At 43.8% G+C, this 57,573-nt stretch overlaps 2 protein-coding genes and 1 long non-coding RNA gene across 6 annotated transcripts; 2 read left to right on the forward strand and 1 right to left on the reverse strand.

Annotated features, from left to right (window-relative positions):
- The first annotated feature begins 726 nt into the window (after nt 1-726).
- CDKN2AIP (CDKN2A interacting protein) lies at nt 727-6,413 on the forward strand. Of its 2 annotated transcripts, none has more exons than XM_066235782.1 (3): nt 727-1,319; nt 1,723-1,853; nt 2,456-6,413. In XM_066235782.1, exons 1-3 carry the CDS (start codon nt 1,048-1,050, stop codon nt 3,802-3,804), a joined length of 1,752 nt encoding a protein of 583 aa, XP_066091879.1. In that variant the 5' UTR covers nt 727-1,047; the 3' UTR covers nt 3,805-6,413. The 2 variants fall into 2 exon arrangements, with proteins under 2 accessions (XP_066091879.1, XP_066091880.1); XM_066235783.1 differs by having other exon boundaries at nt 733-1,319; nt 1,723-1,822; nt 2,456-2,592.
- A 16,059-nt stretch (nt 6,414-22,472) lies between these two features.
- On the reverse strand, nt 22,473-26,115 carry LOC136308688 (uncharacterized). Of its 3 annotated transcripts, none has more exons than XR_010726149.1 (4): nt 25,801-26,115; nt 24,541-25,435; nt 22,971-23,083; nt 22,473-22,747 (listed from the first exon to the last, which is right to left on the reverse strand). It is a non-coding gene; the product is annotated as an uncharacterized lncRNA (long non-coding RNA). The 3 variants fall into 3 exon arrangements; XR_010726150.1 differs by lacking the exon at nt 25,801-26,115 and having other exon boundaries at nt 24,541-24,726; nt 24,853-25,769; XR_010726148.1 differs by lacking the exon at nt 25,801-26,115 and having other exon boundaries at nt 24,541-25,768.
- A 250-nt stretch (nt 26,116-26,365) lies between these two features.
- Nucleotides 26,366-33,117, forward strand: ING2 (inhibitor of growth family member 2). Its single transcript, XM_066236282.1, has 2 exons — nt 26,366-26,990; nt 32,296-33,117. Exons 1-2 carry the CDS (start codon nt 26,816-26,818, stop codon nt 32,964-32,966), a joined length of 846 nt encoding a protein of 281 aa, XP_066092379.1. The 5' UTR covers nt 26,366-26,815; the 3' UTR covers nt 32,967-33,117.
- The last annotated feature ends 24,456 nt before the right edge of the window (nt 33,118-57,573 follow it).

The raw sequence follows: 57,573 nt of genomic DNA on the forward strand, positions 1-57,573 counted from the left end.
ACAACTGTAAATCTACTTTTGCCCCACTCTGTATAAATTACATGGCTTTTTATTGTTAACTTTATCTAAGTGACAGGGGTTTTTTCTTGATTATTCTGATTCAAGCATTTTAATATCAAAATCCACATTTAGTAAAAGGAAAATTTTCACTTTGCAATGTACCATTGTATCACCTACTTTAGCTTATTATTAATCTTAAATTATGCAGATACCTGAAATTGGAAACAAAAACCAAGCCGGCCGTAAATGTTATTAAGTGGAAACATTCTAAAATGGAAAAATAGACAAGAAAAATAATAGCTCTGAGAAGGAAACGTCAGGGGCAGCGGAGATAAAGAGGCACTTTTCCACGCCATTTAACCGTTAAATTTTACTAGCTTTGTTACTACTATTTATTTTGCACCCCCACATTCCTAAGTGCGCCGCCACCCGGACGTCCTCAGACTGCTTCGCTGGACTCCATTCAAAACAGCGCTCGAAGCTGTTTGCGACACAATCGAAAGACGGAGAAGAGCTTTTATTTTGGCACGGCCGAAGACGCGCCGCGGCGGCAAAGGAGGACCCTCCCGGGCCGGGAGGGCGGCGGCGCAGCACGCAGCGTCACAAAGCCAAGCCCGAACGCCCGGGTCCGCGCCGAGGTCCACAGCGCCCGGGGACGCACCTGCGGCCCGCCCTCGCGGGGCGGGTGGCCCAAGCACCGTCCCCTCTCCCGCCCGTCCCCTCCCCCGGCGAGCGCCCCGCCCCGCGCCGCCGGTTGGGGCCGCAGCGTCGCGGCAGCCTGCGTGCCGCAAAGCGTTCTGGGAGGGCCGCGCCGGAAAAACGCAGGGGCCACGGCGGCGGTGAGGTTATAAAAGGGAAGGAGCCGGCGGCGGGCGGAAGTGGGCGGTTCAGCTGTTCCGGGCGCTGTTGTTTGGCGTTTGGACCTCCCGAGGGGCGTTCTGCGGTGAGCAGCCGGTGCGGGCCGTATTGACAGGGCTGCTCGCCGGCGCGCCGACCTCTTCCCTGGTGCACCGTCCGCTCGCGGCCTCCGCGACCTGCAGGCCCAACATGGCGCAGGAGGTGTCGGAGTACTTGAGCCAGAACCCGCGGGTGGCCGTCTGGGTGGAGGCGCTGCGCTGCGACGGCGAGACTGACAAACACTGGCGCCACCGCCGGGAGTTTCTGCTCCGCAATGCCGGGGACCTGGCCCCCACGGGCGGCGCTGCCTCCACTGACACGGAGGAGGCCGCGGACGCCGAGGGCGGGGCCCGCAGCCGGCAGCTGCAGCAGCTCGTCTCTTTCTCCATGGCCTGGGCCAACCACGTCTTCCTCGGGTGCCGGTGAGTGGGGACGCCCGGCGGCGGCTCTGCGGGCTTTGTCTCCAGCTCCTGGCTCGCGGCCCGGAGCGTCGGCGGGGAGGGGAGGTCGGGGCGCGCGGGAAGCCGCGGGGCTGGCGGCCCTCCGGGGCGAGAAGACGGCTCTGCCGGAAGCCGACGGGAGGGGCTGTCTGGGGGTGTTCGTCCCCGTTGGGTGAAGTTGTCGGCCGACTGTGCTCTTTCGGGTGGACACTGAGTTCCAAGTTGAGAGGGGACCCCGCCTCCCGGACCCTGGTGGAGACACTTTCTTGATTACAATCAGGAAATGCCGTTCCTGTGGCCCGTTCACATGCCAGAAGTAGCAGCTTATCAAAAACACTTTTTAAAAGGGGTTTTTTTTTTCTTTTTCTTTTTTTCTCTTTTTCAGGTACCCTCAAAAAGTTATGGATAAAATACTTAGTATGGCTGAAGGCATCAAAGTGACAGATGCTCCAATCCATACCACGAGAGACGAACTGGTTGCCAAGGTGAAGAAAAGAGGGATATCAAGTAGCAATGGTTAGCAGATCATAGATGTGAACATACATAGGAGTTTAGAACCTAAGTTTGATATAATTAGGAATTATTGGTTTTTTTTTAACAAACTGAAATTTATATAATGTTAAGATGAAATGTTAAATGTAAATCATGTGTCTGTTTTAGGTTTTGAATTTGATAGTCTTCTTTAACCACTTTAGATTTTGAAGTGTCAAATGTCTGTGCTGTTGATATTTAATATTAGAAATTAACCCTTTGAGTAATACGATCGTCCATGTGTAAGGCAACATTAAAAAAAGGCAAATGTATGTTCTTGTTTCCATAAATTGGTTATCAAACAAACATGATTTGTAAGTTAATAAAACTGGAACTGGAACTAATTTCATCTTTTGGAAAAAAACTCACTCCTGAGGGTCACTGAGCATTAAAAAAACTCACTACTCTAAGAGTTAATGATGTTATTTAGTGCTGTTTTAAGAAATTAATGAAAATATTCCAAGTGTCTTAAACTACTGGTCCTGAAATGTTTTTGCGTTGTGCCTTTATTTTAATGACTGTCTCATAAATTTTAGCTGATGTGTATGCGGTAGACTTAGCCACGTGTCTGTTTTTCTTCTTTTTAGAAGGGGTAGAAGAGCCACTGAAAAAACGACTTACAGAAGGAAAAAACAATTCTGCAGTTGAGCAAGATCATGCAAAAATTTCTGCCAAAACAGAACGTGCATCAGCTCAGCAGGAAAACAGCTCAGCGTGTTCGGGGTCATCTAGCAAATCCGAGGGTAGCGGAAGCTCTACTCGGAGCTCTGGCACCTCGAATCAGAGTAGCTCTGCAAGTGACAGAGATCGGCCTGCTTCCAGCCAGAGCAGTGGCAGCGCTTCCTCTCAGGTAACAACGGCAGGGTCTGGAAAAGCTTCTGAATCAGAAGCCCCAGAGAAGCACGGTTCGGCATCGTTTGTGTCTTCGTTGTTGAAAGCCAGTGTGAATAGTCATGTGACCCAGTCCACAGAGTCCAGTCAACAAAGTGGATCACCTAAAAAGAGTGCTGTGGAAGGTTCTTCAGTCTCAGCTTCACCGAGCACGGCAGAGGTTGAGCTGCCCTTGTTGGGCTCCTCAGGAAGCTTAGAAATAGAGTTGCCGCTGTTGTCTTCCAAACCTAGTTCAGAGACAGCTTCAAGTGGGTTAACTACCAAAACCAGTTCAGAGGCCAGTGTTTCCTCATCAGTTCCCCCAAACAGCTCCTCATCGGGTATGTCCTCACTAACTCCCAAGAGCAGCGCATCAACGAATGCATCCATGCTGACTTCCAAAAGCTCTTCGCAGGTAGCTGCAGCACTGTTAGCTTCCAAGAGTGGCCCGCAGACCAGTGGGTCTCTAGTTTCAAAGAGCACTTCCTTAGCAAGTGTGTCCCAGCTGGCTTCTAAGAGTGGTTCTCAGACTAGCACCTCCCAGTTGCCTTCTAAGAGTGCTTCCCAGTCAAGTGAAAGTTCTGTCAGGTTCTCCTGTTGCAAGTTAACCAATGAAGATGTGAAACAGAAGCAACCCTTTTTTAATAGACTGTATAAAACAGTGGCGTGGAAGTTGGTGGCTGTTGGTGGCTTTAGTCCCAATGTGAATCATGGAGAGCTCCTAAATGCAGCCATCGAGGCTCTGAAAGCAACACTGGATGTGTTTTTTGTCCCCCTAAAAGAACTGGCAGATCTGCCTCAAAATAAGAGCTCTCAAGAAAGTATTGTCTGTGAATTGAGATGCAAGTCTGTGTATTTGGGCACTGGGTGTGGAAAAAGCAAAGAAAATGCAAAAGCAGTTGCATCAAGAGAAGCACTGAAGGTATTTCTCAAGAAAAAGGTGGTGGTAAAAATATGTAAAAGGAAATACAGAGGCAGTGAAATAGAAGACCTAGTGCTCCTTGATGAAGAATCAAGGCCTGTAAACTTACCTCCAGCATTAAAACATCCTCAAGAGTTACTATAATATGCGCAAAATATCTCTGCATACAGTATCTGGTACTGGAAGAGACAAACTGGCTTACTTTTGTATAATATAAACACAGGCTTTCACAAATTTTGTATTGCTTTTTTCCAATTTTGCAGAAAATTTACATTCTAGTTCACACAGTAGAAACTGTAAATAACTTATGAATGACAGTGCACATTAAGATATGCATTAACAGCACACCAGTATGCTGTTTTATTTGCTGAAGAAAATACTGTCTTCTATTTTTACTGATACATTAGGTACGATATGTAGTTCTGTAGAGTCTTAAAACTTTTGTACTACCTTTGATTTGGTGAAAATGTATTAGGTTGTCTACCATGCTTTTTTTTCCTAGTGGAATAAACCTCCCACATCAAGAAGATGGGACCATAGTATTTGAATGTCTACAAGTCTGAAGTTTAAGGTTTTAAGAATGTTGCCCATAATGTTGATTGTATCTATTAATAAAAGAAAAAGTAGTTGCCTCAGACTATTTTTATGAGAAGTTGTAAGCATTTTTTAGGTATCAAGTACTTAAGGTTATTTTATTCTGAAGTTGTTTAAAATTCACCATGATTTTGACCACTGCAGATTCTTTTAAGTGGGTTAATAATTTATGTTTTGAGGTAAAATACAATTTACACTCTTTCTGAAAAGACATAAATGTGGGTTTCTATATGATGCATATTTTGTGACTACTGCTATTAACAGATTGATTTGTTTAGATATTAAATGCTTTAAGCTATTTTACCTTTTCAAGAAGTTGTGTTTCTTTTCCCCCTTAAGTCAGAACCAGTTCCCTGCAAACAAGCTTCCTGCTACTAGTCATCATAGATTACAACCAAGTAACTTCATAGCTGATATGCAGCTTCATAAATAGAGAAGGGACAGTTTGGAAATCTGGAACTGGATAGTAGATGCTTTTGTTTACAGATCTTAAAAGAATACTGGGTAGAGAGGAGTGTTCAGCTCTTTAATGAGCTAGTTCAAATGATTTACATTTGTTGGGAATGAAATGGAATCTTGTCTTTCTGGTATTTTTGTTTTTAGGATTTTATTCTGTTTAGATAGGGGAGAGAGAGAGAAGGGGGGAGGAGCAGGAAGCATCAACTCTCTCATAATGGCCTTGACCAGGCTAGCCCAGGGTTTTGAACCAGTGACCTCAGCGTTCCAGGTCAATGCTTTATCCACTGCACCACCACAGGTCAGGCTGTTTTTTTGTTATTCTAATTGTATTACTCTATTGTGGTATATTCTTCCATATGTTCCATTTTTCTTCAAACTGGCCCAAGATGTTTCATTACCTTTGCAGCTTTTTGTCTGGCTTTTGAGGTGCTGCACGTTGAGCAGTAATGATGATAGTGTACAAAGAAAAATCAAGAAATGACCTTTCTCACACCAGTTGAATTAGAATAAGAAAACTGAACATAAGTAGCATAACTCAAGTACGTTGACATTATTTCTATTTTATATTCTAGAAATAATAGTCAAGGATATGTTATATACTTGAAATATTCATCAATTGTTTTTAATTCACCAGATAACTTAAAAATGATTGACTTGAGAATGTTAAATTGGATATATAAGTTAAGTTATGTCCATATTCTGTAAACTGATGAGAAGCAATAGCATGAATGTATGAAAGCACTTTTACCTCTTAAGTCTTGGAATGTGTAGTTTGTGGGACATGATTATCAGAAAAGAACCAAATATTACAAAGAATAAAGTTCAGTAATGTATCTAATTAGGTAGTTTGGTAATTTCCTAAATTGGCTTGTTTCAAGTTAATATAAAGGTTATTGGTAATATCTTAAATTCTAGTAATCTTTTGATATGGTAGACTTAGAGGAAGCTGCTTAGTGTAAAAACAAGTATTGCTTAATTTGTAAACTAATTGCTATAAACATTAAAAGCTTATAAAATGCTCAATCAAATTTTAAAGAATTCATGATTTAAGGAAATACGTATTTACAATTCTGCAAGAGAGTATAGTGCAAAATAAAACAGGCTTTGGTGTTTTATTCTTGAGAACCTAGGATCCTGGATTTTAACCTTTGAACTTCATCTGTAAAGTTGGACTAATACCTGCCTCAGAGAGCTTTGAAGATTAAACAAGATATGCACTTAAAGTGCCCACTATAGTGCAGTGTACCCTAGTTTATTAACAACTGATTATACCTGTGTTCTAACTTCCTCAAAGCCTTTTGAGGAGCTGTTCTCATTTGGCCCATTGTTCAGATTAGGAAACCCAGGTAATTTGATCAAAGGTCAATTCAAGCTCCTGTCTGATTCCAGAGCCTAAGCTTTTATGATTTTGTATTGCTTAGCTTTCTCACTTCTCCAAATGCTAAAATTTCTGAAAATCCCCTTCAAGCTGGTTTTCAAATAGTTTGTTAGTGACCACATCATCTTCAAAGCCTCATTCCCTTGAAATGAGTCACAATAGCTCTTCTGTTTGTTGATGCTTCTGTGTAGTACTTGTTTGTCTTAAATATTCTCAACTAGGGAATTATCCCTTATGGGTGCAGTTGAAGTTTGTTTACAAATCAAGTTTAGTGAATAAGATAGATTACTAAGGTGGGAAACTGAATTATAAAGTGAGATGATGTCCCGAGACTGATTTTTCTTGACAGTGCAAAGATCAGGATTTTTTTTTTTTTAAACTTTTTTTTTTTTTTTTTTTTAGATTTTATTTATTCATTATAGAGAGGGGAGAGAGAGAGAGAGAGAGAGAGAGAGAGAGAGAGAGAAGGGGGGAGGAGCAGGAAGCATCAACTCCCATATGTGCCTTGACCAGGCAAGCCCAGGGTTTTGAACCGGCAACCTCAGCGTTTCCAGGTTGATGCTTTATCCACTGCGCCACCACAGGTCAGGCTCAGGATTTTTTTTTAATAGTGAAGTTAGAAAGTTAACTTTGAAGAATAGTAATGGTGTTGTGAGTTTTAACCAATATTCTTCAAGTCTGCTAGTGCTGCCTGTTGACTGGGATAGTTGTCATAGGACACATAGTTCTGAAACTTTTGATGTGTATCATCAAAAGCCTGCCTGCTTCTAAATTATATATGAAAGGGCTGTTACCTCTTGCTATTTAGATTCCCGAGTAATGGCAGTGAGAAGGTAACCCAAAGCAAGCATCAACTGGGAACCAGGTCAGTCCCATAATTGCATTATTGTAGTTTACTTAGTAGGCTTGGTCCTCAAAAATTGTGCTCAAGGTTTATGTTGACTCACTTTCTAGATAAGCATTGGCCAATCTACGGCTATTGATTCTAGTATGACTTCAAAATTTTCTGTGGTCAGTGAATTAAAGTTCTTTGCAGCTTTCTACCAATTAAAAATAGATAAGTACAGGAGTTGTCAAGCTATTTTCCCACTACCCTTTTTCCAGAAAAATAGGAATTTCACATTTTCCAGCCTCCCTGAACAGTTTTTAGTTGCTGTCCCAGCTAGAGCCGTTCCCTTTTTACTTCTTGTTACCTGCCTTAACCTCCACTTTCCTGGTTCCTTTTTGTTTTTTTTAAAAAAAACTATTGCCTGACCAGGCGGTGGCGCAGTGGACAGAGGGTCGGACTAGGACACGGAGGACCCAGGTTCGAGACAAGGCCGTCAGCTAGAGCGCGGGCTCATCTGGTTTGAGCAAAGCTCACCAGCTTGAGCTCAAGGTCGCTGGCTTGAGTGTGGGGTCACTCGGTCTGCTGTAGCCCCCTGGTCAGGGCACGTATGAGAAAGCAATCAATGAACAACTAAGGTGCTGCAACAAAGAACTGATGCTTCTCATCTCCCTCCCTTTTTGCCGTCAGTCCCTGTCTCTGTCACACCCACACACAAAAACTATTGAAGGAAGATCATTGTCTGAAAATTAAAGTTAGTTTTCAAAGTTACCTTTTTCTGTCCCTTGCTGCTTATACAGCAAGAAAAATAATGTAGTTAGTGGAAAAGATCCCAAACAAAATTAATGGGAAAGAAAAGAAATACTAAATAGGAAGGGTTAGGTACAGGTCCCGATCTCCCCCCACCACCACCACCATATAGACTAGAGATGAGATTTTTATACACAAGTCCTTAACAGGAACCATTAAAATGCTTTTGGTGATTTTGAAGCATATGAGTAGAACAGAATCCTTGGAAGTCATTAGGAAGCAACCAAACCAACATAACACAAACAGTAAATACACTGTACTATTATATAGACATGGGACTATTATATAATACATGTAACTTGAACGGAGTGCAAGGACAAATGCACAGAAAGTGTTTTTCTTATGACTGTTTTCATGTAAACCAGTTTACCAGGGCTTGGATACTCTCCAATGGTAGAACCTGAGTTCTGAAGATGTGAGCAGTGGTTTTCAAGGTTTCCTTTAGCCATATTTCCTCAAAGAAAACGGGGTCCCTGATAGAAGCAGACTTACTCTGGTCGAAGAAGATTGGCCACAGCCCCGCTGAATTCCTTCTACTTTCCCATTCTCAGTTTCTGCAGCCCTCTTTGGACTCTGGGCAGAAGTGGAGTTAGTAACTAGAAGGCCCAGTGTAGTGAGCCTCCTTCCTTCTGCGGCAGGTACTAGAGTAGGTGCAGGACAAAAGCTGCCTGTTCTGCAAAACGAAACGAATCTGTTCTTAAATACGATGTCATATTAGAACTTGTAATTAGTAGGGACTCAGGTCAGGCTTAAGGGACCATCACATAAATTAACATTTAATAATACTAAAAGTAGCCACCATTTATTTTTTTAATTGTGAAATATAATTGCAGAAGTCCATAAGGTCCATTTATATATCAAGTCCAATAATTATTAATTGAATGCCCACATTTGCCTAGTTCAAAAAATACCAATAGAACTATCAGCACTTCAAGAACTCACCATGTGAATGGCTACCATTTATTGGATACCTACAATATGTTGGTGTTTTACATGTCGATTTAAGCCTTTCCATACCTTGTGAGGTGGGTTGGTATTGTTGATCCTATGTTACAGAAAACTGATGACCATTATAAATTGTTTTGCTCAAATCACAGAGCTAGGAAATGTTACAGGGACTCAAATCTAGTGTTCTCAGACCGAAGAATGGCTTGGTTCTAATTTTGGGCACTGAGTGTGAACACTAATGAGACATGTCCCATGATATTTGTTTCCTGTATTACAGAAAATAAGTGTAATCACACTTTGAGGAAAATTTGACAAATTTTATTTAAACTAGGAAGCTTCTAAAGAAGCAAACTTTAAAGGACATTGCTCAAATGTGTATCTGAAATAATCCTTGGAAAATATTTTCTAGACATTCTATTTGTAGAATGCAAAGGGGCAGTTTACAGAGGCAATGATATAATCAAAGATGTAATCAATAATAAATAAGAATCTTCTCATTGCTCTTCACTGCTTGTTCATTAAATATTTTCCTTATCTGTGCTCAGCCATAAGAAATGATGACATTGGATCATTTACAACAACATGGATGGACCTTGATAACATTATACTGAGTGAAATAAGTAAGTTAGAAAAAACTAAGAACTATGATTCCATACATAGGTGGGACATAAAACTGAGACTCAGAGACATGGACAAGAGTGTGGTGGTTATGGGGGGGGGGGAAAGGGGCACAAAGAAAACCAGTTAGAAGGTGATGGAAGACAATTTGACTTTGATAGTGAATTTATTTATTTACAGAGACAGAGAGTCAGAGAGAGGGATAGATACGGACAGACAGACAGGAACGGAGAGAGATGAGAAGCATTAATCATCAGTTTTTCATTGCGACACCTTAGTTGTTCATTGATTGCTTTCTCATATGTGCCTTGACTGCGGACCTTCAGCAGACCGAGTAACCCCTTGCTCGAGCCAGCGACCTTGGGTCCAAGCTGGTGAGCTTTGCTCAAACCAGATGAGCCTGCGCTCAAGCTGGCAACCTCGAGGTCTCGAACCTGGGTCTTCTGCATCCCAGTCCGTTGCTCTATCCACTGTGCCACCACCTGGTTAGGCAGACAGTTTGACTTTGGATGATGGGTATGCAACATAATCAAATGTTAAAATAACCTGGAGATGTTTTCTCTGAACTAATGTACCCTGATTGATCAATGTCACCCCATTAAAATTAATAATAAAGGAAAAAAAATTTTTCCTACACTAGCTAAGGGAAAACTAGTTCTTGTAAAATCAAAACTAATAGTCCAGTCCATGGGTTTATTTCTAGTTTATCTTAGCTATGTGCACTGTGCTGGTGGACCACACATACCTAATGAGGAACTTACCACATGTGCACCCTTCTGTCCTCATGTTTCAAAATTTTGAATGCAATCAACAAGAGGAAAGTAAAATAAGACTATTTGGAAAATATTCCCTGTAATTCAAATTTGTAGGTCGTTCTGTTATTGTGGTTTATTTATTGGGAAGGAGAGGAGGAGGATGTGACTTTACTGAAGTCCCTGCTGGGGATAGTGAGGAAATGAAAATCCACTCGCTCCAGCCCTGGTAGACTTTGAGAGTGAAGAAGGGAAGCAGTCATTTGAGACATGGATCCTCACCTCTACAGCGTGCATGTCACCCCTGACAGAATTGCAGCGGTGGGAGTAATGACAGTTTTCACTTATTAAGCCTTCTTGGTTTACTCTGACTATAACGAATAATTATTATAATGCATCACTCTGTAGGAGGGTCCAAGAGATAGAAACAGATGTTTGAGTAAGAAATACAGAAGGCATCAGGACCTTAAATATAGAACTATGAGCTGCACAACACACGGGGGCGCCATTCACACGGAATAAAGTGGATGTCATTTGATACCATGAATAATGTCCCTTGAAATTTTAGAATCCCTGAGATTGCTGTATGAGTAAATCCTACTTTAAAAAAGTAATATGACATAAATATTGGTGGTTCTGTGAAGCATGGATAGCATATAAATTCCAACAAACTAACTGGGGGTAGCAAATGCTAGAGTTACTTGTAGATGCTGGGGGCAGTATTTATACTCGTTAATGAATTGCGTTTTCCGACATCCTTCTGTACGTACAGGGAATTATTCCAAGACAATAGCCTAAAATCAAACTACTGTATTACCAGGTGAAGTAAGGCTGCTTGGGTTAAGGATTTTTTTCCTCTACTCACAAACCTTTGGGGGGATTTCGGGAACCAGGCAGCTCAGGAATAAACCTGAGTCTGCTTTGTGGTCTGTCCTACAGATAATGTCACATAATTACCTCAAGTTTTTTAGTACATTTAATGTAAACATACCCTCTCTTGGTCAATTTCCCTTTCATCTTGTTCTTTGTTCCATTAATCTTTTTCTTGGTTGTCACCTTTGCTGAAGTGAGCTAACGTAAATGAGTAAAGATTTTAAGATTTTTACTTCTGCAACCATGCAAGATAGTTCTGCAGAAGTCAGACAATAAATTTCAGTGTGATGTTGGTTCAGGGAGAATAGTGAAAAAGTAAAACTTGCTGATTCCTTTTGATCTGTCAGTATAAAGCAAGAGGGGAGAAGAGTGGTACATAGAAAAGAATATAAGGTCAGCTCAACTCTGTCCCCATGGAACAGGTCTGTGAATTTTTTGTAGACTTTGATGGGTTTTAGAATTTAAAACTCTATCCCTTTTTATTGTAAGGGAATTCATGCCCCCATATATCAAAACCAAGCTTTCCTACTGAGCATTGACCTACAGCAGACAAACTAACATAATCTATATATTGATCTACTGCTGCTGTAACGAATCACCACAAATTTGGGGCGGTCCAAATCTGTAGGTTAGGTCCAACATAGATCTCCCTGGGCTCAGACCAAGGTGTGGGCAGTTCTGTGTTCCCTTTTGCAGGCTGAGGGAGTATGCTTCTTGCCTTTTCCAGCTTCCAGAACCCTGCATTCCTTGGCTCAATCCCTTCCTCCATCTGCCAGGCTAGTGATGGTGGGCTGAGCCTCAGCTGGCATCACACCACTGCTGCCTTCTGACCCTGACTTCTCTGCCTCTCCTCTCCCTTTCCCCACCCCCCTCTTCTACGCATAGGGACCCCTGGGATTGATTACATTGGGTTCACACAGGAAATCCTCATAGTTCAAGATCATCTGACTAGTTGATCATCGTATCAGCTTTATTAATTCTGTCAGCAACTTTAATTCTCCTTTGCCATGTCACGTAACATATTCACAGGTTCTAGGGACTAGGACATGGATACCTTTGGGGGCCCATTAGTCTGCTACCACTGAGGTCTGAATTTACTACCACTACCAACTTTAAAATGTTGACTTTCTAACTTCATAAATGACACGTGTTGACTGCCTTGCTTCTGAGCAAGATACAGTATAGAAGGTGGTACAGCTTAAAAATGAGTTGTCCCAGGTAGCCTTTGCCATGTAATCCTAACGGTCTAATAAGGGAGCCTCTTACAACTACAGGTATCCTTAAAGAAGAAAGATTTTCTGTTAAGAGTCAAGTAATAGAGGTAAAAATCTCAGCTGCAGTGGCAAACAAGTCATTGAGTTTTTCAAGACTTTTTTGGGGGCACAGTAGACAGCAGAACTGCAGCTTTGCCTTAATGAAGCTAGAGCATGCTGCGTGGCTAACGTGTTACATAGTTCCTGACAGACCTCACAAATGTTACTGTCAACTTCTCACTGCTGAGCAAAATGCATCTGACATTTATAGCTCTCAAATGTAACTGGACAAATAGGCAATGGGCACATCTAATTATTAAAACACTTGATTTTGCATTCATCACAGCCGTAACAGTTCAGTCCATTCTAGGCATTTTTTTAAAAAATCACATATAAAATTTCATTGCAGAGGTCAAAGGATAGTGTCCATGAGGAACATACCAGCCTATGTTTCACTCTAGATAATATGTGTAATTCTAAAATCAGAGATTGTTTAAAAAAAATTTACAAATTCCAATTTTGTGTAGTTCACAGAAAGAGTATATTTGAAAAGAATAACTATTTCATTACTCTACCACCTTTTTTTTTTTTGCATTTTTCCGAAGCTGGAAATGGGGAGGCAGTCAGACAGACTCCAGCATGCGCCCGACCGGGATCCACCCGGCATGCCTACAAGGGGGCGATGCTCTGCCCCTCTGGGGCATCGCTCTGTTGCATCCAGAGCCATTCTAGTGCCTGAGGCAGAGGCCACAGAGCCATCCTCAGCGCCCGGGCCATCTTTGCTCCAATGGAGCCTTGGTTGTGGGAGGGGAAGAGAGAGACAGAGGAAAGAGAGGGGGAGGGGTGGAGAAGCAGATGGGAGCTTCTCCTGTGTGCCCTGGCCGGGAATTGAACCCGGGATTCCTGCACGCCAGGTCTACGCTCTACCACTGAGCCAACCAGCCAGGGCTATTCTACCACTTTTAAAACATTTTTAAGTCGTCAAAGGTAAACACAGAAGATGAATGAATTTGGGAATAGTATGCATAATCAACAATCATTTGGAAACAGTATGTGTAATAGTGTCCTGTTAGTTAATTTTATATGTCAGTTTGCCTGGGCCTCGGGGGTACCCAAATTTTGGTTAAACATTATCCTGGTGTGTCTGTGAGTGATGAGATTAACATTTGAATACTAGACTTTCAGAGCCCATTGTTGGGCTCATCCAACCCACTGAAGGCTTGAACAGAACAATAAGCTGAAGGAGAGAATTTGCTCTCTTTGCCTGACTGTTCAAGCTGGGACATCAGTTGGAATTTATACCATTGGCCAGGGGTCCCCAAACTTTTTACAGAGGGGGCCAGTGCACTGTTCCTCAGACCGTTGGAGGGCCGGACTATAAAAAAAACAATAAACAAATCCCTTTGCATACTGCACATTTCTTATTTTAAAGTAAAAAAACAAAACGGGAACAAATACAATATTTAAAATAAAGAACAAGTAAATTTAAATCAACAAACTGACCAGTATTTTAATGGGAACTCTGCTCCTCTCACTGACCACCAATGAAAGAGGTGCCCCTTCTGGAAGTGTGTGTGTGTGTGGGGGGGCGGATAAATGGCCTCAGGGGCTGCATGTGGCCCCAGGCCATAGTTTGGGGACCCCTGCCATTGGCTCTCCTGGTTCTCAGATCTTCAGACTCGGATTGGAACCTTCGGCTATCCTGGGTCTCCAGCCTGCTGGCTTAGGTCCTGGGATTCTTAGTCTCTAAAGCCACATGAGCTAACTGCACACACACACAGTCATGTTTTATATATATATCGGTATGTATATAGTATAAATACATCTTTTACATATATGTAGTACAGTTATGTGATGCAGCAGCAGCACCACCACACATAAAAACCATCTACAAAAAACCAGTACAGGAACTACTTGAGTCTTTCTTACCTGGATGCTGGAGCTTTCCTATGTCTTTGGATAGAAAACCAACAATATTCAAAGAGTAACACAATCTTCCAGGTATCCAAGATGTATTTAAGTTCATTTCAACCCACACTTAAATGTTTTTTATTATCACAATGGGGGGATGAATAAAAACACACTTCGAAAGAAACTGGAGATACTAAGATTAAGACCCTGACTGATTGGCCTGATAGCTTATATCCTTCGAGTGTCAATTCAGAAGTTTTCTTTGACCACATGAATAAAGTAGTTCTCACCCAACCTTACTATCTTTGAATGGGTTCTCAACTGGAATTTCAGGGAGCCATGGATTCTGTAAGGTATCAATAGGGGTTCCACAAGAGCCTGTGATTGAAAACCAGTTTTTTTTTTTTAAATTTTGCACTGTGCAAAGCTAATACACACAATGATCAACTGTCCTTTTTGTTAGTCTTTCAGCCAGCCCTCCATGGCAGGGCACAGGGTAGTGTTGAGTCCATTCTCGGTGAGTCTTGACACTAGATAAGGGGTCCGTCTGATCATTGGTCAGCACTATTGCAGCGGGTGGTGGAGAGGGGGAGATGGTGTCAGTCTCCATCCTGAATGACAACTCCCCCATTCTTCCCGTACATGCCACTGACTGACAGCAGTAAATAAGCTCCGCCACTTGGAATATTGGAGGGAAATGTCCTTTCTAAAAATGGAACTTTTTTTAATGCGTTAGAACTCAGCTGCCCACCCCCGCTGCTTTGCTGATATATAGATAGCAAAAAGATGGATTGTGAAGGGTAAAAGTAAATTATTACTTTTTTTTTGCTTGTGTTTCTTGTTTTTTCTTTTTTTATGCCTCTGTTTTATATTTGTGTTTGATTTTTTAAAATGTCTGATGGTCTAGTATGGCTGTTATTTTAGGAAAATATATGGGAGTGAAGAGGAACATTCTGGGGGCTACAGACAGTTCCTCTTATAGACAGTTCAGTAATTAAAATTAATTACAACCTTCTGGATCTTTCTATTGCACTAGTAAAATGAAGAATACACAAAAAGTTACTTATCCCAGTGGGTTTCAGATGGGCTTGTAATCAAAATTGGCCTATTTCCTGGTGTGTTGTCAAACAACTTAAAAATGCAACAGTGGCTCCAAAAACTTTGAAAAGAACTTAATTACAAATCAGTTGTTTGATAATAAAGGTGCTGATTCTTTTAAATGGCTACTGGAAATTCAAAACCAAGGATATCAAGTTTTTTTGTTTTGTTTTTAAAGTCACATTCAGTGAAAAGCTCAAAAAGCAATTTATTTAGTAGCTGAACTAATTGAGAAAAGGTAAAGTCATGCAGTTGGTGAGTTTTATAAGGCCACCATGTAAAATGCTAGAATAAGGTTTAACATGAGAAATTGAAAAGAGTCTACTTTCAATAGAATGATCAGTTGATGTAGTGATGACGTGTCTCATGATGCTGAAAAGTTCTATGTAACAGAAACAATAGCTTCTCTATTCAGGTTGATGAGTCAGCAGAGTTTATCGATAAATATTACAGTGGTGCATTGGTAAGATGTGTAAATGATGATAAATCTCAGGAAAACGTGCCTGCTGTAAAGATCCACCTGAAACAAGCAAAGACTGAGATACATTAGTGTTTTCCTGTCTAGAAATAAAAGTTGTGTCTTTATACAGGAACTGTGTTCACAATCTGTGCTGATGGTGTCCAGAGAATGCAAGGCTCTGTCAGAAGTTCACCTTCACCTCCCCTGTAAAAAGAGCAAAGCCTGACAATGTCACAGCACAATGCTTTCTTCACGGCGAGATGCGGAAGAAAAGCTCACAGAGATGAAATGCTCAAGTTCCGAGTGATTTAACAAAATTGGTAAACTGCATTTAAACAAAGGCCAGTTCACTTTAGTATGTTCTAAAAACTGAAAATCTGGATGAGGGCACATTTATCTCCTGATACACAGAAAAATCTGGTGGCTTAGTAAAGGAAGAGTTTTTAAACTGGGTGTCTGAACAGACAGGTGACTTGCATACTTCTAAGTAAAAAGCCAGATTTTTCTGAAGACCAAGAATGTCAGCAGAAACTAGCTTATTTAACAAACACTTCATCTCATTCACTAGTTGAACACAAACCTGAGGCCTGGGAGAAATGTTTTGACCCCAAGTAACAAGATTCTTGGGTTTTGGAAAAATCACGTTGATAAAGAAAATCTTGAAATGTTTCCACTACTGTTTCACCCTAAGAATGAAGAGAGATTATCAGTCTCAAGTCTTACCGAAAACTACCTACGGAACAGGGTTCTCCCTGCCTCCCCACTGAGGGACCAGGTAGGGGACCTTTGTCCTGAATCTTCTGCTCCCTTTGAGAACTTGAGAGAAGAGAAAGAACTTCATCAACTGCAGTCTGACAGTACACCCTAGATAACATTTCTGATCTCTCCCCGGACGAATTCTGGATTTCTTCAAAAGATGAGTTTCTGCTACTCACAGGCAAGCAATGAAACTTTTACTGCAACATTCAGCTTCTTATATGAAGCTCTTCATAGCGTAACAAGGACAGCAGTGGTCTCTTTTCCACTGAAAATGAAACCTGTGGGTGCGTCTTTCAAATTTATTTCCTCAAGATCAAGTATTTATGCAGTCCAAAATAAGCACAGGTTTATTTTTTTTTAATATGCTTTTTTATTAAATTTTGGGGGGTGACATTGATTAAATTTATATAGGATTCAGGGATACAATTCTGTAATACATCAGTAGATTTAAAGAGGTAAATTTTCCTCTTAGTTTTAAAAATATTTTGATGCAACAGTAAGCATATAAAGGAGATTAGGAAACCAATACAAACCAGTAGTTCTTTTATTCTACCTTGTTTCTGCATTTATTGATAATTTGTTTTTCTTTATAGTCTGTCAGCATTTTCCCTGCACATTGCATGTCTACAGAAGACTATATGCCTATAGACTCTAAGTGTTTCCTGGACGTGGATCAAAGATTTGATTTAGCTTTAATTCATACAGCAGATACTTTCATATGTTGCCTATCCTTCTAGTCAGTGAATCCTATCAAGATTTAGACAGACAGACTGGGTTTTTAATTTAGTCAGCACTTTGTGTATGGCTGTTTGCTTTGGTGATCCCAGGAAGACCCACGAGACTCGACAGCAGGTTATGCACATGGCTAAGACTGATGACAGCAAAGGGGAAAGAGCAAAAGCAACAGGAACAGGATGCACTGGGAAAGTCCCAAGAGGCTCGGCACAGGCTTCCAGTGTCCTCTGTCTAAAGCTACCCAGGAATTCTCTATAGCAGTCAACTAGAGGCACGTATAGAAGGTGTCTGCCTCTGGAAGCGCATGAGTCTTAGGGCCCAAGACTTCTACGGGGGCAGTAAATATACACATATTCTGCTGTGCAATCAGCCATGGGAACAGAAACTCAGGACCCCAACAATGAAACCAGGTGCACATGTTTGTGCAAAGCAACGTGACAATCCAATGTGGCATGATCCATTGCTCCAGGTGTATATAACAAAATCATCACTAACACAAAAACACTCCAAGAGCCAAATTCCCAGGGTTGGCCAAAGGTTAATCACCGTTCTCTTAGAGGCATGCAAAGAATAAGCAAGCAAACTGCAGCATTAACTTTCCCCTCACAAGGGTCTGTGTGTCCTTGCTTCATCTATTACCAATTCCTGGCTTACTAAGAAATAATTCAAAGGTAATTGCGTCCTAGCATTTGGGGAGATATTTTTATGACTACTACATATCTAAATCATTTCCTATAGTCTAATCTTCCCAACAAACACATCCCTAGCCTCCAATTTCTATATCAAGCTGTTCTTCACAAATAAGCAGGTTACATATAGGAAACCACTTTATGTGTAAGAGGCCTAAGGTTGAGAGAGCCCAAAGATACCAAAAACTATGGGGTCATAATTCTTGCATGATTTAAATTTATATCTTTCCCCCAAACCTGCTTTGCCTCCTGGATATTATATTTCACAGAGCCTTGCTGTGATCTACTTGTGGCCCAAACCAAAACCCTAAATGACTTCTTTTCTCCCCCACCCCTAAACAGTCACTAAACCCAGTTACTACCTCCTAGAAACTTCCTGAATCAATCTCCTGTCCTGTCCACGTGACCTTTCCGTTACTTGTTCTTTTCATGCTTCTCCCTCCTTCTCCCCACAGTAGAGTTGTTACTCCCATTCTTACCTAGAGAGCAACACCACACACTGATAAATAATTTTTTGAAGTCTTATATGAGGTATTGGAACTGCTCAGATCACTCTGTTCAGTTGTTTCCTGCATGTTATTCATTTCCCAGTATCTATTCTATTGGAGAGTAAGAGTGCTTTGAGCCATACATCATAAGTATTAATAGCTGCTTCCTGTCCCTCATCTTCACTGCATGACATTGGGCTCTTCTCCCAGTCTTTTCCCTTTCTCAACTACTACCTGTGTACACATTCCTCTTCCCTAGACACTTCTGCTAAGTTCCAGTCCTGCAGAGAAGACCACAGTTCTACAGTACAATAAAAACTTCAGGGGAATACTACTTGCGTGAACATATTTCAAAAGTCCCTTCCAAGATCATAATTAGAACTTATAAATGGCATTACATCAATCTTAACATCGACCTTATTTTTCTACTTTTTATTTATTGATTTTTAGAGAGAGGAGAGAGAGAGTTAGGAAGCATCAACTCATAGTAGATGCTTCCCATATGTGCCTTGACTGGGCAGGCCCAGGGTTCAAACTGGCGACCTCAGTGTTCTAGGTCGACCCTTTATCCACTGCGCCACCACAGGTCAGGCAACATCAACCTTAATATGAATCTCCAAATATCTGATTCATAAAAATGATAAAAATTGTTCCACTTTAACTTAAAATACTCAAATGAGATCTCACAAAAAATTAAGAAAGCTCTTAACACATTGAGGGCTATACTATATTAGAAAAAAGCTACCTCTCAACTTCTAGACTACTGACAAGCTTCACCAAAAAAAAAAAAAAAGTGTTTGAGTCCAAACTGCTTGGATTAGTTCCTAAAGTGGGAAGTCTTCAAAAGCTTCAAATCTATCAATTGTGATATTTCTTGACTTTAGTTTTGTCTAATATATGTGCAATCAATATGCTGGTACGCGAAGTATAGACATTAATAATGGTAGAACAGTTCAGATAAAGGTCACCAACCCTGAATAGTTAGTGCATCTACTTAGATGCTCCTCTCCCAGTACCCATATGCATTTTGTCACTCTAGTGTACAGAAAGTTTCTTTGCTTCTTTTATATTTAAAATAAAGTTTAAATTTTGTTAAAGTAATTTATATATCAGTAAAATCAAATGTGCAAAATGACATTTGTGGAAACTAAGTCTCCCTCCCACTCCAGATTCTCTGGCCCTAAATCAGAGGCAGCCACTACCAGATTTCACTAGACTGTTCTTCTTTGGGAGATAATTTTTGCCCGAATAAAAAAAGTTAGGGATATTCTTAAGATAACAGCATGTAAAGAAGCCACTAGGCTCTTTTAGAATTATTTCTGAATCAGTACTCAATTTTCAAAGATAAGGTTAGAGGCTATTAGGCCAACTCTATAGAATTATAACTGTATTTTTTATTACAATAAAACTAACACAATTAGTTTCATAGATAAAATTTTTATATTATGATCCCTAAATTTTAATTCTAATATTGTACCACTGCCATTAATTGCTCAAATAATTATTTCTGATTCAAATAGCTTTTTAGCCTTTAAACCTCTCTGTATACATCTCCCCCATATCTTTTAAACATCTAATTCTAGTACTTCCTTTACCCAGGGAGTAAATATTTCTGCTGTCACCTCCAGTATTTTTAAATTTTTTAAAATTCATTTTTAGAAGGAGACAGGGAGAGATAGAGGAAGAAGGGAGAAGGAGCAGGAAGCACCAACTCCCATATGTGCCTTGACCAGGCAAGCCCAGGGTTTCGAACCAGCGACCTCAGCATTCCAGGTTGACACGTTATCCACTGCACCACCACAGGTCAGACCATCTCCAGTACTTCTACAAAGTCTTCTCCCTGAAGATGTGACCAAAGGGTATTGTGCTAAAGGGTCTGGAATGTATACCCAAAACAAGCAAAAGGAACCACACCTAGGCTGCAGTTAGCTAATGAAGAATATAACCTCTGTCTTCTCTAGCAGAACAAAACTGGGGGCAGTCTGGAAAATGAAAGAAAATCAGGTAAGTTATTTGTATTAAATGTTTTTGTTTTCAAAACATGGGTATCTTATTTCATAGAACTAGCACACTTAAAATTACCTGTAGTAGTGAAATAAGGTTTAAACACAGTTTTCCAGAAACAGGGGTATTAAGTGAGATATACTGGTTTCCATTTATATGAGTCAGACAACCTCAATTTATTAAAATAAATTAGATAAGCGATTAAAAAAATTGTTACCCTCAGAAGATAAATCAATATTAACCAGACTGCTGGACCAAGAGTAATTAATCTAACAATAGCTCTAATAAGGCCTCATTAATTAATCAATTAGAATCATTTAAAAGGAAAAAAAAGTTTTAGAAAAACTCTTGGTCAGTAGCATTGGTTTATTTTTGCATTAGTTTACTTTTAAAAGACCACTCTTACTTCATCTGGAGCTGATGGGATAAGGCATTTGCTGTTGAAATTAACTAAGTGTAAAGGACACATGGTTTCCAGCACTTCTTTTTGAGAAAGTGAGAGAGAGGAAGGGAGATGAGCATCAACCTACAGTTGTGTCGCTTTAGTTCATTGACTGCTTCTCATATGTGCTTTGACCAGGGAAGGGGCTCCAGCTGAGCCAGTGACCCCTTGCTCAAGCCAGCAACCTTGGGCTTCAAGCCAGAAGCCAGCGACCATGGGATCATTTCAATGATTCCATACTCAAGCCAGTGACCCCACACTCAAGCTGGTGAGACTGCCCTCAATCCAGTGACCTTGGGGTTTCAAAGGAGGTAAGAGGTCAAAACTTCAGTTGCACATGGCTTGGCTATTTCAAGATGCTAGGCTATTGTTGGATTCACTACTTGTAAAAAACATTTTAAGGTAAGAGAGCTCACTAAGATAAAGGGGTATCTCCACTGATAGATTGTGTTGGCATCTCTTATCATTTAGAGATCTAGTCATTACAGTCTTTGTATAGGTTGAACAATTTATATCTATTCAATTTTGGACAAATTCTGAAGTTCACCAGCAAAATTAGACAAGAGTTTGAACTTTGAACATATCTTTCTTCCCTAAATTTTAAACCCTTGCCCTTGGTTTTAAGAAACATAATTGCATAATTCAAACTCCTTCAATATTGTGACCTAGTTCCCCCTCTCAATGTTATAAATGGCTCATGTAACTATGGTAACCACCCAGGGAAAACTGAATGTTTTTATGGTCAGCAATATGCAAAGTATACCATATGTGCTTATTTTTTTCTCTCTGGGATAACTGAAGTAGATGTTTTTCTATGTTATGGAAATGTTATTATACTGAATTTTCTCTTGACCACAGTCCCAGTCATTCAGTTCCTTCATTAAAATATTTTGGGATCATATTTGGTTGTTAGTAGTCATTCTAAATGCTGAACAGCACTTATAAACCACAGTAGGATTGTATGTACCAATTTTAAATCTGTGCCGTCTACCTGATAAACTAAGCGTACAGGCTGATTTCTAATATTCTATTGTGAACCTTGTATTTTCTTAACTTTGTCATTTAGTCCTAGCCAGTGCTTCCTTAAAGCAGAAACCTAAAATGAAGTTACATTTGGGGGGGGGGGGTATACGTACTTAGATACTGTGAAGAATTATCTTCAGATTGTAATGATTTTTAAAAAGCTTCATTTTAGCTCTATTTTCTGTTACCCCTCTACAATTAGTGTATACTTATGCAATAACACAAGACATGCTTTATAACTGACTTCTGTGGAAATGCTGACTGTAATTTCTTTTTAGTTGCTTATTGTACTAAGGAAGTGATTTGAAAGATTTAGTTTTTGGTTTTAGTTATTCTTTCAGTACAATTTAAAATGCTTCATGGACCTTCTAAAACAAATTATACTCTAATACAAAGTCCTAGATTTTTAAGGATTTATTTAGTTGCATTAGGTACAATTACATGTCTACAGTGGGCTATGAGTTGACCTTTTAATATGTAGATTTTGTTTAAACTGATTTTCTTGAATTTTTCTATATTTTTAACCATGCTTTTCAACTATCCAAATATCTTTCTTAGAAAACCATTGGTATCTACTTAGAAAAGACCTTACTAACTAAATGCAAAGTGTGGAGCTAGATTGGGTCCTGCTGAAAAACCAAGAGTAAAAAGATACGAATGAGACAATAGACAAATTTGAATTGTCTGGATATTATAGTAATATTTTTGATGAGATAATGATATTGTAATGTATTTATTTATTTATTTTTGACAGACAGACAGGAAGGGCGAGAGATGAGAAGCATCAATTCTTCATTGCGGCACCTTATTGTTCATTGATTGCTTTTTTATACGTGCCTTTGGTGGGGGGGCTACAGCAGAGACAGTGACCCCTTGCTGAAGCCGGCAACCTTGGGGTTTCAAACCTAGGTCCTCCACGTCCCAGTCTGAAGCTCTATCCATTGTGCCACCACCTGGTCAGGCAATACTGTAATGGTTTTAAAAGTTATCCTTTCATATTTGAAATACTGACAGATAATAACCCAGCATGGGTAATGGGGTCATAGATGAAATAATATTGACCATATTGATAAATGTTCCAAGGCAGGTTAACAGTTTATTAGGACTTATTATACTATTACTTCTACTTTTGTATTTTCTTGAAATTAAAAAGTGAACAAAGTAACTGATTTCAAAGTGGCTTGACTCACACAGTAGTCTCCTGTTCTCAGGAGGTGTCTTGAGGAGCTCTTCAAAACTAATTGCTTGTAGTTTTCAGTCCGAGTTTGAAGTTGGTGCTTTGTCCTCTCAATGGAAGTAAGGGCTGCAGGACAGAGGGTTAGAGAAATAAGCATGTGCTACCAGGGACTTCGCCAAGTAACTGGTTCAGAAACTGAAGGTAACCCCAGACACTTCTGATTTGGAGATTTAAGTTACTTATATATTTTTTAAGGTTTCTTTATGGTAGAAAATATATTAAATGAGGAGCCCTGAGGAGCCACTGCACCACCTCACCCGCAGGTGTTGTAAAGTACCAAAAGCTACAGAATTGATATTAATATTTTAAGAGGCTTAAAGAACATTTTTATTAATTTGGGTTAAGGTGTGCAGAGAAATTTTGTGAATAATCTCTGTACTGTGTGATTGGCATAAAACCAGGATGGCCCTTGGCATTGTATTGTAAATGCAAAGGGAAGGAAAACATGGATTCCCAGACATTCCACCACACCTGTGGGGAAAGGGGTAAATGGCTAGCCAGGTGCAGGAAGAGAAAAGCCAAAATATACCTTTTCTTATAGTAATGAGCCATTTGCGGGCATTTGTCCCCACCGAAACTACCTCTCCCATATGAATGCATATAGTTAATGTGTGTGACTCTGGACAAAGAGATGGAGGATAAACATTAGAAAATATAGGAATGTCTTTTAATATGTAAAGAGACATCTTTCTATCATTGTGTTGAATGGTAAATTTTGTTTTCTCCAAAATGATGTATGGCTTGCAAATTGAACATGGTCCTATCATGTTAAAGGGCATATGACTATAACCAATAGTGGTAAAGGGCACCTAATTGCAATTTTTGCTTCTGTACTTTCCGCTTGCAAAACTATAAAAACTAAGTAGAACAAAGGGCCAGCACGCTCTCCCTCAGATTTCTGTCGGAGTTGCCGCCGCTTGGCCAAGCTAGACAATAAAGCTTTGGTGTGGAATTGATGGATTTTGATCGTGTCTTCTTTAATGTTTCGAGTCCCTCCGGATTAGGCTTAACATTAAAGAGCAAATAAGATGCCTTTTATTCTTTATTCATCAGAATAAATATCAATTAACTTTGATGTTGCAGAGAACTGAAACTTTTTTTTTTGAGAACTGAAACTTTTAAATAATGCATTTAACAGAATAAGGGAACCTAATGTAAAGAGCCCCCAAATTTACAGGTAAGTAATGACTGAGAAGACTAGGGCATGATTCATAACCAAGGTCAAAAGTTGAGTTCAGGGAGTATGGTTTTTTTCCTCATGCAGGTACATACTGCTACAAAGTATGCTTTTAAAAGTATGGCAGAAATAAACCAAGCCTTCGATTACCTTTTATCAATTAATATAGCAAGAAAAACACCTCTGAAATTACACACATACATATTGCCATCTTAGGATGTTCTTTATAGGTTTAGATCAACACAAGCTGAAAAAAAATCTTTATTTGCTTGGTTTTGCTTCCTTTCTGCCCGCTCAACAGTTATGTGAAAATAGCGCTATAGAAGGTCCCCATTGCCATACGCACCCCTCGTTCTCTTATCTTGCTTTGGGGTCCTGGAGGGAGCGCTCTTCAGTATTTGGCATCATTGCCTTTTCTCACTTCTCGTTTCTGGACACGTGTCCTGTCTAACCGGAATCAATAAAAAAACAAACACCAGAAACAAGGCAGCTTGCAGGATTTAGGGCCCTGAAATAAAGCCCTGATTCAAATCTAGGAGTAAACAAAGACAGCAGGGTTTAGATAAAAAACAGATCTCAATTACTAACAGCGACTGGGTTTTCACAAGACCTGACTGCCTACTCTGAAAGCCTGCAAGGAATGATAATATACCCATACCCGTTCTCAGAGGTACGATGCAGTGTACCGCCTGGGGCGGCTGATCTTCGAAGGTGACCCTCCAAGTGTCACAGAATAACGCAGGGCAGTCTGCACGCCCTGCGCAGCAGATACCGTTACCCAGACGTCGCGTTTCCTGGAGCGCTTGGAGTTGAAAACGAAAATTTCCTCTCAGTCGAGGTCTAGATTTCTCCTTCCATGTTAACGGTTCCTTGGGAGGAACGGCTGCTTCCAAAGCGCGCTCCCTAGGTCGCCCTACAGCCATGCCACCGCCGTGAAAACCCGGAACGGACCACCCACTCGCGCGGTCTTTACTTAACTCGAAGAGATTGCTCGCAGCAGGGTCTGTTCACAGACGTGCCTGTAAAACGACCCGGGTGTTCGTTCTACTTACATCCGCGTCACACACACTAACTCACTGCGAGTCCGCCCGGAATGCAAACGAGCTTAGCCTTTCCGTTCCTGCTGCACAGAACCTCACGCGGGCGGCGATCGCGTGGGTCGGGCCCTGGGCCTGATGCCGGTCCGGCTCCGCTCCCGTCTCCACGGCCTGGCTCCGCGCCGGCTCGTCACGGGCTTCGGTCTTAGGGTGAAAGAACAGGAAAAGGTGTCGGTGTGCCCCCCTCTCGCCGCAGGCGAGCTCTCGCCGACGTTCGATGCGCAAACCTTCTGCCCACGCGATTTGGGAAAAGCAAAAGGGGGTTTTAAAGGTTGTCTCCCGGCCAAACACGTCCCGGGGGCAGACGCCGCCGGAACTCAACCGGATTCTGCAGAGCCGGAGGGCGGACGGAACCCGGGCACAGGGAGACAGCACGCAGCCGCCAGGCGATTTAAAAAGTGGGCGGACCGCAGGGGAAAGAAGACGCAAGGGGCCGCGGAGGCCCCGCCCACCTCGCCGCCCAGCCCCCGCCGCCCCGCGAGCCCGGAGGCTGAGGCGGGGGGACGCACCGTGGCGGGGGGAAGCCCCGAGCCCGAGCGCAGCTCCGAGGCGGTGTCCCGGCGAGCGGCGACGGCCCGGAGGGAACACGGCCGCGGCGCATCCCGGGAGCCGCGCGCGCTGCACGCTGGGGCGGGTAGTCCCCTCAGGCCTCACTCCTTCCAGGCTGCAGCGAAAATCGGCCGCCTGCGGCTCCTTTTAAGGCTCGCGAGGGGCCGCGCTAGATTCACTGATGGGGGAAAGTCGAGGACAGCCGACCGAGGGCACCAAGCCGAGTTTCCCCATCCCTGCGGGAAGGGCGGAAGGAAGGAGTCCGCCACCTTCCCCATCAAGTTTCATTCGGACACCTGGCAGAGAGGTGGCCCCGTCAGGGAGTTCTTCTCCTTTAAGAGGGGGCGGGGCACAGCCTGCCGTTTGGTCGGGCCAAGAGTTGACAGGCCAATCGCCGGGGCGGCGGAGGGAAGGCGGGAGAATGCGAACCCTTTGGTAGGGCGGTAGAGGCGGGCCCCCAGCCTTATTAGGAGTGAGTCCTGCGCAGGCGCAGCGGCGGCCGCAGGCGGAGGGGCGGGGACAGTCCAGTGAGAGACTCTCCGACAGGCTCGGAGGGTAATTGGGAGAAAAGGGGACAGCGAAGGGCTTGTCATGGAGATCCGAGCTACGAGGCAGCATTGGTAGCATCAGGGAACTCCGAGGGGACAGGAAGTGTCAACGCCCGGGACCCCGGCGCCAGCTCCGCTAGGAGGATCCCCGCTGCTCTAGTCCTGGGGAGGGAGGGCAAAAAGGAGGGATCCCTGATCTCGCCCCGCCCCTGGGCTTGTTACCGCGGGGGCGGGGAGTGAGGGCTTCTTTTGGGGGGAGTGGAGATCGGGGGACTCGGCTGTGCCCTCTTGAGCGGCGGCTGGTGTCCCCGCGGCGCCGGGCTGCGGAGCCGAGGAGCCGCGGCGGCCGTGGCTGTTGCATGTGTGGCCGCTGGATGCGGAGGCGGCGGCGGCGGCGACGGCGAGGAGCAGCGGCGGCGGCGGCAGGATGTTAGGGCAGCAGCAGCAGCAGCAACTCTACTCGTCGGCGGCGATCCTAACCGGGGAGCGGAGCCGGCTCCTCACCTGCTACGTGCAGGACTACCTCGAGTGTGTAGAGTCGCTGCCCCACGACATGCAGAGGAACGTGTCCGTGCTGCGAGAGCTGGACAACAAATATCAAGGTAGGCGGCCGCGGCGCTGCCTTGCGGCTCCTCCTCTCCCCGGGGTCGCTCGGAGCCTGCCCGAGGAAGTGACACTTTCCTTTTCTCCTTTGACAGTCTCCTCGAGTGCACCGAGGGGGTCTGCTGCGGGGCCGGGGAGAGGGACGGGAGGCCAGGCTCGCGGCCCTCCCTTACGCTGCTGCGGTCGGGGAGGACTTCGGTGGGGGGTCTCAAGGCTGGAGATGGGGGCTGCTCATCAGCCCCCGCTGCAGACCCCGCGGCTGCAGCTGGCGTGGAGGGGAATCAGCCATTTTAAGTAGCAAGCATTTGTTTCGGCGCTGGCTTGCCCCGTGTCGCAGACCCTCCTGCCCAGACGAGGGAGCGCGCAGCCGGGCGGGGGGTTGTTAGGAGTGCGTGGCCGGGCTCCCGCTGGTCCCGGGGCTGGACTTCCCGCTGCCCCTAGGCCCCCACCCCCTGAGAGCATATGCATTGGAACGTGCGGGGGGAGGGGGCGAGAGGACCGCGAAGGCGGACTCCGAGGAGGTCCCTCCCTCCGCTCTCTGGCTCCCGGCTCGGGAATCAGGGAGTCCATTCTCCTCTGCCGCCCCAGAGAGAGTTCCCCGGACCGCAGCCTTCTCCCGGCTCCTTCAGCCAAGTGGTTAAAAGGGGATGGGTCCCCGCGGGTGGAGGTAGAGGGGTGTGTGTGTCGGGGAGGGCCCCCAGTTCCTGGGGGCGTGGCCTGAGGGCGTGACGTAGATATGGGAGGGGCGCGAGCACGCGCTCCCTCCCGCCTCGAAAATGGCTGGTCGCTGGAAGGCTTGGGCGGGCCTCGGACCCATTCGTAACTATACTAAGTCCGGGCTTAGCACAGTCAGTGCAAGGGTTTGAGACACGTCTGCTGCGATATTTCGACTCTTCAAATCACTCAGTTGTGACGAAGACACCTTAATGGGGAGCGTCGCCGACTCTGGCACCGCCTAGGTTCCGGACCTTGTGTCACTTCCGGGCCCCATGAGGAAGTAGGTGGTTGACTGGGCAACCGCCTGGCGTCCCTTAACCCCTCCCTCCTCCACCGAGTTGAAGTGATGAGGCAAAAACCACCCTTTGTGGTCGGACCCGTGGAGCTAGGGCAGGGAACCAGCCTTTCTTACAGAGCGTATCATTTGTCATCGACTACTGGTGGACCCTTCAGCTACTAGGACGGGAGAAGTTTAAATGGGGAGCCGTTGTGCTTTTAATAACCCTGAATCAAGGAACAGACAGACCTTGGATATAATATAGAAACAGCCATACGGACTTTAAAGAAATAACTTATTGGACCCATTCCCAGTATTTTTAGATAGGTTGTTAATCTAATGAGGTAGTCTCTCATGAACCCACTTCTGGGGTGACATTTTCTGGCCCTTAGCATGTTAGGATACTCTGTTTTCAAATCTATAATTAATTTCTGCCTTCTGAATCCGTGATTGATAGACTCATCTCTGTTGTGGGGGAAGAGAATAAATAATGATTACTGAGTTGTTCACTGTGTCAGGTCCAGAACATTATCTCATTTCATCCTCACCATCACCCTATGAAGTAAAAAATTCATTTGACAGATAAGTTAAAATTTACAAGTAATTTAACTTCTCCAGTAAGTGGGGAATGTTTGACCATAGCCTCACTACCTCAGGTACCAGGCTTGTTTTTAAACAATGTTAACTTTTTATTTTTTTTTCAAAGAAAGGTTCTCCAAAGGTAGACATGGGGTGTGTATACCCACAGTACATGCATTGTAACCTAAAAAGGGTACATATATGCTTAAGACTTGTATAGTTGCTATTTTTAGTTTTTCAGTTAATTCTGAAGTTAGTACAGCTTGTAAGTTTTTACATTTCTATAAAGACACATACCTATGTTTGCCTTCACAAAAGTTAAGCTATTTCTCATTTGAATTGGGGAGGGACTCTTTGTTACAGGAAAATCTATTTTGACCATCTAGAATTGTCATAAGTAGATCTGGTAACATGAGACACAGTATTAGGCCTTAAAAGATTGAAAGATTATAGAAACTTTCAGCTCTGTTGAGATTGTGGTTAGTTTCAGAATTCATATAAAAACAACGATCTAGTTTTCACTCTGCACATGCTTGCTAAGTTCAGCTTTTAGTTATATATATATTAGCTTTAAATACTTGTGCATTCTTAGAATTCATGTTTTTATTTCTTTGCTAGTTTTAAAGTATTTTCTGATATTGGATCTAATACTACAATATTTAGTGATATAAATTACATAAGCAGTCAAATTTCTTTCCTACCTATTTGAAACACTTTAGAAATTACCGAGTAACCTTAAAAACTTAAAAAATAGAGAAATGAAGAAAATTTTACAATTGAATGAAGTATTTATTATGGAATATGGTTATTTGAGAAGCTCAATTTTCCAGTATTTTTGTTCACAATTTTCTGGGTAAACAACATTTGAACTAAAGTACTTAATTTCAAGTGCCTTCCTTTCAGCTTAGTAGAAAATGCTTAAATGTTGGAGCCAGACATATATATTTGGCAGAATTCAAAGTATAGAGTAGTTGTTATCTCTTGAGCTTCATTTCCTTTATGTATAGAAATGATGGCTTCTCATGGGGTCGCTATGGGCATATGATGAGAAAATATCACAGCAGGGTCTCAGTAAGTATTTGTTTCCTTTTTTCTCTTTGTAATTAAGGCGTCTTAAAAATGTGAATTGTGTATCTCATGTATTAGTATCAATGTGTTGGCATGGTATCATATAATTAGCTACTAAGTCCTGATTCTTAGATAAAGAATGTTTGAAATACAGTTTCCCTTGTTTTATTTATTTATTTTTTTGGCATTAAAATTTTGTGTGTTTTGGTCGTGGTGGTGGAGTATTTAATTTCCTTATATTTCCTGAAGGGGAGGAAAGTTCTTAAGAAATCCACTTACATATCTAGGTGGGCAAATGAGCTATATTTGACCTTTGTTTAAAAATATGCTGTAGGTGTGAGTACGTTCAAATGTGTAGTGCCACTTTGAGACTTGTTTGGAGGTTCTAGCAGGGGAGCGCAGCTACTGGTATACTCTTGACCGAAGAACGGTCCTCTCCTCTAGCGGGGAAGGTTGTCCTCTTCCACCAAGTGCGCATCTTCGGGAGGACGCACATGGAGCGGTGAGGGAGGAAGGGGACACCCGCCTAGCCAGCTAGATCAGCCGAATCAACCCTGGCGATCAATGGGGTGACAGATGTCGCAGCCAGATCGTCCTCACATCCTGTAGTGCCACTTTGTATGTATCTGAGGTTAAACAGTTGCACATCACTTTTGAGTACCTACAATTTCCAGGGAGGAGCTAATTCATGGGAGTTGTGTTGAATACTTTCTGTGTATTACTTTACTTGAAGATAGCTCCTATGTCTGTATTTTACTCATCTACCATTTCTGTTCTTTTTTTTTTTTCTGAAGTGAGAAATGGGGAGGCAGAGAGACAAACTCCTGCATGCACCCGACCAGGATCCACAGGCATGCCCACTAGGGGGCAATGCTTGGCCCATCTGGGGTGTTGCTCCATTTCAATAGGAGCCATTCTAGCGCCTGAGGCAGAGACCATGGAGCCATCCTCAGCTCCCAGGCCAACTTTGCTCCAATGGAGCCTTGGCTGTGGGAGGGGAAGAGAGAGATAGAAAGGGAAGGGCAAGGGTGGAGAAGCAGATGGGTGCTTCTCCTGTGTGCCCTGGCTGGGAATCGAACCCTGGACATCTACATGCCAGGCTGACGCTCTACCACTGAGCCACTGGCCAGGGCCCATTTCTGTTCTTATCATTAGAATAATCGTATTGGAATATAAAACAGTGGTTAGCCATATGATATGGTAAATTAGAGGGAATTTTTTGTTTCTCCACCTTTAGTAAGACACTTTTAAGTACTGTAATGTTAAATCTTATAAGGACAAAAGATAGAACAGATTTGAACAAAAATTAAATTTATATACATTTTGGTGATAACTGGAACTATATTTTCAGATTTTTATATACCTTCTATGACTCAACTATTTTTAATTGATTTAAATGTGTTCCAAATGCTATACAATACCTTCTGGTAAATCAGAGTTCAAAAAACTTAGAACCAACTGCTGAGTGATCTACAAAAGTTTACTGATCCAGTGCTGACTTGGCTGGAATTCTCTTAGAGGCTTAGTCAGTTGAGGCCAGAACACATGAACCTAAACCTGCTCTGGAAATAGTCTGGGTTTCAGAATCATCTCTCATGTGGTAAAATAGAAGAGCATTAAAACTAATAGGGTGAGAAGCTAAAGGCTACTTCTGTTTGCCTAAAGAAAGTCCAGGGGTAGGATGTGAAAGTAAAGGTGTAGTGTCCCTCTGGAGTCATGCGTGTCATTGACTGAACGGTAAATCCTGTAAAGGCAGTTGGACAGTAATCTGTATCCTAATCCTTGAATTTCTTTAAGTTTTACAGCTGGAGTCAGGCATGTAAATTTTTTTAAATTTATTCATTTTAGAGAGGAGAGGGAGAGAGAGAGAGGAGAGACAGAGAGAGAGAAGGGGGGGAGGAGCTGGAAGCATCAACTCCCATATGTGCCTTGACCAGGCAAGCCCAGGGTTTCGAACCGGCGACCTCAGCATTTCCAGGTGGACGCTTTATCCACTGTGCCACCACAGGTCAGGCCATGGCATGTAAATTTTATATACATGATTGTTTTAAAGTTCAAATGAAGTAGGCAGTATGGCACTACATGGATTCTGAAGTAGCAGTGAGCCTGCCCACATAAAATGCTTTTGATTATTAATTATCCATACATCTCTTTTAAAATATAAGTTAATGAGTATTAGAGTTTTATGTTCTTCCTTTTTATTAGGTTACTTGTAAATATACTTTCATATTGATAACATACGGTCTTTTTTTGTTTTCTGAAGTGAGAAGCAGGGAAGCAGAGACAGATTCCCCCATGCGCCCAACTAGGATCCATCCAGAAAGTCCACTAGGGGGTGATGCTCTGCCCATCTGGATGGTTGCTTCCTTGTGGCCGGAGCCATTCACAGTGTCTGGGCCAGCTTTGCTCCAATGGAGCCTTGGCTGCGGGAGGGGAAGAGAGAGACAGAGAGAAAAGAGAGGGGGAGGGGTGGAGAAGCAGATAGGTGCTTCTCCTGTGTGCCCTGGCTGGGAATCGAACCTAGGACCTCCACACACTCTGCCGAGCTCTACCACTGAGCAGAGTATGGTCTTACAGTTTTCTAACTTTTCTAACTGTGAAAGATAACTAGAAAAATGCTACTTGTGCTAGCGTGCAGTAACATTCTGCTTCTTCTTTTTCAGAAACATTAAAGGAAATTGATGATGTCTATGAAAAATATAAGAAAGAAGATGATTCAAACCAGAAAAAACGCCTACAGCAGCATCTCCAGAGAGCATTAATCAATAGTCAGGAATTGGGAGATGAAAAAATTCAGGTTGTCACACAAATGCTTGAATTGGTGGAAAATCGGGCAAGGCAAATGGAGCTACATTCACAATGTTTTCAAGATCCTGCTGAAAGTGAACGAGCCTCGGATAAAGCCAAAATGGATTCCAGCCAACCAGAAAGATCTTCAAGGAGACCCCGAAGACAGCGGACCAGTGAAAGCCGAGATTTATGTCACATGACTAATGGCATTGAAGACTGTGATGATCAGCCACCTAAAGAAAAGAAATCCAAGTCAGCCAAGAAAAAGAAACGCTCCAAAGCCAAGCAGGAAAGGGAAGCTTCACCTGTTGAGTTTGCAATAGATCCCAATGAACCTACATACTGTTTATGTAACCAAGTGTCTTACGGGGAGATGATCGGATGTGATAATGAACAGTGTCCAATTGAGTGGTTTCACTTTTCGTGTGTTTCACTTACCTATAAACCAAAGGGGAAATGGTATTGCCCAAAGTGCAGGGGAGATAATGAGAAAACAATGGACAAAAGTACTGAAAAGACAAAAAAGGATAGAAGATCGAGGTAGTAAAGGCCATCCACATTTTAAAGGGTTATTTGTCTTTTATATAATTCTTTCAGAATTTACTTTCAGAAAATGTTTTAGGATAAATGCATAAGACTATGCAATAATTTTTAATCATTAGTATTAATGGTGAATTAAAAGTTGTTGTACTTTGTCTGTGACCTTAATTTTCTGCACTGAATTACCAAATATTTTAAACCAGGTGGTCTTTAGATCCCCTGATGAAAGGAGCAGGGAATAGAGAGAGGGTGGTGTGAACATTATAAAACTTCACAAACCATGCCTATTTCATTTTCACTTAAAATGCGATGCTATTTTCTGGGTTAACACCAAAGTTCTACATGCTTACATAATTTATATGAAGTGGGAGTGCTCTGCAAGCATTAAAATTATTGTGGGTAATTTAAAATATGAACACTATATACCATTTAGAGCTTCTTTCTCCCTAGCCCCATTTATACATATACCTGTTCATCTCTGGTCTTCCCAGAATTAGAGGAACTAGAGAGAATAATTTGGGATTCCATGTGGAATAATGTGCTCTTATTAGAGTATTTGCTGCTGTCTTTTCATTAGTAGCATTTTGATACACTGTCACTAGCCTATTTGTAAAGGCCTTGCTGCTGCTCCGTAGACACATCTAATCTAGTGATTAATAAGGGAGTTATGTTTTGTTTTGTTTTAATTGGGATAGGTAAGAGTAGTCAGAATACAAAAAAAAAATGTTGCCATTTGCTTATATTGGCAAAAATGTGGGTTATGTAATATCATGGGTCAAGGTGGAGCAATGGAAAAAAATACATCTTTAATATTTTTTGCATTGACCCACTGCTGGAATGCCTAGACCAGGGGTCCCCAAACTTTTTACACAGGGGGCCAGTTCACTGTCTCTCAGACCGTTGGAGGGCCGGACTATAAAAAAAGCTATGAACAAATCCCTATGCACACTGCACATATCTTATTTTAAAGTAAAAAAACAAAACGGGAACAAATACAATATTTAAAATAAAGAACAAGTAAATTTAAATCAAACTGACCAGTATTTCAATGGGAACTAGGCTCCTCTCACTGACCACCAATGAAAGAGTTGTCCCTTCCAGAAGTGCCGCGGGGGCTGGATAAATGGCCTCAGGGGGCCGCATGTGGCCCGCGGGCCGTAGTTTGGGGACCCCTGGCCTAGACACAGGTCTACCACTGGGAAAAGGGCATATACTAGTCTCTAAATATTACCTTTATGTCAAACAGCTTAAATAATATTGCTAGTGGCTATAGTTGATCCTGTCCCAATCAGTGATTATATATTTTAAGCAGGGAGTGTATTTACTTTCTTAACTTTCTGGTATTGGTGCTGGTTGATGTCTTCACGTTTAATGAACTAAGTTCATTATAACAATGCAATTAATAATGTATTTGTAAGTTGAATTTTTCAAAATCCTAATATTTTTAAAGGTAAGCATCTTGATGGATGTATATCCATCTATTCAGAGAATTTTGGGGTTTTGGGGGGAGGGGGCGGCAGCAGACTGACTAATCCTTTAAATCTATTGTGTAACATACTTTTTATTCCTCATTTCTTCCTAATCTGATGATCTTGATTCTTTTTGATTAACATGTGAAGAATTCTGTCTGCTTGTTTGAAAAAAGTAATTGCTTTTTTCTCTTCTAGCCCTCCTGTGTGACTTTGAGGCCTGTCATTTCACCTTGGCTGGGTGTCAGGGTTTTCATATGTATGTAATATGAGGTTGACTTAAATATCCCCAGCGTTCTTTTGAAATATACAGTATTTTCACTGTAGTGAGGATTTTAATAATTCAGTGACTTGGTTTTCTCTTGCATTAATTTTGTCCTTCATTCTGAGGTATAACACTTTAAAAGCAAGCTTAGAAACAGGTAAATGCACAATATCTAATTAACTTCTGTCCTAAGGATATTTTGATGGATGACTGAAGTTTATTATTTCTTGAGCAAGGATATTAGACAGCATGATTAAGAATTCATTTTATTGTAACTAGTTAAGTTATAAAATTCTTCTCTCTTGAAACTATAGCATTTCGTCTTAGTAATTACACCCTTGTTACCAGTATAGAGCTATTGACCTGACACTGTTAAAAATATGAGTGTGTGCAAAGCCCCCAAAAGCTTTCGGATGTGACTTACATTGAAATCAACTCTTCTTCATGCATAAATTTGGTTCAACATATCAGCAAATAATGAGCTTACAAATAGAAGTGCCCACATTTGGGGCAGTCCTGACCGGAAAGCAGGGACACCTGAGAGGTCTGCTGTCTTTAGACTGAATGTTGGAAACAGTTTTGTTTTCATTAATTTCTTTTTGTGTTTTTTTTTTATACCACATAGGAAATAGAAGTCTTAAGTTTGCATAACATAACGGATTTTTTTTACGTATGATAGATTTCATATTTCATATCATGCTTACCAACGCATACTCTGTGCCAGTGGTTCCCAAGCAGACCTCACAAGGGAGTTACCTCAAGAGCCTCAGAACACACTGGTACCTGTGTCCTACCCCGAGCAGTTGTGATCTGATTCATTTAAAATGTGGCTTAAGTATTAGAGTTCTTAAAGGGTCCCCAGGTAATTCTAACGTATGGAAATATTGTAGAACCTACTGCCAGAGTATGGGAATTTGATCCTGTTGAAAACGTCAGGTGGATTCTCTACATCCAGATTTGTGTGACAGATGTAAATGCTGGTACATTCGGGAGAGTTTGTTGCCTGCACCCAGCAGTTCACCCAACACCTGGAGACTCAATCCATGAGTGCTGCTTTGTACTAGACACTGTTCTAAGCAGTGGTGGGTTCAAAAGAAGAAGAAGTCCCTGCTTGGTGACCGTACACTCGAGTGGGCGCGTCAGTTATCTATAATGTAGGGAACTGTCTGTGCTAACAGGAAAGCCCAGCACAGTAAAGATAGCAAATGAATGCAAAGAGGTCATTCTCAATTACGGTGATTAAAGGAGGCTTCTCTAAGGAAGGGCTTTCTGAGCTGAGACCAGGAAGAAACGGAAATGAGGCAGGCAAAGACTTACGGTGGGAGGGGTAGAAGAAGCCCGTCAGTTTGACTTAAGCAAAGCATTTGACACCGTGTGGAAGGGGCTAGAAAATGTTGGCTCTTGGAAGCCACGGTAGAATTTTGGAAAGGGTATGGGTCTAAAGTTCACTCCGGATACAGCGGGAGCCTTGGGAAAATAGGTTTTGGCGACTCAGAAGTCTGCACCGTACATATCGATGGCCTACCCGAGGGTAGTGGAGACGCGCTGAGACCCGAGGGCAGTGGAGACGCGCTGATTGGTGGGCAGCCTACCCGAGGGTAGTGGAGACGCGCTGAGTGGTGGGCGGCCTACCCGAGTGTAGTGGAGACGCGCCGAGTGGCGGGCAGCCTACCCGAGGGTAGTGGAGACGCGCTGAGTGGTGGGACTGCCCTACCCGAGTGTAGTGGAGACGGCGCTGAGTGGTGGGCGGCCTACCCGAGGGTAGTGGAGACGCACTGAAACCCGAGGGTAGTGGAGACGCGCTGAGACCCGAGGGTAGTGGAGACGCGCTGAGTGGTGGGCAGCCTACTCGAGGGTAGTGGAGACGCGCTGAGTGGTGGGCAGTCTACCCGAGGGTAGTGGAGACGCGCTGAGTGGTGGGCAGTCTACCCGAGGGTAGTGGAGACGCGCCGAGTGGCGGGCAGCCTACCCGAGGGTAGTGGAGACGCGCTGAGACCCGAGGGTAGTGGAGACGCGCTGAGACCCGAGGGTAGTGGAGACGCGCTGAGACCCGAGGGTAGTGGAGACGCGCTGAGGGGTGGGACTGCCCGTGCTGCGACGTCCGCCCCAGGGACCGGGAAGCACAAAGATGACAAGGTGACTCAGGTTTCTGGCTTGAGGGGGAAAAAAATCAAGGTTTTTGTTCGCACATTTGAGATGCCTGATGGGGTTTTTTGTGGGATCTGGCGTGGGGGTGGGCTGAGGTTGGGCATCGGAACAGAAGATAAGCATTTCTGAGCTAGCCTGTGGTGGAGTTTAAAGTCATGTGACTAAAATTCCTCCTGTAAGTAGAGTAGTGCTTTTCAAATTGTAATATACATGAGTCACCTTTTTTTTTTAGACTTCATTTAATTGATTTTGCGGGGGGGGGGGGGCAGGCAGAGAGAGAGACAGAAACATTGATCTGTTTCTGTATGTATCCTGACTGGGGATCCAATCAGCAACCTTCTGCATACCCGGATGATGTTCTAACCAGCCAGGCTCTCCGGCCAGGGCGTCATCTGGTTTGTTAACAGCGCAGATTAATCAGTAGGTCTGGCATGGGGCCTGAGGTGCTACATTTCTAACCAGCTCCTCAGTGCTGCTGAGGCTGCTGGTTTAGGGACCCACATTCCCAGTACCAGCCATGTAGATCCAGAAAGGGCCTTGTGACCCTACAGCATTTCAAACGGGGAGGAGCCAGGAATTGAGTCTTCAGGATCTCTCAGGGAGGCAAAGAAGAAAAAGTGAAGACATCAGAAACAAAAGTGAAGACAGTTTCTAGAAGAGTGATCTCTCAAGTTTAATTCAGTTAGAGGAGTACTGCGAATTAACTGCGAGATTGGGGGGATTGTTAAATTTAATGGGTTGCACGTTCAGGGGATGAAAGACTGGTTGCAATGGATTGGGAACAGGGATTAAAGTAGAGTCAGCAATTATGGACAAGTCGAGTTTTGATGTATAGGGGGTAAGTGGGGTAGGTGAGCTAAGGAAAGGTTGTAGTTTATTAAGGAGATTAATACAGCACGGTTCTATACTGATTGGACTATTGCATTAGAAGTGGACAAATTAATGTAGGAGTGGATTATTGTAGGAGTGAAATCTGAGTAGGAAGACGACAAGTGAGAACTAGGACTCATGACAGGTTAGTCTCAACAGGCACAGGGTCAGTTCCAGTTCATGTGTCAAAAGGGAAGGTATTTTTACTCATTCAAATATTTATTGCTCAGCTATTATTTACAAGGCACTGTTTTAGGTATTGTGGGTAAAGCAGCGACTAAAACAAAAGTCTGTAGCCTTGTGCTTGCTTTCTGGAGTGAATGGGTGTAAATGCAGAGAGCTTGCTAAATTTGGTATTGAGAGAATGAGATCACTCTCTTCTAATAGCTTCCACTTTCCCAGGGAAGGGCTGGGGCCAGGGTGGCCTGTTGGAAGACTGGGAGGTGAGAGGTGTGTGTGTGAACTCTTGCTTAGAGTAGCCAAGTGAATGGAAGAGAAATGCCAGTCAGAACTTCGAGTCAGCTGGAGTCTAGAGTCATAATTTCAAATGAACCGATAACTTATTCTGTTGCCTGGGTATAGGCATGATGAGAGTACAAATTCTCTTAAATTTTCAAAACTTCTAGAGGAAGCCAGAAAAACTGCAGCTCCCTGTTCTTTTTATATGTCCTGGTGGGGGCTTCCTTGAAGAGATCGGTCCTCACTCACCCCACTGAGATGCAGGGGAGCCTGTCTTTAAGAGCAGTTGGTATAAATGAGCCACACAGCTCTTCATCCCTGACAGTCTGATGTCATTCGAATCTGCTTTCAGTATAAGTTGTCTGGGAATTACCTTTACTATGTTCCTGAACTCTGCACATCAAGAAACCGAAGCTCTTTTGTCCTGTCCCAGGTCAATGCGCGCGTCTGCTCCGGACCAGAATTCCAGGGCTGCGAACTTCTCGGGGACCACAGTTAGGTTACTTGTCCTTGGCCCGTAGTTGGTTGAGCTGTGAAAATCCTGAAAATGTTATTTATTCATGTCCCTTCATGTTAATCAGTCAGAGGAAAGAGTTCTAGTCACAAAGTTACTAATGGGAGAGTTTATAAAATAACAGCTTTTAATTCGTGTGTGGTAATGACTTTAAAGCAGTGTTTTCTAAACTTAAGACTGAACCATCTTGATGGATTTTTGACATTTCCATATACCATTCTAATTTTATATTTGAAAGTGGTGCTTACTTAATACTTTTCTTTGTATGATGACTGTTTGATGTTGTCAATTTATTTTGAAAAGGAAGCAGATCGTTTTGGTAAGTGGAAAATTGGTATCACTTTTTGTGAATAGATAACCTGAAAATGTAATGAAAGCAAAGCAGTGTTATTAAATTCCACCTGTGCAGTATTGCCTGTGAAGACTCAGCTCAAATTTTACCCTTCCTTTATTAAAAGGTGTGGGTAGCTCAGCTAGTTAGAGCATCGTCCGGATACACCGAGGTTGCGGGTTCGATTCCAAGGTCAGGGCACCTACAGGAATCAACCAGTGAATGCATGCATAAGTGAAGCAACAAATCAGTGTTTCTCTCTCTCTCTGTCTGTCTCTTTCCCTTCCTCTCTAAAATCAGTAAGTGTTTAAAAATATTAAAAAAAAATAAAAAGGCATGATTAGAAAATGATATTAGGTAAGGGTGAAGAAAACAGCACATTTCGTCTTGCTGCATGACGTACTCAATGATTTGAAGAGGTTCTGGGCACGACTACCATCTTGGTCTGGGGAACACTTTTAGCTACAGAAGGTTAATCACAGCCTTTTCTTGACTCTCAGTATAAAACAGAAATACTAACATCTTAATTTAAAGGTGTTTATCTAGCTACATGCAGATAGAAAGTGCTTCTTTTTAAAGGTTGCTGTAAAGCCCCCAAGGTATGGACCAGCATCATATGCGTCAGCATTAGAGTAACTGACATTAGCCCGGCCCCCCAGGAATCTCAATAGGTACCTGTTTCTTAATCTCGGGATAAGCACTGCAGCTCCTCCAATCTCTTCTTTGGGAGTTGAGTGAGATTCCTGAGCAGACTTGCCTACGGTCGGTCGCTTTTGGGCCTCGCCTTCCAACCCTGAAAAATCTCTTAGGACCTTCCAGACAACTCCCTCAGCTACCCACTTGTTAGTAGACTCTCGATTTAGCAGTCTCCATTATTTATAAAATTTCAGTTCCCTTTCGAGTTGGGTAGTACCAGGCCCACGCCTGTCATAAACATGGAAGGAACGAGATCTTTGGTATAGCACTGTATTTTGGTATGTTGAGTAGCTGTGCACCTATATGCACTAAAGTAGCCTTGTACATTTTTAATCTTCTCGAGTAAAAATCGTCCTAAGTAGTTCCCTCCAATCCCATGTAGCATACGGTAGGACATAAACGAAGATTGAAGGTCTTCGTTCTCTGACTGGGCGCTGGGTGAATTTAGTAGACAACAATATCCTTCAGTCTCTCACCAGTGTGGAAGACTATTTAGTACCTCCCTACTCACCTCAGGCTGGTGTTTAATATAATTTGGCTGCTTTTTTTTTTTTTTAATTTTTATTTATTTATTTTTATTTTTTACAGAGACAGAGAGTGAGTCAGAGAGAGGGATAGACAGGGACAGACAGGAATGGAGAGAGATGAGAAGCATCAATCATCAGTTTTTCATTGCGCGTTGCAACACCTTAGTTGTTCATTGATTGCTCTCTCACATGTGCCTTGACCGCGGGCCTTCAGTAGACCAAGTAACCCCTTGCTGGAGCCAGCGACCTTGGGTTCAAGCTGGTGGGCTTTCCCCTCAAACCAGATGAACCTGCACTCATGCTGGCGACCACAGGGTCTCGAACCCAGGTCCTCTGCATCCCAGTCCGATGCTCCATCCACTGCGCCACCACCTGATCAGGCTAATTTGGCTGCTTTTAATGACGATCGTTCTTCCTTGCTTCTAAAACCGTCTGCCTCTTAGCTTGCATTTCTCTTTCAGTTGATTGTGTTGGAAAAGCATTCAGTCAGCTTTGCATCCAGCTTCAAAAAACAAATCGATTGTGCGAGAGGATCCTGTGCTTGAGCGTCAACGTATGGTTTGGGGTTTTTCAGTCTGTGGGGTTTTTCTCTTCCCTGTTTCAACTGTGTTCAGATAGCACTGTTTTGCCATATACTTGCTTTAAACCGCAAGGTCCAATTACGTTGTTTGACCAGAGCCCTTAACTTATTTATATAGTGCACTAATCTTAGAAACTTCCCAATTAGAAACAGAGGCGTTCAGCCAGCTGGCCAGTTTCCTCTGCGGGGGTTCAGATTTGGGGCTCGTCCGTATGGGATCATGCCTTCCGTGGGCAAGTAAGGATTTCAGGACCAAGAGGAGAACTTGCTGTTACTCTTACCGAGGCTGCGAAGTGGTCATAGATAGCGACCCCAAGCCTCTGAGATGGACTTCTACTGCACTTTCGTGCCTTCCCGAGACGTGAGAACTCCCCCAGGTGTCAGGAATTTTCTCCTGTGATCTATAGAGTATGTTTTACATTTTGGTTATAAACCTTCTCATCACTTAAAAAGTAAATCCTCACAGATTAAGAAAAGTGATGATAGACTGTAGCAAAATAGTGACTGAGAAAATTATTCAGTTTTGAGCGTAACAAGTTCGTAGTAGCTTTGGCTCCGGAAGCTTGAGTGTTGCATTGAGTATTTTCTACAGCTACATCAGTTTAATGTGACTTGGGGATAATTCTCACTAAATTTAGGGTATAATTTAGTGGAGCTGGCAAGCTAGAACTGTTCTAATCGCACCATGAAAAAGAAAGGAATTCCCTGTGGCTAGTGAAGAGAAGGAAAACAGAAGGACCTGCATTACTTCTTTTTAAGTCTTCACTATTAAAATTCATCTTAAGTTAATTAGGTTTCTCTTTCTAATAGTAGATTAAATTAACTTGAAACAAGTAACAACACTGTTCAAATAAGAATTGTCTGTCAAATATAACTGGGGTATATAACTTATTAGCTAATTCTTAAAAATAATTTGTTCAGTGTCTTGATCGGTAGAATTGGCCTAGAGCTCCCCTCTGAAGGGAATGTAACCTGCGTATTTGATCAGAGAAACTCGGTTGGACCTGTTTCTGGGAAAGCATGGCTTACAAAGGGCAGGTAACATGAGGACCTGAATTCAAGCCACATTTTCTTATTGCCACGTGGGCCAAGTTGTGTGAGAACTGACCCCTGGGTAACAATCTTCTACTCCTACTGGGCTCTGAAGTTACTTAGAATTTAATATCATGGTACTCTTTTGGCCCTAGAACGTGTAAAGATCAACAAAACTATTTTCCTGGGAGATTTTTATTGTTTTTTTCAAAGTAATATAATTTGTTTCTATAAAAGGCAGAACTGCTTAAACAATGTCAAGCTCAAAACTTTCTATAAAAGGCTCAGGAAGGACTTTTTGTAGATATATCCAGCACAGTTTAGCAAGAACGTAGGAAATCTTGTAGTCTGTTTCACCTTGAAATTAGTTGGGGTTTTCAGGAAGACCAATAGCTATGAAAAACAAGGTAATCACATTATTCCTGTAAAAGTCACATGAAAGCAATATTTGATGTGCTGGTATCTATGTACCGAGAAGTTACATAGGCTCCCTCTCAGTCTCTATGAATATGTTTGGTAAAGTTATTTTGAAACTAGTTTAATGTTTATTCTGAAGAGAATCAAGTGTCAAGTCTAAGTGAGGGTGATGGGCAAAGGGAAAATTTGCCTTTTCACAATCATGCTCACTATACAAAAAAAAAGGGTAAAACTCTCTTCCTGCTACCATCTTACTGTGACACGTCACCTCTAAAACAATGAAAAAACCCCAGCTCTTCACTCTCATTGCTTCATTCTAGTCTTGAACACCGTGCTGGCTTAGACAACAATCCATTTAGTTGCCTCAGATTTGAAGTTTATGGGGTGCCATTGGGAGTATTGGAAGCAGAAAGTACAAAACCTCCTTTTCTCAAAGCCTGATAAAATGCACTCCCAACTCTTTGTCATGTTTAATACTTTTTACTTATTTTTAACAAATTACCAATTTTATCCTGTTTTAATCAATTGTGAACTAATCATTGTAATACTCAATTTAGAAGAGAGTTTTTCACTTAGAGACATACATATTTTTGTTGCAAAGAATAGTACTAGGGTAATCAAATGACATCTAAGAATAAAAATACATTAGGACACTATTTTACATTAGGACACTATTTTGTCAGGGAAATGGGATGAAAATGTAAGTTCAGGGGAAAAGCAATGTTAAATTTTTAATTTGTTGGTGTTTGAAAAACGTATGATGTGATATTTCTATTCTGTTGAATATATTTGAGTGATATATCTTAGAATGCCAGTATAGAAAACATGCCAGAAAATATATTCTTTGCAGTAATGTAAGCTTATGATGAAACATTTTTAGATGTTTCATAGGTCAACTTATATGTATGAGCAGAGACAGTTTTTTTTGTTTGTTTTTTGTTTTTAAAGTTAGTAGATGTGAGAGCAAAAATGTTAGAAATCACCAGCAGAAATAATCGGTTCAATCTTTTGGCCTTGACTCTCTCAATTCAAATATTTATCCTACCTCAGCTACCCATTTCCATGGGTTACCTTAAGACTTTGCAACTACCTGAATCTTGACCTACTACCAAAAAAGTGACTTCTCAATTCCCAGCATCCTGTCCTCTGACCAGCGCCTCCCGTGCTCACCCCTCCCTTCTGCACGCGGCCTTGAGCCAGGACCTCCCCAGTACTCCCACCTGACCCCCCGCCTTTCACCTCCGCAGGTGGGCTTTTGCTTCTTTACCCGGCTCCATTCCAAGGCCTGCGTGGAATCCTCCATGCTTTCTCAGCTTCCTGGTGCCTTTCCCTCCCTCAGCCCTGTTTCAGTCCTTCTCAGCCCCTTGGCTGCAACCGCCAGGTGGCTAGAGAGAAGCTAGATCAACGCGCGACTGTGTGGACTGCTCGTCCCGTCCCCGCAGTTCATGACGAAGCTCAGCAGGCCCTCGAGGGGCCGGGCAGCCCTCAGGCATGTTCTCAGTTGCTCGTTCACTCTCTGAGACCCTAGTCTTCTTCTTCTCTGTTTTTAACCCGCCAGTACCGCTCTTCCCTCCGTACTCAGAAGGTAATGAACCCGCCCCTTATTTCATTCAAAACAAGCCCGAGGTTGATCAGAGCTCTCTGCCTGCTGTTTCTAGCAGAACTCTCGGCCTTCGGATGGCGGACTGTCTGTCCTCAAGGCCAGCATCCTCTCTTCTTGTGTGTCAGAGCTTCGCTCCTGCAGCCATTCCCTCTGTCTGTCTCAACCACCTACGTTTCCCCTTCCGTCGGACTTTTCCCGTCAGCACGCACTGTTTCTAGATTTCCAAAGCACAAGAAAGAAAAGCGGCCCTGGCCGGTTGGCTCAGTGGTAGAGCATCGGCCTGGCGTGCGGGAGTCCCGGGTTTGATTCCCCGCCAGGGCACACAGGAGAAGCGCCCATCTGCTTCTCCACCCCCCCCCTTCCTCTCTGTCTCTCTCTTCCCCTCCGGCAGCCAAGGCTCCATTGGAGCGAAGTTGGCCCGGGCACTGAGGATGGCTCCATGGCCTCTGCCTCAGGCACTAGAATGGCTCTGGTTGCAACAAAGCAATGCCCCAGATGGGCAGAGCATCGCCCCCTGGTGGGCATGCCGGTGGATCCCGGTTGGGCGCATGCGGGAGTCTGTCTGACTGCCTCCCCGTTTCCAACTTTAGAAAAATAAAAAAAAATTAAAAAAAAGAAAGAAAGAAAGAAAAAGAAAAGCAATGACAACAAATGGCCCCACACCCTTTGTCCACCCGTGACCCGTTTTCTTTGCTCACCTTTGGGGAGGAACCCCTGAGAAGGGTTGTCTATTTGTGTCTCACTTTCTCTTCCTCATTCTCTGCAGATTGGCTCTGTCTCCAGGCATTCCCACAAAACTGCCTTCCTATTAGCACCTGCGATTGTCAGTTCTCCATCATTATCTCTTCCTGCGCAGCATGTGACACAACTGATCGCACTTTCTTAAAGCACTTTTCTCGCCTTGGCCTCCAGCGCACAAAGTATCCTTGTTCTAGAATCTCCAAAGTCACAGATTGTTTCTTGTCGCTCTGCTTTCCCCTTTCCTCCAAATTCTGAGAGTCCGAGGCTAAGGCTTCAGAAGTCTTTCCACCACCACCCCGCCCGCATTCCCCAGGTAATCTCACCCCTTCCGGTGGCTTAAACACCTGTTATGCTCTGCTGAGTCCCAAATGTATATCGGCACCCACACTTGCGTATCCAGCTTCCCCCTTGACATTTCGTGGGGGGTTTGCTGTGTCTAAGCGACATCTCAAACCTCACATGTAGCCCCTGACTTACATTCTTTCCTGGCCATGAACCTACTCCTTTCCAGCCTTCCTCTTCACAAGAGAGGCAATGCCATCTTTTAGTAGCTCCCACCAAACAGCTTGGAGTCATTCTTGACTCCCTTTGTTCTTGTATTCTCCAGGACACATTTGTCTGCAAATTCTGGCAGTTTGACCTTCAAGATATACTGGGCAGCTTGCTGGCCTCTGCCCTGTGCCCTCCGAGCCCATCATCGGTCAGTCCCGCCAGAACTGCTGTCCTAGCCTCCCAGCCAACCTTCCCGTTTCCCGCTCAGCCCTTGTCCCTTTTCTATCAGTATACAAAGTAGCTAAAGAAATTCAGTAAATCAACTTCTCCTCTGCTAATAGACCCATCTTATGGTACAATCTGAAGTCCTTACGATGCCCTTAAAGGCCTCACCTAATCTGGCTCCAGGCTCTGACTCCCAGCTCTCTCTTCTGCTAGCTCTCTTCCAGTCACGCAGGCCACGCCTTTGCACCCTGAACGCGTCAACTGCTCTCTAGCCACCGGCCTTCGCACTAGCCCGTCCCTCTGCCTGCAGCGGCCTGCTCAGAATTCCTCCTCTCTCTGGCTCCCTCTATCCTGCGGCGACTCCACAAATTCCTATTTTTATTTATTTATTTATTTATTTATTTATTTGGGTATTTTTCTGCAGCTAGAAACGGGGAGAGACAGTCAGACAGACTCCCGCATGCGCCTGACCAGGATCCACCTGGCACACCCACCAGGGACTACGCTCTGCCCACCAGGGGGCGATGCTCTGCCCACCAGGGGGTGATGCTCTGCCCCTCCTAGGCGTCGCTCTGCCGCGACCAGAGCCACTCTAGCGCCTGGGGCAGAGGCCAAGGAGCCATCCCCAGCGCCCAGGCCATCTTTGCTCCAATGGAGCCTCGGCTGCGGGAGGGGAAGAGAGAGACAGAGAGGAAGGGGGGGGTGGAGAAGCAAATGGGCACTTCTCCTATGTGCCCTGGCCGGGAATCGAACCTGGGTCCCCCGCACGCCAGGCTGACGCTCTACCGCTGAGCCAACCGGCCAGGGCCCACAAATTCCTATTTTATGCTCTGGAATGCCCTGCGTTCCTCTGACCCGTCAAAACGCGTGTCCGACTCTACCCAGGTCAGGAGAAAGACCACAATCTATGATACACTCACTAAAGACTGGTTATTTGACCTTCACCTTCTCAGAGAACTTTAATATTGTTAGTCCTGCTAATGTGACATTGATCCAAACAAATCTTTTGCATTGGTGGAAGTTTGAGATAATGTATATAAGGCGTATTCCAATAGAAAATAAAGAACACTAAGGAGGAGAGAAGATGTTGCAGCATTATGTCCCCCGTTACCTTGAACTTTTCATCCTAATACTGTACATGGGTATTTGACTGTCCTTGGCCTTTCCTGGGGAGCAGGACCTCTGTTTTGTTCAGAGCTGTGTGGTCAGTGCCTAGAATGTACGTCCTTCGTCAGTATTTTTTGAATGAATGTCATGACACTTCAGTCAATCTAGTCCTGTCTTTGTTCTTTAAACACATCACCCCTTCTCAGTAGGCCTGTTTCTTAGAGTGAGGTTGAGAGGACCAAGTGCTTCCTCCTATTACTAAGTAATACTGATGATTCTAGTAGGGGGTCGACTTGCCAGGGCATCATGGGAGCATTTAGCTATTGTGTTCTTTATCTAAACTTCAAAACTGATGTATTTTGTTCATGTTTTGGAAGAAAACATGTTCGGAAGTCATTATATTTCTGTCGGCATGTAATGTTGTTCTAGTATCTGCAACCTTAAAAACAAGAACAAAAGACAATGGCAACAAACAACCCCAGGTCCCCTGAATGCTTTTGGTTCCAAAGCAAGAAGTAAAACATGATGCTGAGCATGAGAAGTTAATTTTAATAATGCTCACTTCTTCAAAGAATAGTACTTCACACAAACCTGTTATAGAGGCATTGGGTGGCCCGCCACCATCACAAAATGCCAACTGTCTATTGGGCAGTTTGGTCCAACTAGACTCTAGAGACAGGGCTTGCTGACGTTTTCCTGGGACCTACTGTGAGCTCACAGGTAGGGTCTGTCAGACTTTCTAACCATCAAGCCGGCTGCAAGGGCTTGCTGCTTGTTCACTGGGAACAAGGAAGGGTCAGCGTATTACCTTCAATTTCCTGTGTCAAAACGTAGGAAAGCATCCTCTGCTATCCGGATGTCAAAATTGCAGGACTTGAATCTGGGTGGATCTCTCCCAGCGGCTGTCTCTGTACCAATGCTTTTTTTTTCTCTAGGTGTTTTTCTCCACCTAAAGGAGTGGAAGACAAAATAGCAAATGTGCAAATCGGTCGGTCACAGGTAAGTGAGAAGAAATGTCTATAAAAACACCCCAGGAAGAGGCTGATTAGCCACAGACTTGTGTGGTTTGGGGAAGGGGAGGTGTAGGAACGGCAAACCTCGGGCAGAAGTACTGCAGTCCGGTACCCACCACCTAAGGTTCACCGCGGCTCCGTGGGACAGCTCCCTGTGACCCTGCCGTGTCCTCCCTGCAGGAAGGTGTGCCAGTGACACGCCCCGCGCAGAGGAGGGCCCTGGGAAGGAGGACCTCACACGAGGCTCACGGTTCGAGTTTCCTCCTTAGGTTGGCCGCAGAGGGGCAGGAACAGACCTCTGGGGGAAGCAGGTGATCAGTAAGGGGACAGCTAGTCCAGGGTACTCCGCTTTCTCTACCATGGTGTCCTCCGAAACTGTTCCCTGTAGAGCCACGTGGCATTGTGCAGCAGCTAGAGACGAGGGGAATTCGAACAAGCAACCCGACTTAAGCAGGGGGAAGTCAGTCCCCCGTGGGTCCCCACCCTCAGGTTACTCTATCCCGTCCTCCCTGTCGCTGTAGCCGTGTGAGTCCTCTCCGCCGGACTCCGGTGAAATACCCGCCGGCCATTCTAAGTGCAGCTCCAGGCAGGTGACATTTACAGCTTGTGGTTTCTTCTCTCCACCTTGTGTTCTCCAGGAGAGCTTTGGTGTGTGAGCTGCAGATGCTTCTGGCCAGGGCTTCCAGGTGGGACACTGTCCCAAGAAAGTAGTGCAGGTGAGGTCTGCGGAACCTCGTTTCTGCCCTCTTAACGTCTCCCCCCGGGCCTGAGAATTCCATCAACATCAGACGGATTCACAAGAGGAAAGCACGCAGATTTTCACACGCACCTGGGAGTCCCCATAGGGCGAGGAAGACCTACAGAAGTAGTCAGAGCCCAATGCTTCTACACCGACCTGGACCAAGACTACACCACGTGAGCACACTGAGAAGCTGTGACAAGACAACGGGGCTCGGCTCGGGCAGTTGGTGGTGAAGTCACTGGGAAGACAAGGGTTAGTTTAACAAGGTTTGTTTGTGCAGCCTTCCCCTCGGCCTTGACTCCCCCCTCTGCTGATAAGAATGTTCTTTTCCTCTAGTACAGGGAGGGTGTCCTTCACGTGGGAGCTCATCTCCTGACTTCAGGAAGAAAAGGACGGTCAGAGTACACCTCTGGCACCTGCTCTTTTTTGAAGTGCTTTTAACTCAAAATAACCCAAAGTGGCATGTTTGGGGGTGTACTACACACTTGGGCGGGACATTGATTCAATTAAATAAACCCTCACTTGTGCGTCGCCTTGTGTGGCGTCAGGTCAGTACTGAGGGGCGCAGGGAGAGGGCCACAGGGGAAGGGTTCTCTCGGAGCTTGTAACCTCGTAGGGATGGTGCGCACACGCAGATGCACATGCGCACAGGCACACAGACGCACTCACGCAGATGCACACACACACACCTGTGAAGAAGAAGTAATCAGATACACCCTCATCCTGCCATCACTGAAACCACCCAAGTTCCAGAGACTTCAGCCACACTCTCCATCCTGTTTGCTTTCACCTTCAACCAGCCCCTTCCCTGCGTCCTGGTCCTATCTCTGGCCTTGTTAACAACTTCCTTTTTCACGTGTCTTTCTCTCATCCCTGCCTCGTCACTTTGTCTCTGCTGTACCATGCTCCTCAGTCTACAAGCCAATTGTTGGGCAGATAAAATGTATTATGCTCACTTTGTTAAAGAGGCCATTGCCCAGGTGATATTAATGTGTGTTGGGGTGGGCTAAAGGCAGGGAGAATCCTTGTAGCCTGGGGCTTGGTTTTGGGATTAAGCCTTTCCTACCCTTTTTGATGTAGGGCGGTACAATCCAATCATGCCTCAGAGAAGTGACTTTGTATTAGAGACTTCCCTACTTTGTATATTGGATTAGAGGTTGTGAAGCTACAATATAAAATGGGGGCGGAACGAGAGTTTGCTCTCTCTGTTCCTGAGATTAGAAGAGAGAGCAGAGGAGAGCAGAGAAAGGCCACGTGGAGGAGGCCAGGAGAAGCAGCCAAGATGGCGGAGTGCTGAGTGAGATGCCAGTTTGTGTAGAGTTTGTATCTGGGAGAAGGAAGGAGATGGGGAACAGAGGAGAATAAGGCTGGTGAGCTAGAAACCTTTGATTCTAGGAAACTCGGATAAGTCAGTAGCTTTGTGAGCACTGAATGTGAGTGGGTTTTGGAGCCCAGTGTGTATTTTTACTTGCCCGCCGGGTGCAAAGCTAGAATTAAAGACTATGGCCCACCAGTTTTTGGCTCCGCTGTTTCTTTGCCGACTGTCCGAATCCAATGCGAACCTGCATGGGCCAGGCGGCTGCTCGGATAGTGGCTCTGGCCTTGGCTGCTGGCCTTACACCAATCCACTAGAGCAATCTTGAAGAATAACCTGTAGCCCTCGGCACAAGGACCCAGTCCTTCCTTCTTCCCCAGACCCCCTCCAGCTGCTGCCCCACTGCTCTGCTGCTCTCCTCGCACACGGGAGACTGTGTGCTGTCGCAGCCCCTAGGTCTCCTCTCCTTCGTCATCTCCCTGTAGACCAGCTCCCATCCCAGGACCCCACAGGAAGTGCTCTTGTCAGTGTTCCTAGTGACCTGCAGCTTGCCAAATTCAACGGTAGCCTCTCTGTATTTGTCTCACTTGATCTCCCAGCAGAATTCAGTTCACCACCTTCCTCTTTCTTGAAACAATTTCTTCTCATAGTTCTTGACACCCGACTCTTCTGGTTTTCCTTCTACCTAAGGGGACATTACCTGTTATTCTTTTTTGTTTGTTCTTCCTTCTCCATTGACTTCTAGATGTCCTGGGTCCCCTTCTTGGGCCTGTCTACATCCTTCTGGGTGACCTCATCCAATCCCAGGACTTTCAACAGCTCTGTATCTGGATGACTCCTAAATTAATACCTCTAGTCTTGATATCTCCCTGGAATTCCAGATTTGTAGAACTAATTGCCTAATTTATTCACCTGTGGATAGATTTGTTAATTCTACTAATACTTAGTGGACATAATATTGTGTCTACTAGAGTGGTACCTTGACACACGGGTTTAATTCGTTTCATGGCTGAGCTCATGACTCAATTTGCTTGTGTGTCAAATCCAATTTCCCCATTTAAATTAATGGGAATGCAATTAATCCATTCTGGCCCCCCCAAACCACACAAATATTTTGTTTTATATGCTTTTAAATAAGAAAATGTACTTTATAAATAAAAAATACATATATATACACATAATAAGAGAAAATGTAAAGAAATAAACTGGTTTATGAAGTGTATTTACCTTCAAGGTCAGGTGAAGATGCTGGTGGAGGTACAGGAGACATTAGCATAACAATGGCCTTTTCCAAGCAGGAAGGTAATTAGCAATTTCACAGACAGGGCCATTTTTTTTTTTTAATTATTTTTATTTATTTATTCATTTTTTTAGAGGGGGGGAGAGAGAGAGAGAGAAAGAGAGAGAGAGAGAGAGAGAGAAGGGGGGGAGGAGCAGGAAGCTTCAACTCCCATATGTGCCTTGACCAGGCAAGCCCAGGGTTTTGAACCGGCAACCTCAGCATTCCAGGTCAATGCTTTATCCACTGCGCCACCACAGGTCAGGCGACAGGGCCATTTTTAACAATAAAAGTGAGCAAACTCAGAAAATACAAATTTTACAAACTCATTTGCCCAACAATCATCATTTTCTTCACTGAATTTTTGGCTTTTTGCTATACTTTCCTCGCTTTCGCTTAGAGGCCATTTTAACAAAAACCTTTCCATGGAAGTTTGTTTCTTCCTCCCTTTCAGAACGTTCGGCAGGCCGTCTAGTGGAGGGTGGCAGAAGCTCGTGATTCAAATATCCACTCATGACTTAAAGCAGAAAAATCCCGCTCGTGATGGCTTGTCTCTCCAATTGCTCGTGATTCACAGTGTTCGTGTGTCAAGGCACCCCTGTAATATTCATTCATCGTCTCTATATGCCAGCTATTATTCTAGGTGTGGAGACATTTATCAGCATAAATAAGTAATCTAGGTGGTATTTTGTAAACTGGCAGTTCTTGGAGAAAAATAAAGCAGGGGAGACAGACAGTAAGTGTCGAGATGGAGGAGGAGGTGTTGGAATTTTAAATAGGATAGTTATGGAGTGTCTTACCAAGGAGGTGACATTTGATCAAAGACTGGGAGGAGGGGAGAGAGTGAGCCATGTGCCTATCCTTGGGAAGGTAGCAATGGAGACAAGAGGTACAGTAAGCATGCAGTAAATGGGACAGGAGTGTGCCTCTGTGTGTTGATGAAACACAAAGAAGGTGAGTATAGCCAGAGCAACGTGAGCGAGAGAGAGGAGGAGGATAGAGGTCAGAGAAGAAATAGAGCGGCTAGAATAAGAACAGACACATAAAGCCCGGTTGGCCATTGTGAGGACTTTGGTCTTTATAGTGACTGAGATGAAGATCTATTGGCAATTTTAAGTCAATGAATGACATAATTTGATTTAGTTTTTAAAAGATCCTCTTGTCTGCTTGGTGGAAAATAGGCTCTAAGGGACGGAGGAAGAAGAGTTGGGACTCTATTTTGGTCATGTAAATAACGGTAGCATCTTGGACAGGAGGAGAGGCAGCAAAGATGGTAAAACGTTTCAGATGGTAAAACTGTGGGTATACCTTGGAGGCAGAGCCAGTACGATTTGGATATTCAATCGGATGTGGGATGTGAGAGAAAGACAAGAGCAGAGTGTGGAGCCGATATCTCTGTCTTGAGCGTTTGGAAGGATGAAGTTGCTGTCAATTAGGATGGAGAAGACAGTGGGTTGAACGTGTTTTCAAATAAAGTTGCCAGATTTAACAAATGAAAACACAAGCTGTCCTGTTAAATTTTAATTTCAGTTGAACAACAATTTTTTTTTTTAGTTTAAGTATGTCCCATTAACAGAGAAGTCTTATAAAACTAAATGTATTAAACAGAGGTTTGATAGTTTATTATTATAACCTGGGGTGGGGGGGATGTCATACTTTGTATTTTTGGTATTTTGTGCATTAATATATTATTATAAACATAAAGACTTGTGAAATTTTATTTTAATTATTCATTTCCTTTATGAGGTCAAATTATTGTCATTGTGTTCATTTTGGTTACAGCTGCCTCAGTTTTAATTGGTCTAGGCTCCCTCTACCTATCACTTTTTTTTTGTCTTTCAAAACATTAAAAAGAGTACTTTTTTGGGGGAAAAAAGTATGTTCCATCCAATCTTATTTATACTCAAAGGTTACTTGTCGTTATTCTCCTCTAACTGGGCGTCCTTTCTTTTTCCGAAGGCAAGTCTGAGTTGCCTGTTAGACACGTAGAGTCGGCAGCTGGGTAGGGGGCTGGGATTGCAGGGCTGAGTTCTGACCTGGAGATGAACTCCTGGAGACGTGGGCTATAGGTAGTGGCTAAAGCCACACGACTGGAGGCAGTGAGCAGGGGGTGACTGGGACAGAGAGCAGGTCTACACCTTGGGGTCCTCCGAGGTGATGAGATGGAGGGGAGGAGGAAGAGCCAGCGGACAAGGTGGGGAGAAGGAACCAGTGAGGTCTCTTTGAAGTCAGTTCGTCTACATGATCCCTAAGGGTTCAGATGGCTCAAGCACAGCTTTCAACACCCTCCCCCAAATCCTGTTTCTTCCCATATCCGATCCCAATTCAAGATAGGACTTTAGGCCCTGGCCGGTTGGTTCAGCGGTAGAGCGTCAGCCTGGCGTGCGGGGGACCCGGGTTCGATTCCTGGCCGGGGCACATAGGAGAGGCGCCCATTTGCTTCTCTGCCCCCCCTTCCTCTCTGTCTCTCTCTTCCCCTCCTGCAGCCAAGGCTCCATTGGAGCAAAGATGGCCCGGGCGCTGGGGATGGCTCCTTGGCCTCTGCCCCAGGCGCTAGAGTGGCTCTGGTCGCGGCAGAGCGATGCCCCGGAGGGGCAGAGCATTGCCCCCTGGTGGGCATGCCGGGTGGATCCCGGTCGGGCGCATGCGGGAATCTGTCTGACTGTCTCTCCCCATTTCCAGCTTCAGAAAAATACCAAAAAAAAATAAAAATAAAAAAAATAATAAAAAGATAAGACTTTAGCTATCTAGTAGCGGAGACCGAACATCTAGGGATTATCTTTAATTTCTCTTTCCTTTACCATCCGGATCTCTCCATTTCCACTCCTATCATAGTCCACCCTCCATCATCTCTCAGCTCCTAGTACAAAGTCTCTTGGTCCCTTACAACCATTCTTTGCATAGCAACCTGAACAATTTAAACGCATGCTTTATGTATGTGTATACACACAAATATCTCCTCTATGTCGAATTTTGCAATGGCATCTCATTGTCTGTATCAGCCCAGTGAAATCTAAACTCGTTGTGTGTGGTACTTGTCACCTCTGAATTTGCTTAGTAACCCTTTCCTGGTTGCCCAGTAGGAATCAGCCCCAGGACCTGGATAATGCAGAGATAACAAAAGGGAGTCTGTTTTAATAGTCTCAGCACAGACAGCAGACCGGATCTGCAACAGTTGGGGTTGGGGTAGGGAGTGTTTGTTCAGGTGCTCAAATATTAGAGAAATTTCAAATACCACAGAGTTGGCCCTTGATTTCTTCCTTTAATTACTTTATGACTTGAATTATCTGAAAAAGACAAGGCCATGAACTTTCGTCTCTCAGAAGTAAAAACCTGGCTCTCTGGTGATTATTCTAAATGTTGGTCATTGAAAGCTGCAAATTCTGGACAGCCAGCTGTAAGCTCTTCATTCTGTGGGCTCACTTGCTTGTGGACACAGAAACTTTAGGGGAGAAATGTAGATGTTAGAGACAAGTATTGAAAGAACACAGCCATCGGGCAGCTACCCACTTTGCCACACCACCTCTCAAATCCTCTCTGCTGACCCTCACAAGAAATTACCTAGACAGCAACTCTAAGTAATATTTGACCAGTGTCCAGGAAGGGGTTTCTGACACAGGAAAAAAGTGTCAAAAGTGCGTTTTAAATACTTCAAAAAGAGTGGGGGGATGGGTGAAAAGTTGAAGGGATGCGAAATCCAAATTGTTTGTTACAGAGTAGTCATGGGATGTCCAGTCCAGCACAGGGAATAGAGTCAGTAATATCGTAATAACTGCGTATGGTGGCAGATGGGGATGAGATTTATTGGGATGATCACCTAGTGGGATATATAATGTCTAATCACTGGGGTGTACACCTGACCCTAATATAACATTGTATGGGTCAACTGTAATTGAAAAATTAGTGATAAAAAAAAAGATTGCTGTTAGTATTTGTCTGAAAGGATACTCAGGAAACTAGTGTCACCTGTTGTCACTAGGAAAGTAGACCAAAGGCCTGGAGGTCGGGAGTGGGAAGGAGATGTATTTTCACTGCGTACGCCTTTACATATTTTGAATCTTGTACAGTATTGTGTTTTATACTACCTACTCATACAGAACTAATTTTTGTAAAGTGACAGCTTAAAAAGGCCAGAAAAATTAAACCTTATTTATTTACGCCTACCGTCATTTCACGTGTAAATTTTAAATATATTTTCCCGAAATGGGCAAATGTTCTGCAGGTTGTTGGATGACCCCGGACTAGAGCTGGGAGCCCCCTGGGCCGGCGTGGGGCGGTGGGGCCCTCGGAGCTATCCGGCCTTAGACGGATCCCGGTGCCACTGGCCACTGGGGGTTCCGGTCCTCTCACCTGCGGAAGGTGGGGCCACGCTGGATGACTTCCGGAACCCCTTTCGGCTTGGACCGTCCAGGAATATGTGTCTACTCATCTCAAAGTGAAAAGATATCTTTTGACCTTTCTATCGGAGGAGGTGTTTCAATCAGCATTGCCTATAAAATGTCATCTCCAAGATGGGCTGAGTGTGTGATTGCAGAGCCCCCCTCAAGGGCCCCCAGCACATTGCACACCCGAAGCTGGAGGACTAACTGGGAGGCTGAGAACTCCCGGCACCGCACCGCACTGCACCGCACCACACACGGCTTGCGGGTGATGGCAGGCCCACGTTTGCCAGGGGCACATGGACTGAATCTGAATTTTGGTTCCACTCTCAGGAGCCAGCACATATGGAAAAGATGAATAATCCCTTCAAAGGGAATTTTTTTTTTTTTTTTTTTTTACAGAGACAGAGAGTGAATCAGAGAGAGGGATAGACAGGGACAGACAGACAGGAACGGAGAGAGATGTGAAGCATCAATCATTAGTTTTTCATTGTGCATTGCAACACCTTAGGTGTTCATTGATTGCTTTCTCACATGTGCCTTGACCGCAGGCCTTCAGTAGATCGAGTAGCCCCTTGTTGGAGCCAGCGACCTTAGCTTTTGCTCAAACCAGATGAGCCCGTGCTCAAGCTGGTGACCTCGGGGGTCTCGAACCTGGGTCCTCTGTATCCCAGTCCGACGCTCTTTCCACTGCGCCACCGCCCCCCCCCCACGATTTTTAAAGAGGGTTCTAGTTACTATTACTGCAAGAAAACAATTATGTTTCCAAATGCCCATAGAGTCGTGGTATTATCAGAAGTAAAGGGGGGGGGGGAAGTGTGTATTGAAGGGAGGAATAAAAATTAAGCCCCTAACAGATGGAGCGTTCTACGTCCCTGAAACAAGGCGGAGAGGTGGCTGCCAGCGGTCCCCACGTGCGCCTCCCTCCCCGTGGAGCCTGCTAGACCGAAGCTCAGCCTTGGGTTCTTCACTCTAACTCACGTGGAAACGTTCAGTACATTAACTGCAAGTATGGAACCCGGCCCAGGTTAGCATGAGAGCCTGCCCTTCTTGGTGTCCCGGACTTTGTTGACATCTATCTTTGATACCATCTCTCCGAAGTTCTCGGGGCTGTTGCCCATGGCAGTGTGGAATGGACGGGAGGGAGAGCTTTTGATATAAGAAGCCTTTTAAGGCATTTAAATATAGATTCTTTGTGACTCTAAAATCACAACTGATGTTTCTGTTCCGTGTAGCCTGGCGTCTAATAGTCTGACAAACGGGGTTGACATGTTTGGGTAACTGGCCCGGTGTTCTCTGCGCTGCACAGGTGAGCTGGTCCTGAGTGGTCAGACCCCTTGGTGGGGGGAGAGCTGGTGAGAAGGGGAAGGGTGGGAGGACTTACTCCAGGGAAGAGCGGGCTCTGTTAGGACGAACCTCTGGGCAGCCCGACTGGGAGGACTTCCGGGAGGCAGGATTAGCTGCAAGCAACCTCAGAAATGGCATTCAGTGCTCTGGTCTCCTTCCCCAGCTCCGCAGGAAGAACCACGCTGGCCCCTTGGGGAGGAGGTTACCGGCACAGTAACTCGGAGCCGCGCCGGTTCCTGTCCAAGCCGCAGACTGGGCTTGCTAGCCCAGAGGGTATTGCAGGCAGAGAGAAGACGCAGAGCGTGTCTGGGGGAAACCGTATTGTAGGAGAACACGTACACTTAAGCTGTGGCTGGTGTCTTACTGCCCTGGACAATGAGACTTCTTTGAGGGCAGTGAGGACTTTGTGACCCTGGATGAACACCTCCCACAACTGTTCTCTAATTCCTTTCCTTGAAATAAATTTTAAAATGAATGAATAAATAAGAGTCCAGTTCTTTCAGTCCCTGGGGAGTCCAGGAATCCGGGTTTGGGGTGGTATTTTTTTCTGTTTCTCTTTATATACCGCCGTTGTGAGGGTAGCCCCTTCACTTTCTTAGCCGATGAACAGGTCAGTTTTCCCACAAATTTGATTCCTCTGTAACGACAGGGAACAAAGCCTTGTTTTTTATGTGTCAGGTTATGTTGTTGCTGCACTAAAGTCACCAATGGTGTGCACAGCATATGTTCTAAATTATGCACGGATTATATGGCTGACTTCATTGTCCCCCTTCTGACAATATACAGTCTATGCCAAGTGGTAAGTGGTTAGCACTCACTTATGTTCCTATATTGTTTCCTAATCGTTCCACACTTCGGGATTTTACTCCTCAGCCAGACTACGCGCCTCTGGATGGCAGAGTCAGGACTACAACTGTCTTCAACTCCCAACGCAGTGATACTTTTTATTTATTTATTTATTTATTTTTTACAGAGACAGAGAGAGGGATAGACAGGAATGGAGAGAAATGAGAAGCATCAATCATCAGTTTTTCATTGCTTCACCTTAGTTGTTCATTGA

This window comes from Saccopteryx bilineata, chromosome 6, assembly GCF_036850765.1.
Source record: "Saccopteryx bilineata isolate mSacBil1 chromosome 6, mSacBil1_pri_phased_curated, whole genome shotgun sequence".
NCBI lineage: Eukaryota > Metazoa > Chordata > Mammalia > Chiroptera > Emballonuridae > Saccopteryx > Saccopteryx bilineata.

What these genes read in the sequence shown, in the direction of transcription:
- CDKN2AIP (XM_066235782.1), top strand. Translation starts at nt 1,048, where the DNA reads ATGGCGCAGGAGGTGTCGGAGTACTTGAGCCAGAACCCGCGGGTGGCC. An exon ending in CACGTCTTCCTCGGGTGCCG is followed by an intron (nt 1,320 to 1,722) that starts GTGAGTGGGGAC and finishes TCTCTTTTTCAG; the next exon opens with GTACCCTCAAAAAGTTATGG. An exon ending in AGGGATATCAAGTAGCAATG is followed by an intron (nt 1,854 to 2,455) that starts GTTAGCAGATCA and finishes TCTTCTTTTTAG; the next exon opens with AAGGGGTAGAAGAGCCACTG.
- ING2 (XM_066236282.1), top strand. Translation starts at nt 26,816, where the DNA reads ATGTTAGGGCAGCAGCAGCAGCAGCAACTCTACTCGTCGGCGGCGATC. An exon ending in GCTGGACAACAAATATCAAG is followed by an intron (nt 26,991 to 32,295) that starts GTAGGCGGCCGC and finishes CTTCTTTTTCAG; the next exon opens with AAACATTAAAGGAAATTGAT.